A 60524-nucleotide genomic window follows, 5' to 3' on the forward strand; every position below is an offset into this window, starting at 1 on the left:
AAGAAACATGGTGCTTGTACATGAAATTTTTAATTGGTTAGGGAGACATTCAACTCTTATCCCATCATTAGAACATGCAAATATTGCAAATCCAAAATCACAAAGGTGTAGGAGTATTTATGATTTACTTGGTGACATACCACTTTATAGAAGTCAAGTTAAAAGACTATCGAAGGAGAAGACATCTGCTACCAAATATAAGAATATTTCATTTAAAGCTCCTAGATTTGGAAATGTTAAGAAGCCATACAAGTCATTTGAAGCTGCTGCTGGATCTGTTAAGAGGACAACCAAGACATCTAAATCTGCTGGATCTCAAAGACAACAGCCGAAAGACAAGAATGAGATTGGATCCAAGAAAGAGGCATCTACTCAAGCTCAAGCCCTATCAAAGAACCCTAAACCAACTATTGCTGATAAGGGGAAGAAAAAATTGGATGAGCCACCTATAAAGAAAAAACAACCTTGGCTGCCTTCATATAACAGTGGTATTAGGTTTAAGAAAACCTAGTTTAGGAGATTTTATGTTGGATCATACTTAGTGGTGGACCATAGTAGTCCTCTTTTTGTCCCTCTTGAGTGACAATATTCTGTGATGGTCATTATGTTTCTCTTGGTTTTTGCTGTAAGAATACTTTTCAAGCACCAAAATCAAACATTCACTCTTTTTTAATCTTGTTATAATGCACTGTTATTGTTTAATCACAATTCTTGTTTTTATTCATATCCATTATTTAATTATGGATTAACTGCAAAAATAAAGAGAAGTAAACATAGGCATTCAATACAAGAAATATTTATATTAATATAAGTGCATTACAAAATAAGTTTGCAATACAAAAATATAAACTGACATAAATAGCACATCACAATAGAGGCATAGCCTCACAATATTGACACAAGCACATCACAACCATTACAACAGGGTTTGCAAAACATAAATGAAAAGGTAATAACCTAATAACTATAGCTGCATTTAAACAGTTTAGAAGCTACATCCCATAAGCTTCACCTTCAAATCTAGCTCTTTAATCCCATACCCAAAATACAACCTCCAAAATTCCAAACATAATTGCAAACATGGTTAAGGGTTTTAACAGCCTGTGAAAGACATTTCTTTCTTTCTTCTCTTTCGACTTTAAAGCTTCATATGCCTCATTGTAATGCTCATACTCTACCTCCAGATACTGAACCTAAAATCCCTACCCTTCCTTTTCTTTCATTCTCATCTTGCATTCTTTTTGCTTCTCTAGCTCATATTCATACCTAGCAAAAGATTCACCGGCTTGAACCAGGCATTGTTCCTTTCTTATCTCAAATCATAAAAAAGATTTAATACTCCTTTAACCTAAGGCATCTGCTTCTCATTGAATCACATTGAAGCAATGTGTCTTTGATATCTATAACTGGTATCTTCGTGATACACTCTTGATTTTGCCATTTGATGCTCACCTAAACTAAGAGACAAAAGAAAAGAAATTGAAGTTGAAGAAAAGAAAGAAAGGAGAAGAGAGAGTTACAATTATATGGAAGAAATTAGGTTAAGAGGGGAGATTAGGGATATTGGGTATTAGAATTTTTAGACTCAGTTGGATTATTTCTGTACATATCACCAATGATATGGCAGTTACTGGTTATTTTCGGCTTCCACCTCAGCAATAGATAACTATAAACTGTCATCTGATGCATTAATGAGGAGCTTATATATTATTAATTATATTTATGAACTTGTGCTACCAAATGAATACAATATGTATAGTTACGGTACCATCTATACATTTTACCCAGGAAGGTGAAGATCAAATACCTTGAATTTGATGTTGATGGGAATATGAAACAAATTAAGACACAAACCAAAGTAATCGATATGCAATTAAAATTAAAGTTAAGTGACTTTCATGAAATAAATTAAAATTAAGTGACTAAATTGAAACTAAGTGTATATTTAGGTGACCATTGGTATAATTATCCGTCAACCAGAACAAATTAATTCATGGGAGTCCAATAAGAAAAAAGATAACTCCATACTTATATAAAGTCAGTCTTGTAAGGAAGAAAAAGTCATTGATAACTCATATATAAATTACTCTTTACATTCCTAATTATCTCAATCTTTTCTAAACTAATTGGCGAGCATTCCACTATCCGTTCAGGCCTAGGACCATTGAAAGCAAAAGAAACACCACATTTGAGACTAAAAGATTGAGATTTTTTTTGTTTAGATATTTTTCTACGTTAAAATTTTCTGATAATAGGAAGATGATCTTTCATTACTCATGATTACATTATGAACATGAGCATCAACAACATAAATTGGGAGTGTACTAAACCACTCAACTTGATTAGAAACTAATCTAAAATGCATAGCCAAATAATGTGCCACTCAACAAATCTTATTTCAGCCTTTAGGTCATACAAAAGGACACGGAGGATTTATAAGGACATAGAGATTAAAATATCCTTAGGAGGTAAATAGTTATTGATGAGCTTGCATATTATATAAATTTGGTGAATAGAATCATTCACTACCGAAAGCTCCTTCTAAAAAAACTCGGAGACAAACTTGACATAGCTCGCAAGTTAGAGCCTCCAAAGCAAGCTTGTAACTTGATCTCACTGTATAAGTTCCATCTTTGGTGTAGAACCAGCAACGTTTATCATTAGTTCTGAAAGTACTTAGTGGAATGGATAAGATCAACTCGTTGTCACGAGCTACAAATGTAGAGTTTAATAAATCTGAATTCCATCAACTATAAAAAATAAGATCTGCTACACTTCCTACATAACCCGAGGATCATCCGAAATAGAAGTATCTTGCCCATCCTCCACACGCTAAATCAAATCTTTAGTAAGCAAAAGAATCATACCTATAATATTCAACCAATAATAACTTGAAGAATGACTCATAGTAGCCTACAAAATACTAGAATTCTGATAATATTTAGTTTTTAAACCTCTAGTTGTTAGCAAATCAAAATTCACAAGAAGGCGCTAGCACTACTTTGCAAGACTAGCTAGATTATTAAATGTGAAACCCTAACCAACCATTTTTCTTTGCAACACAAAGTTTATCTAAGTAGCCTAGTGAATCCCTTTTCGATCTCCATATAAATCTCCCCACTAAAAAGAGTCATAATCTTCTGTAATTCATCTGCTGTTGAAACTAACATTTGATAGACATTCATAGTATATATTGGGAGGAGCTTGAGCCATTGATTTAATCATCATTTTACGACCACCCTTAAATAGCCAAGCAACTATTTCTTTCAAAAATAATCTTGAGGTAGCTAAAGGTAGCTCGCTTAGATTGATATATAATAGATGGGATACCTAAATAAGAACTTTTAGAAGTTGAATCCTTAATGCTAAAGAAGAAATATATCTAACTCATTTGAAATTATTGCAGAAGCAAATAACGTACTAGATTTTATTAGATTAACTAACTGACTTGAAGCGGCCTCATATGATCACAAAAGGCGTTTAAACTCGTTATTCTCTGAGTTAGCCTTTGTGAAAATAGACTATCATTTGCAAAAAAAAAAAAAAAAGTGAAATAACAGGCACCGTTGGAGCAAGCTTTAAACCATAGAAACGACCTTGACCACAAGCCTGAGAAAGCATCCTAGATAAAGCATGAGCATAAAGAATAAAAAGATTTGGTGATAATGTGGCCTTTGGCAAACTTCATTTGAAGGAATTATGTCCTCTATGTTAACACCATTAAACATGATAGAGAAAGTAGCCAAAGTGACACCTCTTATAATCAAATCAATCTAAGATTGATCAAAACCTAGTGTCTGTAGAACTATTTGAATAAAAAGCCATTCTAAATGGTCATAAGCCTTCGCCATATCTAGCTTAATAGTTACATACTTCCACCAATTCTTATATCATGGACCTCGAAACACATGGTTCGGTCTAGGTACACATGTATATTAGAAACTGAAAATAATTTCTTTTAAATAATTTATGTTCATTAAATTTGTACTAAATGTTCATTAAATATGTACTTGTTTAAACATTAATGCTCATTGATTGTTAACTTTATTTTATTAAAAATATATTTATACCACAATATAAATATTTGTAGTATAACTTTAGCTTGACATTTTTTTTGTTTACTAACGGTAAGGACGATTTATGTTATGTCTATGTTATATATGTTTGTTTTAATCAATTAATGAATATGATGTTTATTAATAATGAATATCCATTAACAAACTAATGAATATTATGCATGTAAATGATGAATGTTTATGTCAATCATAAAATTATTTTAATATGCATAACAAAAACAGTGAATTTAACTTTTATAAAGAATTACCATCATTTTCATATGTAAATAATATATTATTTAAAAATATTGATAAATACTATATACACAGACAATGAATATTGCAGTACCAGATAATAACATTAAGATTAACACTGATAAATAATGCATGAAACAAAATGAACATAAACATTAACTGTAATGAATATTAAATTTACAAACAATAAATATTTAAGTATAAAGAAGATTAATTATTATAGAATATTACATCTAATGAACATTACATATATAGAAAATGAACATTTTAGTACATATAAATGAATAGAAAATATTATTATGTATCTAGACCAATAAAAAGTTTTTGACATGTGTCATTATATTTTGACACACAAAATTTCACTTTTAACACATACTTATTATATTGATACATAGAATTCAAATTTATGTATAATTTTTTATTAATTTATTGATAATTTTTATATTATTATATTAATAAAATTTTAAAATATAAAAAAATTAATATAAGCATTAGAAATATTTAATTTATTTAAAAATAGTATAAATAGTTTATAAAATATTAAAAATTTAAATAAATATATAATTTATATTATTATTTATAATCAAAATAATTACGACAAATACAATATCAATAAATGATTAATTTTTATAAATATATTAAAAAATATTTAATATATAATTTTTTGATATAATATTAACTTTTACAAATTAATTTTATTATAATTAAAAATGATTAAAGGAGCAGGAATTCTCCGCACGTAAACTATAATTAAATTTGTAATATTGCACGTAATAAGATACCAATAAATAGTTATTAAAATGTTAATTATGTTATTCAAAGTCTCGTCTATGGTTATATATGACCTTGAAGACGAACTTGCAGCGTTTTTTTTATCAGTTTTCTTTATATTAGAGGTTGAATTTTATTAACTAGTTTGAATCGATGAATAATTATTGATATTTAAAAATATTATTTTTATATGACAATCACTAATAAATTAAATAAATACACATAAATAAATGTTTTTGTTATAAACTTCAATGACTTACATTAATTTGACTAAATATTCATGAACTGTCCTGACATAATTAAGAGCCATTAACCCTCAAATAATTTAATAAAAGTCTCTTTTATATATTTATTTAAGTTGAAATAAATCTGTTACCAGAATAAGTATATAGATGCTGTCTTTCATAATTTTGTTTACAAGTTTAACAAAAATAAATAAATTCAGATTTTCTTATTATTTATTAAAAATCAAAATAGACATATATATATATATATATATATATATATATATATAAGTAAGAAATAATTTATATCTAGCTTTTTGTATTTTTTATTTTTTCAATTGAGTTTTTATATAATTTTAGTTTTTAAAATTAAGTTTTTATATTTTGTTTTCACGATATTAAGTTTTTTCTTTCAATGAAAATATAAACGATATTAATTGAGTGTGTAAAATATATTACTTGGTCATTACATTTTTAAATCTTACTTATAAAGTCCTTAAATTTTAGTATTTTCACTAATTAAGTCTTGAATTATTTTTAAACATATATATACAAATGAATTAATATATACTTCATTTAATTTATATTATTTGTAATTTATTTAATAGATCGATATTAAAAGTATAGAGATCCAAATTGAGAAAAATAAAAATAAATGGAGTTAATTATGGATTTTTTTTCTAAAGGTAAATTGGAATTGCATCTCATGCTTGAAGCCTAAGTGCCAATATCACTTATTTTGGCATGTGGTGCCTACACTTTTGATGGAAAAAGAGAAGAGCTGGCCACTTAAGACTTAAACAAAAACCCAATTGAATTGAGCTTTTTAGTTTGCTTTGCTTATATAATATGATTAACACACAATGTCGTCATTTATGTAGTTAATCATACACGTGTCACTCCCAAACCAATCCTGTTCATTCTGCATGGAATTACATGTCGCCATTTCGATTCTTCTCTCTGTCATCTTTATAAAATGTTGCTTAACCCTTAACCAACTCCTCCATAGCCATAGCCATATATATATTTATATATAAACCCTTCTTCAAACTATCAATTCTTGCTTTCTCTTCTTCTTTTTCTTTTTTTTCCCCTCTTGAAGCCATGAATAATCAGACAAGAAAATCATTTTCTCTCTTTTTTCTTGTTTGTTTTCTGCATCTTCTTCCTCTTTTAGCTTCTGCAGATTGTACTTGTGACCAGGAAGAAACTGCAGCCACACAAAGTGATGACAGAACCAAAACCCTTAAATATAAACTAGTGGCAGTTTCTTCAATACTGATTGCGAGCGCATTAGGTGTTACTCTCCCAATTTTTGGCAAGAAAATCCCATCTCTTAACCCAGAGAACAACATCTTCTTCCTCATTAAAGCATTTGCAGCTGGTGTGATTCTTGCAACTGGGTTTGTTCACATATTACCTGATGCTTTTGATAGTCTAACAAGTCCTTGTCTTAAAAAGAAACCATGGGGTCAGTTCCCTTTCTCAGGTTTTGTTGCAATGGTTTCTGCTATTATGACAATGATGGTTGACACTTTTGCTACTAGTTATTTTAAAAGATCCCATTTTAACAAGGCTTTGCCTCTGAGTGGGGATGAAGAGTTGCAGGGGAAACATGAAGGCCATGTTCATGTTCATACTCATGCCTCTCATGGACATGCACATGGCTCTGCTGCTTTTCTATCACATGATGATTCTGGGATTTTCAGGCATCGGATTGTATCACAGGTGTCTCTTCATTTTCTTTTATCTCTGTTTTTGTTTCATTTTTCTTTTTTATGATTAATTTTGGTAATTTGGTTTTGGGTTTTTTCTCTAAAAGACAAAAAAAAAAAAAAAAAATAGAGAAAGAAAAATTGTTTGGTTTAATGTGATATTATTCTGTATTTTCCCCTGTTTTCCTCTGTTACAAAAGCAATCACTAACCAATACTTTGATAAATAAAATATTAGTAGTGCAATATCAGCATCTAAAAATATGGTATTCAAATTGGATTTGGCTTTTCCAAGTGGTATAGTATATTAGAGTTATAAAAAGAAAATTATATATATAAAAAAAAGATTGAGTGCACTTTCATGGGCACAAACTTTTTTTAAATTTTCAATAATTCTTTTTCTTAAGAAAAATTATTTGTAATGAAGATTGAATGCTTGTTGTGCAGGTGTTGGAATTGGGAATAGTGGTTCATTCAGTAATAATTGGGATTTCTCTTGGAGCTTCTCAAAGTATAGACACAATAAAGCCACTAGTAGCAGCATTAACTTTCCATCAATTCTTTGAAGGCATGGGCCTTGGTGGTTGCATTTCTCAGGTACCCACTTCACACTTTTTCTTTCTTCTGTATTATCCACAAATTACCTTCTGAGAACAATCCCTAGTTAATGCTACTCTGAATTTTCAGAGTCTAAAAATATAGTTTTATTTGTGCTCTACCATTAATGTTGTCCAACTTAATTTCCATTTGGCATCAAAGAAACAAGGTGGAAAAAAGCAATTTGATTTGACTTAGGTGGACCCTACTTGAGGACTATAATGGTTCTACTTGCTTAGTTTTTCCAATTCAAGCTTCTCACTGCATGAAACTATTACTTGCCTATTCTTTTTATCTTTTAGCCAAATTAAAATAAGGAAGAGTTTTTTAATTCTTATTTTGGGAGAGTTCTTTTTGCTTTTCCTGATGCAATAAATGCCTTTTAAGTATTTTATACTCAAATAATGGAATTTTTATTCCAGTCACTTTTGACTCACTCGGTGAAAAAGTCATAAATATTTTAAATGAAATAAATTATATAATTATTTTATATGTGTTACTCACGACACAATTTATCAAATCAGACAATGATAATTTAATTATTTATATAATTACTTATAAATACGTGTCATTTATACTTGTAAGCACATTTCTTTGATCGTAGTAAAAAAAATCTTTTTTTTTTTTTAAGATATTGCTTATGCTCATGTAATAATACACAAGTAATTTGTTCAACAACAAATTATCTATCTTTAAGCTCAAGAGATTTATTGTGATTGCTATATCATGCAATTGGTGTGTGAAACAATAAACAGTTGGACAGTAATTTTGGTTTGGTTGTGCAGGCAAAGTTCAAGTCAAGAGCAGTGGCAGCAATGGTTCTATTTTTCTCCTTAACCACACCAATTGGAATAGCAGTTGGGATAGGGATTTCACATAGTTACAATGGCAATGCTCAAACTGCTCTCATTGTTGAAGGGGTATTCAACTCTGCTTCTGCTGGGATATTAATCTATATGGCACTTGTTGATTTACTTGCTGAAGATTTTATGAACCCTAAATTGCAAAGCAACTTGAGGCTGCAGCTTGGTGCTAATCTTTCACTTCTTTTGGGTACTGCTTGCATGTCCTTGTTGGCCAAATGGGCCTAATTACATAGCCTAATATCAAGATATTGTGACAGAACAAGAAGACAGAAGAAGAGGAAGACATGTAAAACCTTGATAGTTTCTCGAGCATGTAGTTGTAACCCTTTTAACATTTTTCATCTTAGATTAGTAAAATCGAGCCAGAAAAGAAATGGAATCCAAAAAAAAGAAGGTAAAATTCCAATCCTTGAGATGCTTTTATCATTTGTTTCATTCTTTTCCATGTTTGTTTCACCAGTAGTTAACATTTTAAAAAATTTCAAAACGCAAATCCTTCTCATTTATTTGTTATTGCTGTTTCTCTGCATGCAAGATTTAGATCACTTTGCTGATATTAGAATGCAAAAGAAAAACAATTTTGGAGGTATATCATTTATGGAAAAAGAAAAGGACATTTCTTTTTGTTTAACATCTTTCAATGAATAGCTATTCCTGGCCTTATTTGTTTTAATAATAATATTTTTATTGATGTGTTGATCTAATGGTTATTTTAAAGACTTTTTTCTAATTTAGAGTTCAGGAATTCATATTTTTGGGGTTTACATTTTTGGAGTTGAAGCAAAACTCTGAAGATTTCCAATGTGGTGCAAAGAATTTAAGAAATAAAAAACTAATAAAAATAAAATCTTTTAATGAATACCCATTCCTCATCTTTCAATGTGTTTTTCATATGAGATTTAAAGAACATTGGCTGGAAATATACATCAATGTAAATTATGTATGTAATATGGTGAAGGTCTTTACATATTGAGTACAAAAAGTGAGGAAGGATGGTGTCTCTAATCTTAACCAAGGAACCACAAGGGGACTGCGAGGATTTAAGAGTTTGAAGTTAAAGTAAATATTTGGTACTGAAATTAAGGAAGGAAAAAAAGAAAGAAAACTTGAGGGTTTTTGGTGATTATCACCTAATTTCATATTAGGCAAGGCAACTAAGAGTTTTGCTTCAGATTATGTTGGGTAAGCAAGCTTTTAACTATGTGACAGATCAATTCATTAGCACCCATCCATCACAAACTTTTTGGGTGGGATTATATAATTAGTTGATGGTTGTATAACATGTGCATTTTGGCAGGTCATATCTTTTAATTTAGAAACTGTGAAACTAATGAGGCTGAATTGGAGATTCTTTTTCCTTTTATATAAAAGAAAATGGATTTTTTTGGTTGCAGAAAAAAGGAAAGGTTTTGATTGAAATTGAATGCATTTAATTCTCTTCTTGATTTCTTTTTCTCTTACAAAATTTATTGTCATTTTCAGGTTTATAATAGTATTAACTTTCTGTTAATTTCAAAATATTAAAAACAGTTTATTAAAAAGTTATGGCAAAAGAATACTAGTTTTTTCCCTGAACTTGAACCGATATGTAATTAATTCACATTTTAAATTTCTGATCAATTTACTCAGCAACTTAAGAAAAATGGTTAATTCATCTCAATCAAATAACTTACTTAATATGGAAAATTTAATTTAATTCCTGAACTTCATGCTAAATGTTAAATCATATAAAAATAAATTTTTATTGTGTTAAAGTAAAATTATTTAATTTTAATTTAATTTAGTTATATTATTTAATATAAATAATTAGTTAATATTTTAAATTAAATAGTATTGACTTTAATTAACAGTTGCGTTTCTTTAAATTCTTCTTGGAATTAAAAAATATCGTAATATTATTTTATATTTTTACATAAGCTATAAGTTTTATATGATATATGACTTTATTTTTTATTTAAAATATTTTAAAATTTTGGTAATATTTTTTATCAATAACTATCAATTATGATTATTTATAATGTTTATAAAAATTATATAAATAATTTAAGAGGTTAAAGAAAATATTTCAAATGAATTTGGCAACATTAAATCAAATAAAAGCATAATGTTATACAAGTTTGGTAATATTATTTAATATAACTTTTTAATTAAAAATATTATTTAATTATTCTTATTAGATTCTAAGAAAAATTACGTTAAAATTAAATAATTTTATTTTAACCAATAAAAATTTATTTTTATAAAATTTGACATAGTATGTAAGTCAATGATGCGAATCGTACAAGCACAAAGTGATATTAATGTGGGTAACTTGTGTCAAACCCGTATTCAATATTGATGTTTTCACCAACGATCGTTCGCCTAATCAAGCAAGAAAACTCTAACTTCCAACAAGACTCTTAAATAACTTGTACTTGAAAATTTTAATTATAAAGAATTAAAGGTTGTTTAACATAAACATAGGTTCAAGTTAAACTAAGTTTGCAAAATACCAAGCTTTCATTTGATAAATTCATCAAATTCATAAAGAACAAAAAAAAAAAGAATTAACTCAAATAATCAATATTCAACCACTTCTATTACATAAAATTTTGTACTAGCTTATATATGCCTTAGCCCCTAATTCTATAATGATAAGAAAATAAATAACAATAAGACTAGGAATAGAACTCTTAAACTAAAAAGATAACTTAAAACAAGACTCCTAACTACTAAAATACTTCTTTAAACAACCAAAAACTTTTAAAATTCGTCTAATCCAAGCCATATAATAAATATGATAATTGGACTTAAGTAATATGTTATATGTGGCCCATTTTTGAGTATTGGACTTGTTGTATGTAATTTTACACATGTCTTTGAGTTGAATTTTAATGACTTTTGAATAAATAGTTACATTAATTAAGAAAGAACTTAGATTTAATTAGGAGTTTATTTAAGTTATACCATAATTCTAATATTTTATTTATTTTTAATTTATTTAAGAATTTATATTTAATTTTAATAAGTTTTTTCTTTTTATAGAAAAGATTAGAAAGGAATCCTAAACGATCATGAAAAGCTATATCATTGCTTAACACGGGCGTGCTTGTGCCCATGTTGCACCTTGAAAGAAGAATCAAGAAGCATGACTTGACACACAGCTGTGCTAGAAGCCGTGTTTACCTCTGGATTCTGAATAGTATGACATACGGGTATTATATAGGCGTGCTTGAAACCATGACTGCTTCTGCCCTAATCGAAGAACTTGTTAAAACACAGCATAGGATCGCATATGGTCGTGTGCCAAGCCATGCCGTAAGGTGAAGGACATGTTATGGCCGTATGCCAAGCCGTGTCGAATAAAAGAGAGTTTTCTTTCACATGAAACTCAAAAATTTAGGGCAAAATAGGATTTTCTTTGAGTCTAGACTATAAAAGAAGGGGGGTAAATAGCTATTTTAAAAGAGAGAACCATCTAAGAAACAGATTTGAAGACATATTCAAGGAGATCAAGAAGATTTTTATGAAGATTCAAGAGTTTGAATTAATTATTTCTTTTTCTTCTTTGATTTCTTTAATTATGTTTTTGTATATTGCCATAATCATGAGTGGCTAGACTCTTTTTAGAGTTTGTGTTTGTGTAGCTATTCTATTACTCGTTTGGATCTTAATTTCCTTTCAAGGAATTAATTGTTAGTCAATTTTATGAGTTGCTTTTACTTGTTCTTGTATTTGATTTTAGGACTGATTAAATACATGTTTTTAGGTAAATTAGAGACAACGAAAGTTGCATGATTTACCAGCTCATAGACTTGTAAAACTTAGGAACCTCGATCACAAAAGTAGACGATTTCTTCGAGGAACAATAAATCACTAAGGAATTTAATGAATCCTACTTAATTGTCGTGACTATGAAAATAGGTTGTAATTCACTTTGGTATTCTTAGATGAGCTTGAAAGAGACTCTAAGTAATTTGAATGGTTTGCCCTTGACTAAGGCTAATGACTTGAATTGTAAAAAGATCTTGTAATCCAAGTAATAGTTAGTAAATCAAACTCATGCTCTAGTTTTACTTATTAGATTTTTAAAAGAAATTATTAATAGCTTTAAGTTCTCTTTTGTTATTAGTTATTTATTCAATTATAATTATTCGATTTTGTTAGATTGTGCAAATATAATTAGGGCTGGTACTCGGTATCAATCTCCTCAAAGAAACGATACTCATACTCATTTTATACTACTTGTTGCGATCTGTGCATTGCGAAATTTACCTAACATGACTCCAAATAGCTTGACTTGATTTCTTGGCCTATTTTGATTCGATTATATGTCTCCACATATTGAATTAAATTGATAAAATGAACTTGAAGCCTATTGCCTTGATTAAATCCAATCTCACTTAGACTTTGGATCTTCAACCCAAGCTTCAACTCATACTGTCCTAAAGCATTATTGAACACTCCTAATGGGACTAAGACTCCTAGTTGGAGTAAGATTTCTAGTGGGAGTATGCTTCCTTATGCTTGTAGGATTCACATCACTCTCTCTTTCTTTAAAAAGATTCATCATCGAACCTTGACCGAATATTGTGAAAAGAAAAAACATATTTCAAAGAATAATATAAGTTTATTATCAACATGCAAATCTCTCACAAAAGTGGTTAGAGAAACTTTAGAAGGAAGCTGTTTAAAAGGATATATTGCCATCAATTACGAGTTGAAGTAGTGAATTAGTGAAGAATCATGTGGTCCCTCTTCGTGTGGTCTTAGTGCTAGTGTTTGTTGTATTAATGGCCAACAAGTAGGGTTTTTTTACTACTGGACTTTAGCTACAAGTGTTGTTGTTTGGAAGCTTCACATTTTAATAAGTGTTATTTTATGAAAATTCTGAGTAGCTTTATTCTTAAAATTTGTTTATATGTCTCTTTGCTTGGTAGTCCTTACATTTTCTATTTTTTTGTTATCTTAGTTGATATTGTAATAATTTAAGCATTTTTTGTTGTCTTTATTATGGCTTGTATGGTTTATAATTAGGGTTAGTTGAAACTCTTGAAATCTAGTTCTTTACTCATGATTTTTTATGCTTATGCTTATTGCACCAGTGGTATATTTTCTCTTTATTTTCACATTGGTGGAAAGTTGTTTGTAACTGGTGGTGACACTCTATAAGTGGGTGGGGAAATTAAAGATCAGCATGGGTTTAATCCATTAGAATTGTTCTTTTTACCTATGTGATGAAGTTGAGAAACTCGGTTGTGTCAAATATGGTAAGTGTAATATCCAGAATTTTTATATATTCAATAATGAGTTTTTATTTAAAATTAATTTAATTTAATTTTTACTTGATCTAGTTGGAATAATTTAAATGCAAATTTTGAATTTTAATATTAGACTAATAAATGAGTCATCCTTTCTATATCCTATTCGTTTGAATTTTTAAAAAATTAATTAAGTAAATTATTTGAGAAATAATTATATTTTGGTTATTCAAATTTTTTCCAAATGTATATTTATATAAATAAAATTATATATTAGAAAATCATGGAAGAATTTGTAAATGATGTTTTTATAAAAGTATTTTGAAAAAATTGGTATTTTAATTAGCTAGTGGTATTTAATTTTAAGTTGGAAAATAATTAGCAAATTGGTTATTTAATTTAATTATGTGTAGGACTTAATTGAAATTTTTTTTTGGATGAGGATTAAAAGTATAATTTTATTCATATGGGGTTTTAATGGAAATTTTTAAGTTTGGTATTTTTGTAAATAAATGTCGGTCATGGGTATTTATGTAATTGTGTATTTTCAATAATTCTAATTTGGCTCAAATTAATTAGTGAAGGGCTTAATTGAAAGGATAAAAAAAAGTTTAGGGGTTAAATTGGAATTGTGTAGGATGAAATTATAAGTAATTAAGAAAGTTGAGGGACCAAATTGTAATAAGAAAAAGTTTGGGGGCTCAATGTTGATATAGAATAAAGGAAGAGGAGAGAATTGTCGGGGAGAGAGAGTGAGGCGCGGGAAGAAGAAAAAGGAGGCGGGAGCTGCAGCGTCGGTGGCGATCGCCGGGGGCGCGGAGTTCGCCAATAAGCGGCCTTGGCGAGTCGGCCAGCGGCGATTAGCGAGTGTGCGTGAGGAGGCAGCGGCTTTCGAAGGTCGTTCCGGCCGTTTATGGCGGCCTTTTTGGCCGATCTTGATGGCGATCGGCTCCCCTCGAAGAGAGCTTTCTTTTGGCAGCAGCAGTGACGCCTGTGGTGGCCGGAGACAGAAGATCTAGTGGAGAGAGAAAGTAGGAGGCAGCCACATTTTTTGGCATTTTCGGCGAGCTCCTATGAGCTATGGACGATCGGAGGGCATATCTCGACTCTCCTCAGCTCAAGCTTCGTAATGGCACCGATTTCGTGGCGATCGGACCTTGTTTGTGAATCGACGGCCGAGATCGTCCGCAAATCTCTCCGGATGATCGGGTGTCGGATCGGAAAATCAGAAGCGGGGATCGTCGTCAGTGCGTTGTTTCGAGTCTGATGGTGAGTTCGGATCGTCGATCGGACTCTGGCGGCTGGAGGCGAGTCGACCGAGCGACCGAGCGTCTCGGTAATTTTCTCTAGCCTGTAATTTTGGAAATTCTTGGTTTAATTGTGTGTCTATTGGTTTATATTGAGTATTAGATGATATTTGTGAATCAAAAATAATTGTTTGTCAGTTTGTCTGCCTCGTGTTTTGTGCTGTTTAGCGGAGTCGGGAAAAATAGTGAAGTTTGGGGACCCGACTCCCGTTGTTTGGATTATTGGATTTTTGAAGTGTTTTTCTGGCAGGTCCTGAACCCGTTTTACGGGGGATAAATGTCCGTGTTGTAGGAGAGGTTCTGCCGAATTTTCGGTAGAATTTACCGAGTCGAGATTCTTAGACAATCAGTCCTAGGAATCTAGACCTAGGGTCAATTGTAATTGTTCAACATAATTGATAAATTATTTTCCGTGATTAGATGATCTGTCTGTTCGGCTCGCTCCAACCAAGGCACCGGAGCAGAGCTAGGAGGTCGCTTAATTCTGTGAGTTAAAGTCATTTAATCATTGCACTATTGCTAAATCTGATTTTAATATGCTATTTTAGAATTTATGCTTAATATTATTATTAGTATAGCAATATAAATGATTTCACTTGATTATTAATTATTGAAAATAATATAAATATAATTATTAGTAATGTTATAATAATACAAATATTATTAGTTTTCCACACGAATTGCACGTTGCTTTGCCCTAAATTTTTAATCTTTATTTTGATAATGTGTTGAATGATTTCATTAGACCATGATATTTTATTAAATGTGATGATTACGATTTGGGAATGTGGCTTTCGTAGAACATGCCACCTGATGGGTTACATCAGGACTACGTGCGCACTGGTAATGATCATGGACATGTAATAAGATTATTATGAGTTCGCCCTGGTCGAGCATGGCTCTCTGGGCTGATCTGAGTAAATTGCGGTAATAAGATTATTATGAGTTTTGCCCTGGTCGAGCATGGTTCTCTAGGCTGATTTGAGTGAGATGTCGGAGTAAGGGTCCCTGGTCGAGCATTGCTCTCTGGGCGCCGGCTTATTTAGATAGTGAATATTAAGTGACCGGACTGGAGTTAAGGACCCTGGTCGAGCTTCGCTCTCTGGCGCCAGTCCTATTGGAATGAGATGCCGGAGTAAAGGTCCCTGGTCGAGCATTGCTCTCTGGGCGCCAGTCTTATTGGATTAAGAGAGCCAAAAGGCTACTAGAATTTGGGGTTAGGGTTCTACTGAGCCACTCGTCCCGTAAAAGTAAAAATATATATTTTTATTTATTATGGTATGATTATAATATGAGTTGTATTTACGTGCATGATTTAATATACTGATTCGAATAATTAATATTTTCTGTGAAACTGCAATAGTCTCTAGATTATTTGATTTTAACTCACTCTCGAGACTGACAATCTCAATTTACTATTTTTTTTCAGATCTGTGACTATTGGTCTTCCCGCGACTCTTATCTAGTAACCCGACTCCTTCATCATCGGGTGATGTATTTGATTTGGTATGTAAATTGGTAAATCTTAGATTCTCCGTAGTAGTAATAGTAGATGTATCAGTTATAAATTTTCTGAGATTTGGGTCTCGCCTAGTTCTTCTGGCAGACCGATTTAATTGTGTAAAATTTAATGTTACTGTAAAATGTAGTTATTAAGATAATTTGTGGCTTTAATAATATTAATTTAAGATGAGATTTGTTTGAGTTGTGAGTGTCAGGCTTACTACGGGATTCGATGGCCTTACACCTACCCATTCCCTAGTGCCGGTCACGGGCCCACGGATGGGGTCGTGACAGTAAGATTGCTTATAGAATACTCGATGTGAGTGGTTTTGGTGAGTATAAGGAAATGAAAGATGATGTGTCTGTGATGGAGATGTTACATCATGTTAGCAATGGTTTTAGAATGATTAATATATATATTGATAAGGCAGATGGAGTTGAAGAAGATTTGATGGGTAAAAGAAATGTTGTTAGTGAGGGAAGTCACTCCCAAGATTTGATAGATGCAGATGATGGACTTATAGATGTAGAAGAATAAGAAGAATATGATGCAGTTAATGTAGATATTTTCATGGGAGAATGAGGTCAGGGAAAGAGAAAATTACTTTGTTGAACATGATAATGACCATGATCTAGACTATTGTTCTGTTGGTGAAAGTGATACAAATAATGGCTTGTCAGACCATGAACTAGCTTCAGATGATGAAGAATATATAGAGGCTAGACAAAACGAGGCAAAATTTAAAAGATCTGGTATTGATATGATCGATATTATGAAAAGGTTCAATATGAGTAATAACTTGATGACTACGAAAGCTAATACTGCTAAAAAAGAGCTCGATGAGAATGGATTTGTATCTGAATATGAAGATTCAGATGGTGATGTTAATTCACTTTATACTAGTGAAGAAGATGTAGGTGATGAGTGTAGTAGCAGAAAGATAAGAAGAAAGTGACTTATAATCCTAAATGTGAGCATAATTCTTTTGATTTCATCCTTGGAATGAGATTTAAAAGCTCAGCTCAGTGCAAGGCAGCTGTGACAAGATATGTGATCTAAAAGGACACGATATAAAAACTACAAGGTCTAATGTTAACCAGTTGGAAAGCAAAATGTGACCTTAGGTGTCAGTAGAGGTTGTATGGCAGCATGATACCAAAGGAGCAAATTGCTATAAAGTCCTACTATGTTAATCATAACTGCCATAAGAAAATAAAAAATAGCTAAAGCAGCAACTACATGGGTTGCTAAAGAGTATTTATACATATTTAGATTGAATCCTAACTAGAGTATCAAAGACTTAGAACATGACTTGCTTGATAAGTATGGTATGAGCATGAGTAACTGAAAGTTGTATAGGGTGAGTGGAAAGCCCTAAAAATGCTTAGAAGATCTGTGTTTGAGCATTACACGATGCTAAGCTCTTATAAAGTAAAGTTGATGAGGGTTGATAAAGAGGGCAGATTTGATTTCCTTTTGGATGAGGGTGCAATATTTAAAGGTTTCTTTGTAGGTTTTAGCTCTTTAAGAAAGGGGATCCTGAATGGTGGTAGACCCATGTTGGGATTTGATGGTTGTTTCTTAAAGACTTTTTTGGAAAGGCACTATTGACAGCAGTGGCAAAAGATGGTAATAACCAGATGTTTCCTGTGTGTTGGGTAGTAGTATAGGCAAAAAATGAATATTACTGATCATGGTTTTTGAAACTTGTATTTAAGGAGTTACATGTAGTTTATGAGATATAATGGACATTTGTATCTGATCAGCAGAAGGTAATACTTATCTATTCTAACTACATTATTTAGTTATTTGATTTTTCTACTTTTATTATTTATTAACTGATGGTTGCCTTTCTTTGTAGGGACTGATAAATGCCATTAGCAATTTAATTCTATTTGTAGATCATCTCAATTGTGCAAGGCACGTTTATTGCAATTGAAAAAATTAAATTTAAAGAGCAGATTTTGAAGAACTTATTCTAGAAGGCGGTTAGGAACACATATGAGGCTGCTCTGAATGAGACTTTGGATGTGATGAAAGCTAAAATGAAGTAGCATATTTGAACTTCCTAGCAAGGGATTCAACAAAATCTTGTAAGTCCTATTATTGTGTTATAACTAAGTTTGATATGGTAGACAACAATGTTTGCAAAACTTTTAATGGATATATAATGAAAGCTAGGGAAAAGCACATAATTAATATGCTAGAAGACATAAGATGTGCTTTAATGGAAAGACAACATAAGAAATTAATGGATAAAGCGGCTGTCAAGATATTATATGTCCTAATGTTAGGCAAAATTGGAGCTGATATTATATAATGGCAGGTTATGCTTAACTAAACCAGCTATAAGGGACAAATTACAAGTAGCAATAGGAAATGATGGTTTTATGGTTGATTTAGTAAATAAGTCGTGCACTTGTAGGGCTTAGGACATATATAGGGTCCCATGCATTCATGCTTGCAGCTGCATTTATTTCATGAAACAAGACCTTGCAACATATGTGGACCCATATTTTACTGTGAATAATTACATATAGACCTACCAATTTGCAATCGAACCCGTAAATGGTAGGAAGATGTGGCCAACAGTAGAATGAGCAATCCACAGATCACTTAAATTTTCAGTAAGTTAATTTTGAACTTTCTATTTCATATTGATGATCAATGTTATTGCAATAAATTATGTACATTGTGGAATAATTATTTTTAGATAAAAAGGGGCAGAGCAAGGAAAACACCTATACTTGATGAAATAATTTCACAACAACAATCTACTCCTAGGTCAACACATATAACAGGAAAATGGCACAACCAATACAAGTGCAAATACCAAAGCAAATGAGTATAGAAAGGTCAACAAGGATATAGTGTGAGAATATTTGAAGAAATTGGGAATATATATATATATGAGGGTATGTTAATTTGCACTTGTTTTGAATGGTTTTATTTATGTATTGAATAACTATTAATGAATGACTTATTCTTTTGGTAGATGCCTGAGAATAAAAGAGTGGGATATATTTTTTGGCATAAGAGCTACAATAAAGGCAGCCATGATAAGAAATTTAAAAAAGCAAACTACTAGTGCACCAGCAATGCACCCACTACTACTGCAACAACTAGTATACTAACAGCTTCATAAAGAGGTGTAATAGGGGGTAGGACACCAAATGGAGGAAGAACCTGGGTGGCAGATCTGTTAAAGGCAGATGTAATACTATTTCACAAGTTTTAAGAACTCAAGAAAGCAATGCAAACTAAAGTGGACATATATATTATGTTATTTATTATTAGTGGCTATATTTTTTTGAAGATTGTAGCCAATCTTATGAAATACCAAACACATTTTTTATCTCAACTTCACAATATTACTCAATGATAAAAGTTAAACCTATGTTATGTTATTTTGTTATTAGTGACTTATAATTTTTTATAAGATTATAACATATGTTATACTAAACATATTTTTTTACAATTCTGTTGGATTAAAAATAACAATTTTTGCATTTAACAAATAACATGTCATTCATAATTAACCAGTACAGCTTACATATTCAAACTATATCTACTATGCTTACATATCATACTAGTTAGGCAACATCATCTTCTCTGTAAATATAGTACTGCAAACACCACATACTTGCAATTTCAACACGTAAATAAAATACAAAGGGAAAAGGTGCAAATAAGCCTTTAACATTTGGAGTGAAGAGCATATAAATTCTTAATCTTTTCTTTGGCACAAATAAATATGTTAAAATGTTTTTACTATACTATAAGTCCCAAGTCAGACGAAGACTCAATAATAAATAAACGTCGTTGTCCAGGTAAGTATTTTCAAAATCAATTATAATTTTTAATATTAAAAAACCTTTAACTTTGATTTCTCAAATAAAAAAACCTTCAACATCATCACCTCCAGCGGCTACAACTCATCACCACCAATATCATCCCACCATTGTTACTTCACTTCATTATCATAATGAAACTAACCAACAACCTAGTAATGTGTTTAATATCTTTCAAAAATCAAATACCCAAAAGTTACTATTTCTCAATTTCCATCTCTTCCTCATTATTAATCTAGACCAAGACTCTCAAATACCCAAAATCAAATAATAATAAAATTAATGCAAACACACTTTAAACCAATAAGTCCAAATTGTTAATTTGTCTCACCTCTTCAAAGTTTCATTTAATCAATAAGAAGTATTAGAGTAGAGGGATTACAAGAAGAAATGGAAATGGATAAAGAATCAAAAGGAGGAACAAAAGATCGACTAGAAGCACGATAAAAATTGGAGCATGAGAGGACGGTGTTGTAACCTTCATCATCGGCACTTAAAAGGGTTTTCGATACCAACAATAGTGTTATAACCTTAAAGTCTTCATTTGCAATAAAAAAATTTCAATGAGTTTTGATATTATGCATGTCCACCTATTGTTGCATGCCAAGTGACCGACTTTTCTAAAGAGTTTCAAACTATAAAGTAAATCCTCATGTCTTACAGAAGAATGGTTACAATTTTTTCTAATACTTAACATGGGATTTCTTGTCTTTTTCTTGTTCTTTTCCAAAACTTCTAAATTTCAATGTTTTTCCTTTTTCTTTTATTCATATGTATCAAGGCACTTTAATTTGGAACTTATGGCTTGTTGATCTTTGATAATTAATGTCTTCTTTTATCATTAACGTTATACTAATATAGGCGAAGAAAATGAGAATATAGAGATAAAGATGAGGACATTTGGCTATGGACATGAAAATAAGAAGTATATAGTCAGAGAAAAGAATGGGTATTGCTTTTGATTTTTTATTTTAATAATAAAGTTAAATATATTAAACTTTAAAATTATAAAGTAAAATATATATTATACTCTCTTTCATCAGTGTATTAAATGGTCGTTTATTTCAAAAAGAATCTCCATATGATTAGGGACTTATAGTAAAGTAAAGATATTTCATGTATTTATTTGCGCCAAAAAGAAAAGATTAGAGGTTTATGTGCTCTTCGCTCCAAACGTTAGGGACTTATTCGCACCTTTTTCCAAATACAAACTATAACAAACAACAATATCTTTAAATATGATTTTTTCTTCACAAGCTTTACCTTAAGAATTTTATTCTCTAAAATTAGTTGAGTCTTCTTGCACTCTATTTCTTCAAACTTCTTATCCGATTTTGCATTATTGACAATTAGCTTATCATTCTATCTTAAGGCAGCTTTAACTTTTTCATTCAATATTCTTTCCGTTTGAGCTTTACATCTCACTTGCTCTTTCGAGCTATCCCTTTGAGCCTTCAATCTAAGTATCAAGCCCCTTTGGAAGCATGATAATTCTCGATCAAATCATTTGAAGAAATGACAATCATCATGCTTAGGAGAAAAAATAACTAAAATTAGTGTCAAACCCTAGATAGAGAACAATATCACATTGCAGAATATATTACATTACCATTCTAACTAGACATTGATAAAATCTTCTCCTAGGATTCTCGTCAGTCCACGATGTTAAAAAATCAACTACCATATCATGCCCACAATACTTCATAGGAATTGCACTTGAATATGATGCTCATGAGGTACTTAAATTTTGCGAGCTTTTAGACATTTTCTCAATACTAATTTGAATGAAAAAATGAAGAAAATTTAGGTTGTTAAGAGTTGTCACCCTTCAATAGATTTTTGTTGTGCAAAGAGAAATTAGAGATTTCAGTAACAAGTTAGGGATTTTAATGCTAACATGATCAAAAAGAAGTATTTTGCTAGTGGAAAATGGACTTCTTCGTGGCAATATTTTTTAATTGAGCTGGAGAACCTTAACAAGCCCCGTTAGCCATGTCATTTAATTTCAAACAGGGTTTGTGTTTATGCTTCGATATACAAGTCTTTTAAAGCTTATGATAGAAATTACCAAAATTGGAAGGATTGGTTAAAATTGCAAAAACCGATAAAGATCATGATTTAAATTGTATTTAAGCCAAAATAAAACTAGACTTAATGACCAAGAATAAGAGAAAATAACGAAAGATTAAGCTTGATGAATGAATTAAACAAAAAGGACATATTTAATTTCTGTAGAATAAAGAGCGTATTTAACGTTAAAGAAATAAAAAAAATTAATTGGACTCTAAAAATATCAAGAAAGACGAATTGAAAAAGAAAAAAACTCTAGATAATAAAATAAATCACAAAGAAGAAGAAAATAATAGATTAAGATATTTTTTTGTTTTTTGACACTAAACAAAACAAATCAACTAAAACAATAAAGGATACGTACTTGATTGCTGAGCCGAAACTCTAATACCAAATGATACGAATGTGGCTAATTTATGCCAAACCCGTATTCAAGTTAATGTCTTTACCAAGAATCATTCACCTAATCAAGCAAGAAAACACCTAACTCCCAACGAGACCCTTAAGTTTTGTATTTAAGAACCTTAATTATAAACGAGACCCTTAAGTAACTTGTACTTAAGAATCTTAATTATAAAGAATTAAATGTTGTTTAATAAAAACATAAGTTCACATTAAACTAAATTTGTAACAAGCCTTTACAAGTCCATAGAGAACAAAAAAAGTGAATCAACTCAAATAATTAATATTCAACAATTTCCATTATATAGAAGTTTGTACTGGGTTATATAGACCTTAAAAAATCTTAATTCTGTAATGATAAGGAAACAAATAACAAAAAAACCAGGAATAAAACTCCTAAGCTAAAAAGATAACTTAAAATAAGACTATTAACTATTAAAAGATTTCTTTAAATGAACAAAAACTCCTAAAATTTGTCCAATCTAAGCCCATATAATAAACTTGACAATTGAGCTTAAGTAATATATGATATGTGGCCTACTTTTTAGTATTGGACTTCAAGTAGCTTTACTTGATTTCTTGGGCTTATCTTGACTTGATTATGCCTTCACATATTGAATTAAGTTGATAAAATGAACTTGAGACTCATTGCCTTGATTAAACTCAATCTTACTTGGACTTTGGATCTCCAACTCAAGTTTCAACTTTTGCTTCACGAACACTCCTAAAGCATTCTTGAACTTCTTCATACACGCTATAGTCATTAGTCCATCATATTTAAGTGGCTATACAATTCTAATTGAATTATGATTCCTAGTTGGAATAGGACTTCTAGCCGGAATAGGACTCCTAGTAGAACAAGAATTCCTAGTTAGAATAGGACTCCTAGTAGAACTAGAATTCCTAGTTAGAATAGGACTCCTAGTGGAACTAAGATTCCTAGTTGGAGTAGGATTCTTAGGTGGAGTAGGATTCCTAGTTGGAATAGGACTCCTAATTGGAGTAGGATTTCTAGTAAAAGTAAAAACTTGACTTTTGATACAATTATCCATACGGTACGATGTCATTTTTGAGTGCTCCTATTTGGCTAGAAAATGTTTGGTTGGTAAATTAATTTAGTGTTTTCTCTTTTATTGTATTAGTCTCTCTCTCTCTCTCTCTCTCTATATATATATATATATATATATATATATATATATATATATAATTTTTAAAAATAATAAAGTAAATTAGATTTTCTATCAAAAATAAATATAATAGACAATAAAATTCTAAACCTACTTTTCCAACATTCACCAGCGAACAAGCCCTAAATGCATGAAAAAGTTTACTAACTTTACACAAGCATGAAAAAGTTCTGCCTACTTGTCATTTGGTTCCCATGTATATGTAGGGTTTATAATTATTTTGCTCAACTGAATCACAACAGAAGAATAAAAGAACCATATTAAGGAAATATGCTAAAACCGAAAATGAGGTAAGATTATCTAACACTAGTACAGGATGTCAAAAGCTAAATACAAGATATATTTTCTTAAAAGCCTCTACTTGCAGGAGCATCTCTACGCCAAGCCATGCCTTGCTGCCCAGCTTCCGGTCCAGGAGCCCCATAGAACTGCACGCTGTTAGGCTGATAGACAGGCAGGCCGTGAGAGCCAGGGTTAGGAACCATCCAAGGGCCCTGCTGCTGCCATAAAGGGGCACTATTTTGTTGAACCATCCAAGGGCCCTGCTGCTGCCATGATGGGGCTGTATTTTGGTGACCATGTATCCCATTCATTTGGGAATGCAAAGGCATGGCTGGCTGTGCCATTTGTTGTGGAGTTTCTTGGACCATATTGGGGCGTAACATTGGCTGCAAAGACATGGGTTGCTGTGCCATTTGTTGGTGAGGAGTTTCCTGTATCATATTGGCACGTAATATTGGCTGCTGGATGCCGTGCATATGCACTGGCTGTGAGTGTGTGTGCGGGCGTGGATGTGGTACTTGTTTGTTATCTTCTGGGCGCCACTCAGGCATATCATCATCATCATCATCCCAAGGCTGCACCACAACCCCAAAACCTCTTTTATCCTGCCAATTCCCTGACGAGGTACTAGTTTTAGGTTGTCCATATCTATGTACAAGCTCTCTCATTTGATCTACAGGGCGAGAATGGGCTTGGGAATGTTGGTGAAAATGAGACATTCCTTGACCCTGAATTACACTTTGGGTGGTGGAAGTCTGAGACCTAGGAGTAACAGAACCACTTGAGAAATTAAACTCAGGCAGGTCATCCTCATCACGAGTGGCTGGTGGGCCAAATCCAGGAGGCAAATCATCATCATCATCATCCTCGTTGTCATCAGGTTGAGGTTTAGTAAAAGCAGAAGGCCCAGCAAGGGGTAAAGGCTGCTGTTTAGCAGTAACATTCACATTGAGATTAGCATCTTTTTCTTGGTGTCTCCTAGAGGTGAAATGTTCCTTTTTGGAATTGTGCTTATGGTGTGATGCAGAGTTGGGTGATATTGTTGACGTTATTTGAGGTTTTCTCCACACAATAACACCAATTAGACCATTATCAATAGCATTAAGGGCATCAACTTGGTCCTTCGGGAGGACCTTGCCAAGCATTTCACGGGTCTTTGAATGAGGTGGGCATAAATAGAGTTCTACACCAGGAGCAGGCTCGCCAAAACCCACCCTACTATCCATAACATATGAATCAGCCACCTGCAAGGAGAAGCATTTCAGTCACCAGCTAACAAGGAAAATGACAGGCTACCAAATGACTGACTGTAAAATGATGCAACATAATATTTACTGAATTGCTTACCTCGCTGACACCCGCACTCTCACTTTCTGAGGACCCCTCCTTGCCAACAAAGTGCACAGCCTGCAAAAGATTCCTTCCGATTAGCAAAAGAATTTCCTACTAAGTAATAACACGCAACTTGCAGAGAGAATGAGGGGGACAAATCAGACCCACTTAAAGGATACATAACATAGGAATCATGTTTGCCAACTGGCAAATGGCTTTTATCAACAGTTCCTAGCATGTAATTATAAATCTATGAATTAAAAAACGTGCTTTGATTTTAAAAATATATATATGTATATATCCTGTACAAGAGTCATCTATTTTTTATAACTGTTTGCTTCAAGAGGAAGGCCATCTATGGGGATGATTCCTTCCAATTTTAAAAACCAAATTTTCCATCCATCAATTATCCAAATTCAGAAACAAAAGCAACAACAGGGATAACATTTTCCTGTTCATTATCACCCAACAGATAAAATATTGCAGCCAACCTGGGATGGTAAGAGATTATCATCCTCGACATATTTTTAGAAATTCTCAAACACAGCCTACTTTTCAAGTTAATTACAAACAAGAAAAAATACTTTTTGCTTGGAACCAACAATGAGCTCACAGATCCAGAAAGACAGCTTTCAATTTTTATGGCACAGTGACAAACTTCCCCATTGTCAAAACCAGAAATCATATATCTAGTCAAAATAAGTATAAGTTCTCCTTGATGTATACTGGGTTGAAAACGCTGATTTAAACTTTTCTCTTGCAAAGCGTTCATACAAACTCTCATTAGCCTAAGACAAATGTCATTAACCATGGTTGATAACGCCATATACTGCACCACCGATTGCAAGCCAGGATCAACTGAAAGGGACAGAATGCTATCCCTCTTTTCTGGACAGTAGTAGCATAAACAAAATTTAGTACAACGAAAAGAAACTTGAGATACCATAACAGCACGACTTCGGGACATCGGAAGCTCTTGGAGGAACTTTTCAAATGGTTCGAGCCTGACTCTTCCCTTGATCTCAATAAGGCCAGGCCAGCCTTTGGAAGATGTTTTTTCACCACTATAGAAATAAATGAAAAGAAAAAAAAATTAAAAATAATAAAAACCACAACTACAATAAGTAAAGAGATCTACATAACAAATGCGCTCGATGACATCTGCAAACATATCAACTCTTCTTGAAACAAATTAAATAGAAATATACGAACTCATCAGTTGATCAATATGTCTGCATAAATGATAGAATTGAAACCTTATTTGAGAAACAGATATGCAATAAAGAACACATAAAACTACACCAAGTCATACAAACACTTTAATCCTCTATCTTGCTAGAGTTTAAAATATAGATTAAACATAACAAAAAGGGAAAACCTAATCAATGTGCAAAAAATGTTTATCATGATTTCCATGTTATGTGATACTTACCTTTTAAAAATGCCAATAACTGAGGCCAGAACTGAAACATTCAGCTGAAGCAAGCCTTCCCAAACACATTCACCCTTTGGTACATGGAATGTAGGTGCTGTTTCTGATTTCCCATGATTGTCAGTGGACTTCCCATCAGTATCCGGTTTTATGTGTTTTACATCCACAATGTCACGACTACTAGAGGTTCTATCATCAGGATCTCTTATTGTTGCATCAGGAGACTTGGATTCTGAGCCAACTTGTGAATCATCCTTATCAGAGACAGGTGCTGTTTTTCCACTATCAACTGGTAAATTTTCAAAAGGCGGCTCTGAATTAAGGGATTCCATGAACTCATCAAGGGAGACAATTGGAGGAAGAAACTCTGCATCTTTCAATTCATCATCCACCATAAGCCCTTGCATCAAATCAGTCCCTTCACTGGAAGGAATCATGAGAACATCCTCAACCTCTGAACTACTCTTTTCATTTGAAGCATACCCTTTATCTTTCATTTGATCACGTTTCGAGGGGGAAGAGGCTCTCTTCTCCTTTGGTTTTGGTCGCATACGAGTGACTGAGCTTGCCCCAATGGCAACCTCTGCTGAGACAATATCCACCGGTTCAACTTCCACTTGAAACTCACCCTTGTGCGTTTTCTTCACCAATCGTCTCATATCAACATCTGAATCAGGCAATACAACCATTTGAGCAAGCTCCTCAGCTTTTGCCATCCGCCACTCAGAAAGCTCCTTAGATGCAAGCTCCTCCGCTGTCATTGAGCAAAGTTTCTCAGGGGGAATTTCTCCTGACATAACTCTTGCCCTCAATTCAGGATTATTACGATCTTTCAAATTGAACAAAAGAGACCTTCCTTTCTCCTTATACTTTTTGTTTACTCCACCGAATAGATTGTAGAGTTCTGCTTCAATTGTAGATGCCACAGTTTGTGGAGATGGAACTGCTTGTCCTCCACTGACATGCGAAGAATCCTCCAGATCCAGCGGTCTTTTAGTAGTTTCAATGTCCTTATTTTCTGCCACCCCCATCACAGGTTCCAATACCCATGACAGGCCATTTCCCTGCAAGAGTTCATCTTTGACAAAAAAGCAATCGCTAAATGAAGTTTCTTCATCACGCATGCTAATAGTTGACTGTCCATCAGTTTTTGAGGGCTGTAAGCAATCACCAGCATTACTGGAGGAAAATCCTTGTGCTGTACTATGATCATCGTTACGCTTTTGATCTAAGGGATCCTCCTTGACTGACAAAGATCTCTTGGCCCCCTCAGACATGTGATTACCAGCATCAGTAGTTCCCAAATCATGCACAGAAGATTTAGAATTTTCTTGTGTTGATCCTGCAATACTAGCATCTTCATTTTCAGAGCTCTTACCAGATGTATCCTGCTGCATAGAAACCAAAGCTAGAGCTGCGGCTAATGATTCCCTTAATTTGGACCTCACAGATTCAGATGACTCGCTTTGAAACCTTGGAGATGGCTGTCCACTTTGATTTTTCTGAGCTGACAACTGCTGCAGCCCAGCCTTGCTGGAAGTTGATTTCTTAGATGGTGCTTGTGACCGCTGCAAACCTGAAGGACTGGAAATGGACTGTGATTGCACTGGTAATTTATTTGGAGCTGATAAATGCTGCATCCATGGCCTATGTTCCATCTGTACGACTCGCTTGTTAGGCATTGACAATTTCTGCAACCCAGGACTGTTGGATGTACTTTCCATTGGTGCCTTGCGCTTCAACATTGTTGACTGCAGAGATCCCACATTGCTATGTAACAAAAATTGCTCTGGTGTCAGACTGCTTGCCCGTGGATCTATATTTCCTATTTGCATGTTTGTAACAGATAATTTCTGCAGAACATTGTTATTGGGCATAGGTTCCAATGGCTGAGCTTTGTTGTGTAATGCTGATATCTGCTGTGATAGTGCATCAGAAGAAACTGGTCCCATCATTCCCATTTGCATATTTGCCATTGGTATCTGTTGTAAACGTCCACTGTTCTCAGGTCCCACTATTCCCATTTGTATTGATGAGTCCAATTTGTTTGATATGGGTTCCACCTGACCCATTTGAATGCTCTGTATTGGCAACTGCTGTGACATGAGATTGTTCAACATACTAGACTAACACCATGAAACATGTGCACATAGTCACTGCAACAGAAGAAAGCAATTAGTATAATATTAAACAAGGATGTGCATCCTCAAGTTTCTGGAAAGACAAACAAAGATTCAACAGATGCAATACTAAACCAACTGGCTTCTGTTTTAACAAATATGAAAAATATAACTCCTAAATGATATCTGCGACATATATTCATGTTTTGCAGAACAACGTTATCTTCATCTTCATACGGGAAACCTCTGGTCATCCAATCATCATTTATCATCCAAAGTCCAGACCTTATAATTTGTCCCTAATCTACTTCTTTTCAAAACCTCAAATTTGACTAAAGTTGCATCCACATTATGCTGGGAGATATATAAAATTCAACAAAAGGAACTACTATAAGATCATGCTTTACAATTTATTATAATAAAATATGTTACAATCATCTGGGCTATCCCATAGCAGAAATCAAATGATGTTCTTCTACAATCGCAATTCTTTTTTAATTCTAACCTAATGAAGCAATGTTTATTAGTATAATACCATGACAAGACTGAAACTTGAAATCGTTAAACAAAAAAAATTGAAATAAACAAATATTCGTCAACTAATTTAAAGAACAGAGAAAGGCGTAAGAGTAGCAAATATTTGTTTTTCACGTCACTGGCCTAAGATTCTAGGACATGCTAAGTCCTTTGAAAATAGAAAATTCTAAGAACATCCAAGAGAAAATCAAGAAATCCATGGGACACAGAAAAATAGAACAACTACAAGAACAACGGAGCAAAAAAAACTTACCAGAGAATGGTGCGACTCCGTTTAATTGGCGGCAGAGGGATGGGCGATGAAGCTGAGCTAAAAGAAAAAAATGGAAAGTGGAGAGAAGAAGAGTGCGTTTGGTGGTGGGTGGCTGCGTCTGCTACTCTAGAAACGAAACCCTAATATATAAAAAGACGACAAAGAAACTAACGAAGTAATATTATGATTTTAGGAAATAATTATTCAACCTCAAAACTGAATATTTCTAAAACTACCTAATTTAAGTTGGTTTAAGTTAATTCTATTAGATACCATGAACTTATATTGTTTTATCAAGTGTATTTATGTTCTTTTATTTATTCTTTAATTTTTATTTTATCATTTTATTTAAATTAATTTATAATTAAAAAATAAGTTAATAAGATATTAATATTAACTAAACAATAATATTTAAATAGTAATAAGATATTAATATTAACTAAACAATATATTTAAAAGTAACAATGAGATCTTTTAATTAAATATTTTACCATATTTAATTTATTAGTATATTTTATTTATTTTAAAATAATAAAAATTGAATTTTTATGATTAAATATTCTTTAATTAGATTATAATATTTTTTATATTATTTTATAATAATTCCTAGTAATTATATTTAACTCTATAATTTATTTTTTCTTTCTTTTGTATTAATAATTATTTCTAAATTTCTATCAATAGATATATTGATTTATTCTTAATTTAAACATTTATATAATAATATATAAATCTATAATTTTATTTCATGAAATTTTAAAAATGGTATATATTTTTGTAAAGTGCAGGAAATAATATATTTTATTTAAATATAGTATATACTAGACCAAAAATTATTATATATCTTAAAAGGCTAAATGCATATTTGGACACTTGAATTTTGACTATTTAGTTACCTTAATACCTTAATTTTCAATTTAACCTTATAAACATCTTAATTTATATTTTTATAATATTTAAATACTTCTTGACATATAGTTTTATTTAATATGTCCACGTGTATTATGCATAGGTATTCTAATATTACCATTAAATAAAATTCAGGTATTTGTTAGGTTAAAACGATAATTAATAGTGTTTAGTAGATTATAAAAATAAAATTTAGGTGTTTGTTAGGTTAAATTGAAAGTTAAAATGTTAAAGTGACTAAATGATCAAAGTTCATGTGTCTAAATATACATTGCGCCTATCTTGAGAAATATTGTGAATCATAAATGTTACAAATTAAATTTACATCATGTTGAATTTATTAAGATCTAATATGCACTATGTATATATATATTACTATGCAGCAAGATTAACAAGTTTCTGGTGTGCAGGATCCTCAGACGAGTCAAGCACAGAGCATACGCTTGTTAAATCTAAAACAAGAATGGAAGACAAAATGATAAATTTTATTGATATACAAACTTTGAACAAATATACAAACTTTGGAATAAGAACTTTAAACAAAAGAAATATAACTTACAAGAGGAATTGAATATAAGAGGAAGGTGGTTTTCTCACTATCACTCTCACACTCTCTCTTTTCTCACTTATATTTCTAATGGTATGACTTGAAGAATACAAGAGTCTCTTGTTATTTTTCAGTCTGCCTTCTTCTTTGGAAAACTCCTCTATTTATAGAGGTCTTCAGTCTTGAAGATTTGGATGCTCTTCCTAGTGGAATGAGGGGCTCTACGACTTTTGTATTCTTTTGATAATGGAGTAAAATGCTCTGTTACTTTTACAGAAGTTGTCTGCCACTATTTGGAGAAGAATCTTTTGTTTTTTTAAAGATTCTTTTGTCTTCTTTCTTTTTCTTTTTAAATGACACTTTTTGTCTTCTTTCTTTTTCTTTTTAAATGACTCTTTTTTTTTTATTATTATTATTGGGCATTTAGCCCATTACATAAATATTTTGGGCTGCCATTTCTAGTTTTCAACCCAAGGGCTTTATAGAGGTATCATTTGATGGGCTTGAATATCCCAAAACAGTCATCTTCGTTCGAGTCACCATCTAGGTCTATTGCTGCTAAGCTGGTGCTAGAAGAGGAAGATGGAGCTTTCGATTTTCCTTTGAAAGAGGCGGTTTCCGACAACTGTTTGATCAATTGTAAGAAATCTTCTTCTGTTTGAGCCGCCGCTAGCTTTGGAATAATGAAGGACTTACATGCGGAAAGTGGTCTCATTCTTTCGGAGGTGGCGAAGCTATTCTTTGAAAGGAAATTTTGTACCAACTTTAGTGATAATTTTTCTTGGTGGTTAAATTTATCCCACCATTTGACTTTGAATCTTCTGGCAAGGATGATTTCTCCATTTGTTGCTTGATTGAAATGGAAATACCATACACATACCCAGGGGAGAAAAAAGTTTGAACAAAATAGAAGTAAAGGGGGAAAACGTCTTTCTATTTTGTTTGGTTTATAGTGGGATTTGAATAAGTTAAACAGAAGTGGAACTTCTGGAATTATAGTCTCAGGAATATTGCCATAAAAATTCCACCATTGTTTTAACTAATATGGGATCTTTGAAGTTTGGATTGAGCTTGTATCGAAGTAGAAAAGCCAGGAATGGTTTTGTCCTTCGTTTTGAAGAAGAAAGGTATTAAACCAAGCTTGTTGGTAATCCCAATAGTTAAAAGAAGTGTTTAGGCTTGACGGGTAGGTTCTTTGGAGGGAAGTTGGAAAAGATCTTGATGAGTGTAAATCCATCCCCCAATCTGAAAGGTGAATGATTCTTTGTATGGTGCATGTGGAATATGCAGGGTCTTTATGGTCTTTGTGCTTTTTGAAGTGTTTGAACTTTGCAGAACCAGTTATCTCAAGGATAGACTGGTAGTAGGATTGAGGTTTTGAAATATTCCAGGGCTTGAAATATCATCCTGGAGGGAAAATCTTTGAAATCAATTTTGAGGGGCTTTTTGTACAGAATCCTTCCTCAATAGTCAAAATGCTTTGAAAATTTTTCTTTTCTATATACTCATTGGATTTCAAAAGTTTCGTTTGTGACAAAACTATTTCTTGAGAGTTGGGCTTTGAAATACTTTGAGAGCTCTGAGATAGGCTTTGAGGGAAAATTTCTATCTCAGGTTTTGAAAAAGGGATAGAAAGTATACCTTTACCCTTGTTGGAAGAGGAGGATGTCTTTGGAGAGACCTCGAGGTGAAGTTGTACCATTTGCTTTGAATATTCTTCGACTCTTTTTAGAAATTCAGGATCTTGCTGTGCAAGCCACTCCTGAATTTGTAATTGATGTTGGGCCGGATCTACCTTGCTTTTGTCAATTTCTTCCTGGATGATTTTGGTCCAGGTTCGGATAGGCTTTGAAAAGGAGGGTAAAATCTCCTTCTTTAGACTTTGAACAGGCTTTGAACTTGCTGTCGACTTTTCTTCTTTTGCTTTCGATTTTCTTGGCATTTTCACTCCAGTTTTTGAAGGAACTCTCTGGTTAGAAAGTCTGGAATTGAATTCGAATCTCCTCTTATGTATTCGATTTCAAAATAAAAAACAGAAAGAATGGCTTGCCATCTGGCAAAAATCTGTTTTGAAGCTATGTTTTGAACATCTTTTTATAAAACCTCTTTAGCAGATTTACAATCAATTTTTAAAAGAAATTTTTGGTTTAAAAGGTCGCTTTGGAATTTTGAAATGCACAAAACTATCAAAAGAATTTCTTTTTTGATAGTCGAATAATTTTTTTGTGTATCATTCCAGTGTGCAGAAGTAAACTGGACAATACATTCTTTGTTGTTTTGGACTTGCTTAAGAATCCCACCATATCCTAGGTTTGATGCATCAGTTTCAACAATTTTGAATGCAAATGGATCAGCTAGGTGTAAACATGGTATTTCAGAAACTTGCTTTTTAATGCTTTGGACAATCTTTGTATGCTTATCGGTCCATGCAGGGGGGTTTTTCTTTAGCCTATCATGGAGGGGCTTTGCTAGACAGTTCAAATTCGGATAAAAATCCATCACATAATTTAAACTACCAAGGAATCTTTGTAATTGAGTTTTTTTTAAAATTTTATCTGGAAATTTTGAAGTAAAGGCTAGAGACCTTTCAATTGGGGTGATAGTTCCCCGAAAGATATAGTGACCAAAAAATCTAATTTTTGTTTGGAATAAAGATATCTTGGATTTTGAAACCACTAACCCATTTTTCTTAACAACATAGAAAAATGTCTCCAAGTGTTTGAAATGTTGCTTTAGAGAATTTAAAAATATCAACACATCATCGATATAGACAATGCAAAATTTTGAATAAGGATTGAAAATGTCATTTATGATTTTTTGAAATTCAGAAGGAGCATTTTTTTATCCGAAGGGCATTACATTCCATCCGTACTGGCCAAATGGAACTTTAAAAGCAGTTTTGTACCTGTCTTTTGGATGAATCTGGATTTGCCAAAATCCCGATTTCATATCAAACTTTGAAAAAATAAAAGCAGAATGAAGCTTTTGAAGAAGATCTTTTTTGTTTGGAATTGGGTATCTAATCCACTTTAGGGCTTTATTCAAAGGTTTGTAATTAATCACCAACCTAGGTGTTCCTCTTTCTATCTCACTATTTTTGTTGACATAGAAAGCTGCACATGACCAAGGGGATATGGATTTGGTAACTAAACCCTTTTACTCTAAATCTTTTATTTCTATTTTACAATGGCTTTCTAGAGTTTCATTCATTTGGATGGGTCTTGCTTTGGTAGGAATTTATTTATCACAAAAATCTTTTTCATATGGTAAATCTACCATATGCTGTTTTCTTCTCCAAAAGGCATTTGGAAGATCAGAACAAACTTCATTTTCAATCTTCTTTTGCAAATCAGAGATTCTTCTTTGGATAAAATCATTTTGCATTTGACTTTGGATTCTTTTCAAACTCATATCTTGTTTCAAGTGGAAAGCTGGGTTTGTTTTCCTTTAATCAAAGCATTTATCTCAAAATTATAAATTGAGTGGGCTTTTATAAGATTGAAATTTCTCTTTTTGGGTTTTTCTATAAAAGGAAAAATAATTTTTGAATCTTTAGCTTTAAAAATGATACCAGCAGTAGTTATTTTGAAATGAGTAATTAAATTGATGAAAGGAGTTCCCAAAATAACTGTTTGCTGTAAATCTTTTGTAAGAATAAAAATATTTTTTAAAGCAATATTATTATTTAGAATTGCAGCTTCAGTTTTGTCCGCAATTCTAATCTTTGAACTATTAGCTGAGGTAAGCCTCTCTTTTGTTTCTTGATGATACCTTTTAGAACTAGCTCATAATTGATACAATTGAGGTCTACTCCTGTATCAAATAAAGTGATAGTTTCTATTTGGAAATCACCAGGGAAAATGAGTTTTATTTGGATCAAATATTTTCTTGAGGTAATTTCTTTTAAAACGTTAATGAAGTTTTCTGGAACATTTTCAGAAACCTTAAGATTTTGAAAATCATTTTCTTCTTCAGAATCAGAATCACTATTCTGTTTTAGAATCAAGCTTTGGAGCAAAACATAATCATTTTGTTGTTTTTCTTTCAAATCTTTGAGCTCTGTTTTGATGGCTTTGATTTCTTTCTGAAGTTCTTGGACGGTAGGAAGAGGGTTTTTTTAGCTTTTTCCCTTTATCCAAGATCATAGTAAGATCATAAGTGTTCTTACTAGAAGAGAGGACAAGGGTTTCAGTTTTTAAGATTTCTTTCAAAACTTGTTTTTGGATTTGTGGGTCATTAATATGCTTGACAGCTTCAAGAAGAGCTTCTTGTTGCCTAGTGAGCATATTAATATTTTTTGAAATATCTTCAGAATCTGATTCAGAATAATCGGATGAGGTTTTGATTTCATCAATTTGAAATTTTTCCTCACTATTCGAAAATTCTGATTCAGAGGAATCAACAAGAAGAGCTGAAATTTTGCTCAAAATTTCATCTTCTATTTGGAGCTCATGGAGTTTTTTAGAAAACTTGCAATACTTTGAAGTATGGCCCTTCTTGCCACATTTATAGCAAGTAATTTTGCTAAAATCTTTTTTGGAATTTTGTTTTAAATTTAACAAGCGTATGCTCTGTGCTTGCCTCGTCTGAGAATCCTGCACACCAGAAACTTGTTAGTCTTGCTGCATAGTTGGCCTTGTTAGTCTTACTGCATAGTTGGAACTATGTTTTGCCGCTTCTTTGGACGACCCCTGCATCTTACATTAGTCCCCTCTTTCTCATCTGGCAACCCTTCATTCTTTGCATACTTCTCTCGTAAGTTGTCAACAAATGTGAAGTAAGGACGCCAACCATTGGGATCTTCATCAGTGTTTACATTCTTTGTTCTACTTTGAACATCTTTTAGAATTTCCAAGACATCAGGTGTTGGAAGTTTGGACACAAAATGCAGCATGGCACTTTCCAGAAAAGATAGCTGTTTTGGAGCGTTTTTGAAAGCATATTCAATGCCCTCCTTGATAATTTTTAAGATGTCTGCTCTATGCTTGTTCCAAGCAGCACCCATGAATTTGCTAGAAAGTCGAGCTGCCAGGTCCTTGCAGTCTTGAAAAGATTTTCGTATAACTGATCCACCATCACTTTTAGAAAGTTCCTCCAAATGCCATTGATGGGCCCTTTTCAATGCTTCTAGAAAAATATTGGAAATATCATCATCTTTTTTCTTTATAATAGTGAGTAGATGCTTGACTATCTCTGCAACACTTGTTCCATGCATCACAAAGTGAGAAATGATCCCAGGGGCAAGAGATTCCTTGGAAACTGTATCACTAGCAGTCAACTTTGCTGCAGCTATCATAACTGCATCTCTATTTGTCTTCTCAATGTACTCTTTGTTTGTGTCTTCATCATCTGTCTCATCTGAAATGTTGAGCTGCTGTTCACAAAGTTCCCAGAATTTTTGAACAACAGATGTATCTGGACAACATCCTAAGCTTTCCAGCTTTTTTGAAGAAAAATTTGTGTGTCTAAACAAACACCAGGCCTCTGCAAGTATAATACAAACCCTGCAAGCTAGGAGATTCGAGTACTTGTTAACTTTTGTTTCTTCTGAAGGTGTCCTAAGAAAGTACTCAAGTTCCTCAAACAAGATATTGCATTTAGAAAGCAGGGAGGATAATTGTGCCTCAGAGATAGTTTCACTATTCACAATAGACTGCAGCGACCATGCTACATGCAGATACATATTGAGAAGCAGAAAACTGACAACGTCATCATCCACATTTCTGAAACTGTGGATAACCTTGACTATATCTTCAAAGATACTCTCTATGGGTACAACTTTTGACAGTTGAAGCTCGTATAACCTTTTTAAATTTACAAGAAGAAAATATTCATCACCACCCACTGCTTCTTTCATTGCAGATTTAAGCTTAGCAATTAGCTCATCTTCAAGATTCTTTAATTTATTACCAGCAAAATCTTTCAACTCTCCTTGACTCTCTGTAGAACAAAACAAAATGGCCTTCACACAAGATCTAAGTGCCTCCTTCTCCCCATGTTTAAAAAATGATCCTTTCATCAGCTGAAGAACATTTTTGAAATTCTGCTCTTGTCTCTTTAGAGAATAAAGCTCTAGGTTCATGTGCACAATAATCTCAACAAATGATGGTATTTTTGCTTTGTCAGCCATGAATTTGCATAGGAGGAGTGGATAGTTCTTAACAAAATTCCAAAAAAGATTTTAGCAAAATTACTTGCTATAAATGTGGCAAGAAGGGCCATACTTCAAAGTATTGCAAGTTTTCTAAAAAAACTCCATGAGCTCCAAATAGAAGATAAAATTTTGAGCAAAATTTCAGCTCACTTGTTAAATCTAAAACAAGAATGGAAGACAAGATGATAAATTTTATTGATATACAAACTTTGAACAAATATACAAACTTTGAAATAAGAACTTTAAACAAAAGAAAGCTTTGAATAGAAATCTTCATGTAAAAGCTTTTTATTGATTTGAAAATCTTTTAAAATCATGTTGATTTCTGTTGTAAAAGACCAAGAATATTGTATTCTGACATTCCATCTATATTCCATTCATAGACAGAAGAGGCATTGAATCTAGATTGGGTTAGGATATTATTCCTATTTTCTATTCCTAGATCTAGAGCAGTATTCCTAGAAGTATCCCACCATATCCTAGGTTTGATGCATCAGTTTCAACAATTTTGAATACAGATGGATCAGCTAGGTGTAAACATGGTATTTTAGAAACTTTCTTTCTAATGCTTTGGACAATCTTGTGCTTGTGTGAGATGGTAATCCCACCATCCTTTAAGCTGGCCAGAAAATCCAGCTATGAGGAGTTTGGCAATAGCTCTATCAGAGGTACCACTTTGGGTTTTGTAAGCATTGGCTGCCATGGTCATCTGTTGTAAGAGACCAAGAATATTGTATTCTGACATTCCATCTATATTCCATTCATAGACAGAAGAGGCATTGAATCTAGATTGGGTTAGTATATTATTCCTATTTTCTATTCCTAGATCTGGAGCAGTATTCCTAGAAGTATGTCATGTCAATAACGTTTTAAAAGAAATTACCTCAAGAAAATATTTGATCCAAATAAAACTCATTTTCCCTGGTGATTTTCAAATAGAAACTATCGCTTTATTTGATACAGGAGCAGACCTCAACTGTATCAATTATGAGCTGGTTCCTAAAAGGTATCATCAAGAAACAAAAGAGAGGCTTACCTCAGCCAATAGTTCAAATATTAGAATTGCGGGCAAAACTAAAGCTGCAATTTTAAATAATAATATTACTTTAAAAAATATATATATATCATTTTTATTTTAGAAAATTTTGAAAAACAATCATAAAAGAATTTCTTATTGATAATGTGCAATATAAAGTATATATTAAGTATATGTTTAGTATTTTTTAATCAAAACTTCAATTTGTTAAATAAATTTTAATTTTAAAATTAATTTTTTCTAGCAGCAAGAAATATAATATCATTGTTCATTTATTATGATATAAAATGAGATGGAAGCATAAATCTAGTAAAATTTAGGACATATATATATATATAGTAAATTTAGAAAACTAAAAAAGTAAGTTCTCAAAAAATTAATATAAATTGCAGTTTTATTTAGTGTATATTGTGTGTATATATAGTATATTTAAAAAATGAATAAAAGTAGCAACAAACAGTATATACATTCGACAAAATATGATATTATGTATTGAATGTATAATTAGTATCTGTAAATATTTAATATATATAGACTGCAGATTTAGAAAAATAAAAAAAGTAAATTTCCATGAAATAGTAAATATTATATCTATTTAGTATAGATCGTGTATATATATTGTATGCATTTGCAAAATCCATAGAAATGATATCCATTTCACGTATTTTTTAATCTATTTTGTATATAGTTAGAATATATTTCGTATATAACTAATATATATTGTTTGTGCCATATCGATCGGTCCAAATTATGTATAGATATTTAAGAGTATTTTAGAGCTTTAATGATATATTTCTATATATAAAATAGTGAAAATATGTGTTTTTGCCTCACTTAAGCTTAATTGTCTACTTTCAGGAATATTAGCAAAAAGAGAAAAATATAAAGCTAAAAGAAGCTTAATAAGATATATTCGTGTCAAGGCTCAAGATTAAGACGCATGGACTGCTAATTATAAGGCCCAAGAGATATTTTAGTCATTTTGTATAATTATTATGATTTATATTAAGAGTTATTTATGAGATAGTATTTGATGGAGATTAAGATACTTAAAGTCTTATCTATTAGATAGACTTATATTAGTATACTCATATCTAGAGAGATTTATTTAGAGGAGGACTCTCCTCTATATAAATCTCTGCAAAACCCTAAAAAGGGGGGAGGAAGAGAAGAAGAAAGAACGAGAGAAGTTTTCTCCTACCTGCTCTCTACGTCTGCCACCATAATTCTCTTCAGTTTTTCATAAACACTTGGTTTAGTTTTAGTTACTCTTTTTAGGATCTAATGAGCTTTTCAAGAAGTGGAGACTGAAGATCAATCTTCTTCATACTTGAAGAAATTTTGGATCTTGAAAGAGCTTTTTATTTTATTATTTTATGTCTTTCTATTTAATACCATGAGCATTGGGTTAAATATGTTAGGCTAGTTTTTATAAGTGTTTAGTTTAGTCTTTCTACTTTTATATGAACCTTGTTATTTATTTATTTAATCAATGATTTGTTTACCTTCATATCTTTATTAGTTTCAGTTATTATTGTTAGTTAACCAATATATTAATTGAGCAATAGTAATTGTTATAAAAATCTTTAGATTTAAAAATATTAGAAACATCATCTTTACTTTAATGTATGTTGGTATGAGAAATCTAAGTTGCATCATTAACTTCAGTGATTTAGGAAAAAAGCACATCACTATCTCATTCATTAGATCTAGGCTTAAAGTAAAACAAGGAGATTACTAAGTAAATGGCTAGATTAAATACTATTTTTAGCATATATTTTTATATCATAAGCATTTGCATTTGCATTGCATATTTATTTATTGTTTGGTTACTTTTTACTTTATGACCATTATCCTCTCAAATATACGATTTAGAGTGTTTAGATTTTCTTTTATTGTTTTGTATTGATAATTAGTCTTTATAATAAGTGGCATCATAGTTCCTTGAGAGATCGACCTCGTGGTGAACTTACCCTTACTATAGGAACGGTTCGTGCACTTGCGAGTACTAAAAAGGACACATCACATATGCATTCATAACAATAATTTTTAAAGAAATTAAAAAATGGTTCTAAAATAGTATCTTTTAACTATACATAGATTATATGCACATTGTTTTACATCTTTAATTTTTTTTCTCAAATTATTCAGGTCATTCATCAAATACTTTATTTTCATTTTAAATAACAAATTAAAAATATAAAAACTTGTATTATCCTTCAATTCATTGATACCAAAATATCTTATTAATCTTAAGATATTACCACTATATTATGATATGATGGTGGAAAAATAAAAGGTTCCAATTGGCTAGACTTATATTTTATTGAATTACTTTTTTTCTGAATAAAAGTATTGGTTTTAATTAATTATTTTATTAATAGAAAACATAAATATTGCGAATTGAAAATAATACAATTATAATACCTTAATTTTTATTTTATTTCTTTCTTCTTTGTTTGCTCTTTATTTTATTATTTTTTACAAAGGAAAAATAATATTACATATTCATGAATTTGGTATATATTTTCATAACTTTGTGATATATGTTTAGTACGTATTTGATATTTATTTAGTAATAATTGACCCATGCTTCTATAGGTACTGACCCATGGTTGACTCGCCAAAGTGCATCAAAGCATTAGTCTGTTGAGATGGCTATATAGGTAAAAAAACATAAAGTTTATGGTTTTAGTAAAGAGAAGGTGGCCAGTAAAATTGTTGAGTTATGGGTGGAGATATAAACTCCGAGGAATACTAGAGAAATAAATATTTAGCAGCTGCAAAAATTTAAGAAATAATTCAAAAAATTGATTGTTCTTGTGCTAATAATAGTAGATTGTCCAATGTAATTTATGCTACATTGGTTTAGTGAATAGGTATAGTGTGATTGGTTCAACTATTGAAGTAAAATGCATCATGTAAGTTAATTTAATTAGCCAGTACTTGTGATTCCATTTGGTATTTTGATGTATATGGTATTTATGGTAATGAAAGACTTAGTTTTTACTAATTGTTGAATTGTGTGATGTATTTTACTTAAATTATTATATTACTTTTAAGTACCTAAAAAACAAGCATACAAAAAAATTGCAAATTGGACATTCCAGTAAGGAAAACACAACAATTTTGAACAAAAAAAATGTAAATTTAATTACTTTCGAGGTTTGTATAACATCCAACATAAGTTCCTAAGTTCTTGTGGAACTTCCATATAATATTACAAGCTCTAATTCCATATGAACTTAGTACTACCCAAAGTAAAATACATCCCAAAACTGAAGAAAAAAAAAGTCAAAAACAATTATAAAAATTCTAAATTGTCGTTATTTAAAACACGAAATTGACACAATCAACATGTGTCTCCATCTTGTCCAATCACTGGATTTTCATCTATAGATGTGACCTTTTTCTTTTGTCTTCCAATAGCATTCTGCTTTTTCCTTTGTAGTTAACTTAATGTAATTGAAGGGCCTCTCATCCACTGCACTTCTAGTGCTTGAAATGGTAAAACTATGGCATAAGTGCCTTGTGAGCCATCACTTACAAACTTGATTGTGCAATGCTTCTCCCTCAAGCTTATGTTATTTGTGATAGAGAATATGGTTTGTGGATCAACATTAGTCCCAACTTATTCCTCACTTATGTCTAGACCAGGTGTCATAATGGTTTCACTAGACATGTCAGCATAATCACAATCAAGTTCGCGAGGCCTGACTTATTTGACAGCAATACACCATCTACGGGGCATGATACACGCTACAAGCAAGGCAAATGTTGCAAGCCAGTAGCATCAAGTGTATGGATCAAATAATGAAAATAAACTCAGGAATAACAACTTTATTTTCCAACTTCACCTTATAGCCTTTAGTTCTTACTTCCCACTTCAGATCACCTTCTCCAAAAGCTTGATTTTCCACTTCAGATCTCCACCTCCAAGGAAAAATCCATAAGATTTTCTTTTTGATGTCTATTCTAAGATACTTCTTTTTTTTTCATGGCTCTCAAGTGTCCACACATACCCTAAATGACTGAATAATAAGGATTTATATACCTTTTTACTTTTGCCCATGTGTCCTTTAAGTTTGGTGCACTTTCACACTTGGCCCAGACCGTGCAAACTTTGGTATAGTTCTTGCATGATCCATGCAATTGACTAAAGTCCTTTGAAAACTTGAAGCCTGAGCAAGACGGACTATGCAAAATTTATTCATAATTTTGCACGGATCATATGCAGCGAAACAAAAGCTTTTCTTCATTTTAACTAGGATTGTACAATTTGTTTTCACAAGATTGCATAGACCGTGCTATAAAATTGTAGCTCCCCTTTGATGTGATCCGGATTGTGCAGACTTTGTGCATGATTTTGCACAGTTTATGTAAAATATTTAATTCTTGATGCTTTCTTATCTCTTCTTACTAGTCCCTTCTTTAACTCTATTTTTCTTCGATTTTCTCTTTCTTTGCTTGATCCTATAATAAAGAGACTGAAAGGTGTGATATTGGTAATTTTTGCCTCAAATTGCATCAATTCATTATGATTTTGGGCATAAAATAAACCTAAACTATATGTAAATTAACCATAAATCAAGTTACCTTAAGATTTTATCTTTCTAGTTTCTTTAGGTTTATTTTTTATTTTTATTGTTAATGTAATTGACTTGAATTATTATTATTATTTCTTTCTTTTATATTTATCAATGATGTGTTTAAGTATGCTTCTAAGGTTGGACCGATAAATATTAGAATTCAAGTTTTTAGCTTACTTTCTATTGTAAATATCCATGGGAGTGTTCTAACATTTTCTCTTTTATTGTTCTTTATTTTCATATATGCTAATGACATTAAGGTCAATATCAAAACTAAGTGTGCGGAAGGAAAATAGGATATATGTCATGTGAATTAGCAACTTTGATTAATTTTTATAAAATTTTTATTTTTCTATTCAGTTTTTTGTTATTACTCTATATAAGAGCCAATAAAAGAATGCTATTGTGTAAATTTTCTTGAATTATTAAGTTAATGTTTTAACATGTATCTGAACTCAGGTGTTCAGTTGTGTTTCATTGATCTAGTATTCATTCTTTGCATATGGATATGATGTGTAGTTTGACAAGTTTGAGTTGGGTATAATTAGAAGTGTACGGTTTAGGTTATTATTTTTTTATTATTAAATTGGCTTGCCTAAGTTTAGTGTGATATGACATAGGTAAATAAGAAGCTGTAAGGTTAATAATTCTACTATGCAATGACTCTTTTTTTTTATTATTATTATTGGGCATTTAGCCCATTACATAAATATTTTGGGCTGCCATTTCTAGTTTTCAACCCAAGGGCTTTATAGAGGTATCATTTGATGGGCTTGAATATCCCAAAACAGTCATCTTCGTTCGAGTCACCATCTAGGTCTATTGCTGCTAAGCTGGTGCTAGAAGAGGAAGATGGAGCTTTCGATTTTCCTTTGAAAGAGGCGGTTTCCGACAACTGTTTGATCAATTGTAAGAAATCTTCTTCTGTTTGAGCCGCCGCTAGCTTTGGAATAATGAAGGGACTTCTGTACCAGGAAAGTGGTCTGTTCTTTCGGAGGTGGCAAGAAGCTATTCTTTGAAAGGAAATTTTGTACCAACTTTAGTGATAATTTTTCTTGGTGGTTAAATTTATCCCACCATTTGACTTTGAATCTTCTGGCAAGGATGATTTCTCCATCTGTTGCTTGATTGAAATGGAAATACCATACACATACCCAGGGGAGAAAAAAGTTTGAACAAAATAGAAGTAAAGGGGGAAAACGTCTTTCTATTTTGTTTGGTTTATAGTGGGCTTTGAATAAGTTAAACAGAGGTAGAACTTCTGGAATTATAGTCTCAGGAATATTGCCATAAAAATTCCACCATTGTTTAAACTAATATGGGATCTTTGAAGTTTGGATTGAGCTTGTATCGAAGTAGAAAAGCCAGGAATGGCTTTGTCCTTCGTTTTGAAGAAGAAAGGTATTAAACCAAGCTTGTTGGTAATCCCAATAGTTAAAAGAAGTGTTTAGGCTTGACGGGTAGGTTCTTTGGAGGGAAGTTGGAAAAGATCTTGATGAGTGTAAATCCATCCCCCAATCTGAAAGGTGAATGATTCTTTGTATGGTGCATGTAATGATTCTTATAAACATCTTAATTTATATTTTTATAATATTTAAATACTTCTTGACATATAGTTTTATTTAATATGTCCACGTGTATTATGCATAGGTATTCTAATATTACCATTACATAAAATTCAGGTATTTGTTAGGTTAAAACGATAATTAATAGTGTTTAGTAGATTATAAAAATAAAATTTAGGTGTTTGTTAGGTTAAATTGAAAGTTAAAATGTTAAAGTGACTAAATGATCAAAGTTCATGGGTCTAAATATACATTGCGCCTATCTTGAGAAATATTGTGAATCATAAATGTTACAAATTAAATTTACATCATGTTGAATTGATTAAGATTTAATATGCACTATGTATATGTATATATATATAATATTATATATATATATATATATATATATATATATATATATATATATATATACATTATTTCCCCCTTTTAAAATGTTAAGGCTTTCACCTTCTCCTTACATTTTAGGTATGTAAATAGAATTGGTTGAGAATCCAGTTCTGCTTGAGATCTAAACATCTTTCGTTGTTCTAAATAAGTTTCCTATTCTAGGGTTCTTTCTTAATGACTTGCCAAAATAACTCTTTGTGTATAGCTAATGAATGTCGATCAATAAGTTTAGAGTACAACTTAAAGAATGCAAGTTAAAGAATGTCGCCAACCCTAAACCTAAAGTGTCATATTCTATTTATAATAGTAGGGTTAGGAAACCCTAAAGAAACATATAATATTTAATTATTTCAAAATAAAAACTATCAATTCAATTTCTACTATTATTATGATATTACATATTCCAATACGCTTGGATACCAATAAAATAAATGAATTCTCAGGGATCCCAAATGAGGGAACTCTAGGAGAGCCCCTGACTCTTTAGCAATCACTCTCCATCGTGCTCTAGTTGTTTTTTTTCTTTTTGGGCCTCAACTGGTTACTATGGCCACATTTCTTCTTCCTACAGTTAACAACCCTTTGACGCAAACGAGCATAACACTTGTCTCAAATCATCTTGTCTTAGTTGTATTTATAAGCAAAAGTCATGAGAGATGGCTCTATTATCCCTCCTTTAAGCCTTAGCACCATATTGTTTTTAGATATTGTATTCAGCCAAATGTTTTTCAAGTTGCTTTCCAACGAAGATCAACCGCTCGCGGCGGTGGCTAAAGTAATGTTGATGTGAAATTGAAAGTGAGTTTTTCTAGATTATCCTTTGTTCCAACCATTTAAACATCAAAGCCACTAAAAGAACCAAGCTTCATGTATTGTATAATAGTGAAAAATTGAGGTAATGTGGCTGGTGTGATAATGTTTTACTTATTTTAATTTTTGACTAAAGAAGATAGTAATAGAAAATTAATAAAAATAAAAAATTAAAAGTTAAAATTTTGTTCATGAGTCCCACTTATAATGAAAAGTTAAAAAAAATTGACAAGTAATAGAAGTTTATTCTTTCATTCAACGAGGTGCTAAAAGGACTAAAAAAGGTGATTTTTTTTTATATTATTTGCTCCATAAAATAGAATAGGGGTCAATCTGCTCCTGACCTAAACGTTATGAAAAAATGTACCTTTTCCCTTCAGGTTGATTTAATTTAATTTTATTAGATACCAAAACAACATAGTGTTGTAAGGATATTTATTTTCTTTTATTCATTATTAGTTTTTGTTCTATCATTCTACTTAGATTAATTTATGACAAAATAAATTAGTAAATTACTAGTAATAACTAAATATACATAATTTAATAGAAATTTAATTAATAATATTAGTAAGCTATTTGTAACATTTATGATTCACAATATTTCTCAAGATAGGCGCAATGTATATTTAGACACATGAACTTTGATCATTTAGTCACTTTACCATTTTAACTTTCAATTTAACCTAACAAACACCTAAATTTTATTTTTATAATCTACTAAACACTATTAATTATCGTTTTAACCTAACAAATGCCTGAATTTTATTTAATGGTAATATTAGAATACCTATGCATAATACACGTGGACATATTAAATAAAACTATATGTCAAGAAGTATTTAAATATTATAAAAATATAAATTAAGATGTTTATAAGGTTAAATTGAAAATTAAGGTATTAAGGTAACTAAATAGTCAAAATTCAAGTGTCCAAATATGCATTTAGCCTTTTAAGATATATAATAATTTTTGGTCTAGTATATACTATATTTAAATAAAATATATTATTTCCTGCACTTTACAAAAAATATATACCATTTTTTAAAATTTCATGAAATAAAATTATAGATTTATATATTATTATATAAATGTTTAAATTAAGAATAAATCAATATATCTATTGATAGAAATTTAGAAATAATTATTAATACAAAAAGAAAGAAAAAATAAATTATAGAGTTAAATATAATTACTAGGAATTATTATAAAATAATATAAAAAATATTATAATCTAATTAAAGAATATTTAATCATAAAAATTCAATTTTTATTATTTTAAAATAAATAAAATATACTAATAAATTAAATATGGTAAAATATTTAATTAAAAGATCTCATTGTTACTTTTAAATATATTGTTTAGTTAATATTAATATCTTATTACTATTTAAATATTATTGTTTAGTTAATATTAATATCTTATTAACTTATTTTTTAATTATAAATTAATTTAAATAAAATGATAAAATAAAAATTAAAGAATAAATAAAAGAACATAAATACACTTGATAAAACAATATAAGTTCATGGTATCTAATAGAATTAACTTAAACCAACTTAAATTAGGTAGTTTTAGAAATATTCAGTTTTGAGGTTGAATAATTATTTCCTAAAATCATAATATTACTTCGTTAGTTTCTTTGTCGTCTTTTTATATATTAGGGTTTCGTTTCTAGAGTAGCAGACGCAGCCACCCACCACCAAACGCACTCTTCTTCTCTCCACTTTCCATTTTTTTCTTTTAGCTCAGCTTCATCGCCCATCCCTCTGCCGCCAATTAAACGGAGTCGCACCATTCTCTGGTAAGTTTTTTTTGCTCCGTTGTTCTTGTAGTTGTTCTATTTTTCTCTGTGTCCCATGGATTTCTTGATTTTCTCTTGGATGTTCTTAGAATTTTCTATTTTCAAAGGACTTAGCATGTCCTAGAATCTTAGGCCAGTGACGTGAAAAACAAATATTTGCTACTCTTACGCCTTGCTCTGTTCTTTAAATTAGTTGACGAATATTTGTTTATTTCAATTTTTTTTTGTTTAACGATTTCAAGTTTTAGTCTTGTCATGGTATTACCGATTCGGCGTGAACAGAATCAGGTGTGACCCAGCTGAGCAATAGTGAGGATGGGGCAGAAGATTTTTTTCTTTTTTCAGTGAGGAGGAGGTGTGCAAATGAGCCGAGCTTTTCACCGTTGAGGTTCAGCTAGCGGGAGAAAAATTAAATAAGCTCCTCTCGAGCCGAGCTCGAGAAATTCTTATATTCTTGAGCTGGACCAAGGCTCATTTCAAATTTAGCTCATTTTAAATTTAATAAATTGAAAACTCGATTTGTAATTAATTTGATATTATATATAAATGAGTTAGATTCAAGTTTTGCTAGTACGATGTTTTATAAAAGCGAGCTAAACTCCAGCTCTAGTTGTATACAAACTCGAATCCTGCTTACTAGTAAATTTTACGGTTATAATTAAATTATATACAAAAATAAAATATATATTTAAATTTAAAAAATTAAATATTTAAACTAAATTTTTAATTTAAAAAAATAGAACAAACTCTATAATAATAAATTAGAAAACAACATTAACAATAGCAAATTAAAATATAATAAATAGTTTTATCTATATTTGAATTAGGAAAAATTCATACTTTACCTGCATTTTTATTTTTCTTACAATTGCCCCTTACATTTTTATTCGTCGACATTGCAACCCTGTATTTTTATTTTTATCAATAATTACCCCTTACACTTGTATATGTGGCATTGCATTCCTGCACTTTTATTTTTATCAACAATTGCCCTTTATACTTTTATTCGTCGACATTGCATCCCTCCACTTTTATTTTTATCAATAATTACCCCTTACACTTTTATTTGTCAATATTATTTTCTTGCACTTTTGTTTTTATCAACAATTGCTTGGTTCTTTTAGTGGCTTTGATGTTTAAATGGTTGGAACAAAGGATAATCTAGAAAAACACGCTTTCAATTTCAAAACAAATTCACTTTCAATTTCACATCAACATTACTTTAGCCACTGCCGCGAGCGGTTGATCTTCGTTGGAAAGCAACTTGAAGATGAAAAACATTTGGCTGAATACAATATCTAAAACCAATATGGTGCTAAGGCTTAAAGGAGGGATAATAGAGCCATCTCTCATGACTTTTGCTTATAAATACAACTAAGACAAGATGATTTGAGACAAGTGTTATGCTCGTTTGCGTCAAAGGGTTGTTAACTGTAGGAAGGAGAAATGTGGCCATAGTAACCAGTTGAGGCCCAAAAAGAAAAAACAACTAGAGCACGATGGAGAGTGCTTGCTAAAGAGTCGGGGGCTCTCCTAGAGTTCCCTCATTTGGGATCCCTGGGAATTCATTTATTTTATTGGTATCCAAGCGTATTGGAAATTAGTATCCAAGCGTATTGGAATATGTAATATCATAATAATAGTAGAAATTGAATTGAGAGATTTTATTTTGAAATAATTAAATATTATATGTTTCTTTAGGGTTTTCTAACCCTACTACTATAAATAGAATATGACACCTTAGGTTTAGGGTTGGCGACATTCTTTAACTTACATTCTTTAAGTTGTACTCTAAACTTATTGATCGACATTCATTAGCTATACACAAAGAGTTATATTGGCAAGTCACTAAGAAAGAATCCTAGAATAGGAAACTTATTTAGAACAACGGAAGATGTTTAGATCTCAAGCAGAACTGGATTCTCAACCAATTCTATTTACATACCTAAAATGTAAGGAGAAGGTGAAAGCCTTAACATTTAAAAAGGGGGAAATAATGTTTTCGTTTTTTTTACATGTATATTTACACGTGTATAGCTAAATAAACAAAAACAGTCTCCGTTAATGCGACTATTAAATAAAGGGAAACCGTTGGTAAAAATAAAAGTGCAGGAATGGAATGTCGACGAATAAAAGTGTAAGGGGCAATTGTTGATAAAAACAAAAGTGCAAGAAAATAATATTGACGAATAAAAGTGTAAGGGGTAATTATTGATAAAAATAAAAGTGGAGGGATGCAATGTCGACGAATAAAAGCATAAGGGGCAATTGTTGATAAAAATAAAAGTGCAGGAATGCAATGCGACAAATACAAGTGTAAGGGGTAATTATTAATAAAAATAAAAGTACAGGGTTGCAATGTCGACGAATAAAAATGTAAGGAGCAATTGTAAGAAAAATAAAAATGCAGGTAAAGTATGAATTTTTCCTAATTCAAATATAGATAAAACTATTTATTATATTTTAATTTGCTATTGTTAATGTTGTTTTCTAATTTATTATTATAGAGTTTGTTCAATTTTTTTTTAAATTAAGAATTTAGTTTAATTATTTAGTTTTTTAAATTCAAATACATATTTTATTTTTATATATAATTTAATTATAACTGTAAAATTTACAACTATATATTTAGTAAATTTAAATTTATTCAATGAGCATGATTCGAGCTTGTATACAATTAGAGCTGGAGTTTAGCTCGCTTTTATAAAATATCATACTAGCCAAACTTGAGTTTAACTCATTTATATATAATATCAAATTAATTACAAATCGAATTTTCAATTTATTATATTTAAAATGAGCTAAATTTGAAATGAGCCTTGGTCCAGCTCAAGAATATAAGAATTTCTCGAGCTCGGCTCGAGAGGAGCTTAGTTAATTTTTCTCCCGCTAGCTGAACCTCAACGGTGAAAAGCTCGGCTCATTTGCACCCCTCCTCCTCACTGAAAAAAAAAAAAAAATCTTCTGCCCCATCCTCACTATTGCTCAGCTGGGTCACATCTGATTCTGTTCACGCCGAATTGGTACCGTTGTCGTTGCTCAGTTGCGTTGCTCAAATCGTCATTGCTTCGTGATTCCTCCGAGATTCCCTCTGCCGCCGCAATCTCAGCTGTTGAGCCGGTTAAGTTGATTTCCGGTGATGAAGTGGTTGTTGTTAATGAGAAATGTAAAGCTGGCTAAATAATAAGTGCTTGATCTATGTTAAATGAATTAGTGCTGGTGAACTTTTGATTTATTGTACTGCATTTGGTTGATTGATTTATGTGAAATCTTTTTTTTGTTTTTTTTAATAGGAATAATGAAGTGTTAGTTCTGAATATGGCAGTAACGGAAATCCAAAAGGCCTGATTTTATTCATAATAAAAACACAATTATTATAAAGAATACATAGGTTTTAGAATTTTTTTTATTCTTATCATACTCGTGAACCTTTAACTTTAATCCCTGTTTGAAATAAAGCATGTATAATATCTCAATTAAATACATATTCTATTTAATTAATTCTCAAGTTTGGAAAGTTCATAGTTGCTAATCAATTTCTTCAGCCTGAAAAAAATATTATCAAAAAAAACCTGAGATTGGAGTTCTTGGTTCAGGTGGAGATAGATAAGAAGCAGCAGCAATGGAGAGGATATCTGCTGCTTGTGCTATGGAATGGAGCATTGAGCTTGAGAAGTCCCTGCGCTCCAAAAGGCCAGGTTAGTGCACTTTTTACATATCTCTCTATTGAATAATGATTTCTTGGATGCTTTCTTTGAGGATTCTGGCTTGGGAACTTCAAAGTTCAAAGTAATTCAAATTGCACAGTTTTCACTGAAAGAAAAAACTGGTTTGGAGTTATTTTATTAACTTTATGACTGTGTTTGTTATTGTTCAGGTCAAGCTGTCAAGGCCATACAACAGTTTGGGGCAAGACTGCAGCAGTGGAGCAGAGAACCCAAACCCACAATGGCTGTGTACCATATATTTGGTTTAGTTATGGGTGAAGATAGGGTTTTTGCAAATACAATTTTTTTACGACTTGCTGATGTCTTTAGATTGGGTGACAGAGATACAAGGCTTTCTATTGTAAGTGTTTTCTTGTCAGAGTTCAGGAACCATGTCAAAGGAAAGAAAGGCAGACGATATGAAGGCATTTTATCAAAGGACAGGATACACAACCACATGGAACTTTTGAAAAGAGTAAAAATTGTTTATGATACTGGAGATGTTGAATCAAGAGCAATGGCTTTGGTTTTGTTTGGTTGTTGGGCTGATTTTGCAAAAGACAGCGCTCATATACGTTACCTAATACTTTCCAGTCTAGTTTCCTCTGAGATATTGGAGGTGAGGCTTCCGTTTCATCTTCTTGAAGTTTTGAATTTGCAATCAACAGGATCTTTTGTTGCTGTATCATCATAATAATTCTTTTTCTAAATTTTAAGTTACATTCTCATTGATCTTTAGCAGCATCTTAGATATCTCTCATTTTAAGATAGTTCTTTTTTGCATTTTCTTTATATTCTATCACTGTGGAGTTTCATATGTTTTGTTTGTTCAAGAGGATTTTCATATGTGCATGCAGTTAGAGAATTACAAGCTTCGGAATTATTTTGATTTAGTTATTTTTTGTGAAATTCATGTTTTTCTTCTACTTCTCATTAGGAATATTTAAAAGTTATATTATTATTATTATTATTATTATTGTTGTTGTTGTTGTTGTTGTTGTTGTTGTTGTTGTTGTTGCTGTTGTTGTTGTTATCTTGTTTTAGTATTGGGGGTTAGTAGTTTCCTAGTTAATATTGGTTTAGAGTTTTCCTAGATTAGAATTTTCAATCTCAATAATGTTAGGATTATTTTTGGGTTCTACATAAAGCTAGCTATTTTATTAGGTTATTTAATCATTTCAATAATTAAAAATATTAAGCTTTGTGCTTTTCTTTAGTACAGCAGCGTTTTGCTGTTTTATTCAAGGAGATCATCTGCTGTTATTGCTTGAGTCATATCTGTTGCTTCCAGACAGTTTGAAGCATATGGGGCATCTCATGCCATACTAACATTTGATAAATATAGGTTAACAAAAAAGTTGTGTTTGCAAGTGATGAGGTCTATTTTGCTGTAGATTTACCTTAAATGCATCAATAAAGATGTTCAGATTCACTTCAGTTTTTGCAATGCAACATTAGCAGCATTAGAATACACAAAAATGATGCTGATACAGGACTTTGCAGTCCCCTTTGGTATCAAATTAAGATTCTCTGGCTGGAAATTCTACAAATTTTTTATGGAAATTTAGTGTTTGCTGTTTTCTTTCTGCAGGTGAAAGCATCTTTATTTGCAGCTAGTTGCTTTTGTGAATTGGCAGCTGACTTTGCGTATGTTGTGTTGGAGATGCTGCCTAATATCATGCTTTCACCTGACACATCATTGACCATAAGATTAGCTGGAGTACGGGTTATTGCAAAGATGGGATCCTCATATTCTACTGCAAATAGTGCTTACAAGGTATCCTCCTATCACACTTCACTTTTTAGGAAAACTAACACGTGTACACTTGCATTTGAGAGAGTGTTGTTCTAAGAATTGTTTGGAGCAGTGTTGGTTTACTTTTGAGAGGACATTGTTGAACATGTTACCAACAAAGCACGTTTTGGAAGAATTGTACGTCTTATGTAAAAGTATCACTATAATAAACATTGTCGAAATTTAGGCTATTGGAAAAGCAGTCCAGTTTGAACATTTTATTGTGCTTATTACTTGTGTATCTGTTCCTATAGGATTATAATTTGGCGGTAACCACCATGTTGTTGCAGATAGGTCTAAAGCTACTGTCAGGCTCTTCAGAAGAGGATTTTTTGGTTGCAGTGCTGGTTTCTCTCTCAAAACTTGCTAACAGATCAACCTTTCTTCTTTCTGAACAGGTACCTGCTCCAATCTTCCATTTTGATTTTTGTGCATATTGCTTGTTCTTCTTAAACTTGTTCTGTTATGTGATGTTGCAAACTTTTGCTTTCTGATGCAGGTGAACCTCCTTTGGTCCTTTCTCAGCTCAGGAAGAACTTTGCGCCTGCAAGCAACGGCATTAAGGTGCCTTCATTTCATGTATGTGAAAGGAGTTTGTCAGTCTCCTGTCAATTCACATGTTATCAAAATTTTACTGAGGATCATAGATGACATTGAACTTCCATCAACTATGCAATATGAAGCGTTACAAATTTCACATAAGGTCATTTCTGAACTATCCAGTTAAGAAGTTTCTTGTATTGTTAAATGTGTATTCTGTTGGTTCATATCATAAACCTTGCAGATTCTTTTATATGGAATACTTGATCTTCCCTGTGACAACATGCTTGAATTTACCCAGCTGTTGAACATTATTGAGAAAGCAGCCAACTTGCCTATAACGCCAAAGAGCCTCCTAGCAGTTCGTATTCTAGTAGATCTATCAACAAAGCTCAGGGGAGGAATCAAAACAGGATCTGATGGGGATTGTTTTCTTTCTCTGCCAAAACAGATCATCTCATCAATTATGAATTGGATCATCTCGCTGGTGTTACCGTTGTTTGATGTTTGTCAAAATAATTCTAAAGCATTTCAAGAATTTCAAGTCCTGCTCAATCTTCTTCTTTGTTTGGTTGGAGAAGATCCAGACCTGGGAGTGTTCGTTTTGCACAAATTTCGATCATTTATTGAAAATCTCATGGATACACTTGACAGCAGAATGGCTACAAGGCAAGCAGGTGCATCGGTTGATGAGCTTGTTGATTTTAGGGGACAAAATGGCATTGGCTTTAGGTTGCTTCTGGTATATAATGTTCATAGATTTTTTGCAAGTTGCATTGAGAATCTTAATGAAATTGGCACCATTACCACTGAAATTCTTGATGAAGTTCAGTTTTTAGTTGAGCGTGTGCAGAGTTGCAAATTATTCGATCATTATACACATCTGATTTACTCTATACTGTTGCACTCTCACATTATCTGGGGTTGTGTGCTCAACAAGAATGAGGAATCCTGCAGTATTGGTGGCAATTTGGGTAAATCACTTTGTAACCATTTGGTTGCTCATGAAATTTTCTCACTGGAGCTTGCAGAGAAAATGATTATACAGAAGGATAACTGGCATGCTTACAAAGCTGGGACGTTTGCTGCATATCAGGGAGCATGGGTCACGACTGCATTTATATTTGAACAACTGTTAGGTAAGGCTCAATCCAATACCTGTTCTTGTTGGCTAAAAGGATTATCTCAATTAGCCCAGTCTGAGGTGAAAATTCAGCTTTTTCTCTTACCAAATCTCAGGTCCAGCCTAGTGGATTGGCTACAGTTGAAAGAATCTCGCATCACTAATTTTGCAGACAATATTGATGAAATTGCCCGAGATGCTGCTGGGAATATCAATCAGCCTGATTATGTTAAAGTGCTTGTTGAGGCTTATCATGGTCTTTGTTTGTCAGGGGAAATATTGAAATCCACTGCCATGTTGGGAAAATCATGTTTCCAGAGATGGTTTTTGGCTCTGAGAGCGAAGGTCCTAAGAACTGTAGTGGATACGCTTGAAATTTTAGGCACCATTTCACTTATCAAGGAATATAGTAGCAATAATGGACAGGTTGAGAAAACTGTTACAATTAAGTGTCTTAACTCTTTGAGACAAATTACTCAAATATCATTTCAATTGAAGAGTTTGACAGAAGAAATTGATATAATTGTCATGTCTTTCATTGGCATGGATAGCAGAAGTTCAAAAATTATTTCTGCTCTTGCACTGAGTTGTTCACTACTGGCTTTTATTACTGGATTTGTTCTTTTCATTTCTAACTTGCCTGACCATGAAATTTTAACATGTGGTCTCGAATGCTCAAGAAATTATTTACAAGGAGAGCTAATACAGAATTTAGTTGGGCAGTTGTGGTTTATCGACCAAGGGACCTGTTCAAAGCTGTTCTTGCTTTCAGAGTTCAGGGGACGGACCAAAGATTGTTTCCATTTGCGGCCCAGAAATCAAATAGTGCATTCTGGTGGTAACATAAGAGAGATTCGCAGTCTTTGTGAATATGCTGTTTCTGGCATTCTTGGCCTGCAAAATGAGACTAAGCGTGTTCCCAATGAAGAGATTCTGTCCCACACTGCCCGATGTGGTTCCCAGCTTGTGTTGAAGACCATCATGAAATGGATAAATATTCCTTTTCGAATCCCAAAGTATTTCTTTAAGTTGAGGTATGCTTATCAGTTTTCCTTCCATGATCTGTTCTTAATTTTCTAGCATTAGTTGGGAATTTTTTTCGGAAAATAAATTGCAATGAGTTGCCTTCAATTGATACAACAGGATTTGGTAAATGCAACTTGTTCTCAATACAATATAAAGGTGGAGGAAAAGATTTTTGTTTCTTAATAACTATAAATCTTAAAAATTAAGTTTTAGAAAATTTTAATAATAATGATTAAAATATTGCATGGGAGTGAATTTTTAATGCTATCAACTTAAAGTAAATACATAACTATGATTTTGGAAAATACATGGTGTGAAACAAGAAATAATTATTGATTTTTTCTTTTCCACTCTTTTTGTTAACTTATCAATTGTTTTTGGCCTACCTTGCCACCTAGAGCCTATAAGACCAGAAAATTATCCATCCCATATCTTAGCTGGTATTTTCCGGAAATGTGAGTTTTAATCTATTGTTTTGTTAACTGTGCTGATCCTATTGGTATTTCAAGGACTTGTTATGTGTTAGGGTGTGTGTGTGTGTGTGTATATATATATATATCCCTCTGTAAGAGATTCTGCCCCCCCTGATAAATGAATTATGGAAAAGAAAACAAATGGATGTATTCCTATATCCTGGTTATTTCTTCCCGTGCTGTTGTATGATGACTTGTGTTGCCATGACAGCATTCTAATATTCGATATGTACATTGATCTTTCAGGCCTTGCATTGGATCAGAGCTCTTTGCGTTTAGTGCAGACACTAGAAACCCAACTGAGCTAACTTTGTTGCCAGGCTTCCACCTATCATTAAATCTTTGTCTTCAATTGAGGAATATGCCGTCAGATCTCATAGTTCGGATGACAAAGTTGTATTGCGTTCTCTGTTCTAGTGCATCTTTTCAGGAGCCTAAATCATGTGAAGAAACCAGAGGGGAGATGCACTTGGATTACCAGCCGTGGGAAATATCCAGTATGATAGCAATGAACAGAAAGTTGTTGCGCTATGTAACTGAGCGTGAAAAGAAGATAGATAATGGTAAAAGCGGTAGGGATTATGATAGTGATAATGATGAGGGAAAGGTATATGGATTTGTGTGTTTTGAGGTAAATGATAGAGGGCAAGGATTTTCAAATTGCCTGCTTGATGTCTCCAATTTTCCTGTAGGTTCTTATAGAATCAAGTGGCATAGCTGTTTAATAGATAATCAAGGTTCTTATTGGAGCCTTCTTCCGCTAAATGGCGAACCTGTATTTACTGTACAGGGATCCCCTGTTGAGGGCTAAGGTAGAGAACAGAATTTCAATACATGACGACTTATTAACGTTGAAAACCACATCTTTTAAGTCTTAAATATATGTATGAGCACTTGATTCAAAGATCTCAAATTATTGTCCCCTGATAATTGGTGTCATTAGTTCTGTCTCCATAAGTCTTTTCCTGCTTCTTTTGCATATGCCTAATAATAGATGGAAATGTAGATAAAGTGAAGGCAACCAATATTTGTACTAATTAATTATATATAGATATCTAAATAGATAAAGGAGAGAAATTAATGCTGTTTCGAGTGGAGAGTCAGATACAGTTGGAGAAATTCTTGATTTTTCTTTTTCCACAACAAGCTCGTTAATAGCAAATTATAATATCTTGAATTGCTTTTATTTGCTCTTTTTCTTTTTTCAGTAGAAAGTACATATTATACCTATTCAAGCTCTTATTCCTCCTGATAGAATAATATTATCGTTCATAATCATCTATCTTATAAAATTTAGTATATATAATACCTTTGTGCTACCCTAGATATATGGCATTATCCTTTGAGATAAGCATATGGAGTTTTATTCTCTGTTTTCTTTTTCTTCACAATGTTTTCTTTTCTAATTTGGAGAGAGAAAAGAGAGAACTATATCTTTCCATTCTTTTTATCATTAGATTTATCTCACATATGGCAATTGATCCTTGAAGGGTGCACATACAGCAAGAGACTCCATTCCTCACATGGTAACTTTGAATATTAGAGAGATTTAAGAAGTTACTATATTTTACTAATCTAACTGCAACTTTTTTCAAGGATGTTCTTATGGACCTTAAGCGACGCTATGCAGATTGAGTCCTGCAACATTATTTTTTGCAGGATGTTGCAGGAAAATTTCTCCATTTGCTCAAAATGATGCTACTTGAACTTGTATTCTATCTGCTAGCGGCGCTGTTTCTAATGTAACGATTTGCCAACCAGGTTCCTCTGGTGTTACCTTGACAAATGAGGTGTGATCTTGGACTATTTCTTTTCAAGAAAGTTCTGAAATTACCATCTCTCTTTTCTTCTCTAAATTTTGCTAATTGGAAGCCTGCTTTTCTCTGTTTAAATGAAGTGGTAGATATCATTTCATACATTTGCTCCATACTTTCTGATTATCCTATGTGGGAGTTGTGTATATTCATCCTGGTCTTTCTGTTTTTGTTTGGTCTAGTAATTTTCTGTTATTTTTGTTTTGTGATTCCAGTGGATGCATGTCCTAACCTCAATGCCGATCTAGAAATAATTATCAAGTAAATAAATGAACAAGAGGTCAATATCTGAGCAAGTCACAGTAGCTGTAGCCTTTGAGCTCTTACAGATCTCTTGGTTATTGTTAAAGAAGCCGTGATATGCTGCCTATAGATGAGTATTGAGTTATATAAGATGGTATCTATGTAGAAGGGTGATTAATGGTGTCTAAATAGATTGTGAAAATATAGGACATGGCGGTAATATTTTCTAACTTTTTCACAAGAAGCATAGACTTTGCCCTACAAGAAATGGTACATGTGAAACATTCTACTTGACATAGTAAACCATCTGAAGCCAATTAGGAACCATAGCACTTGAGTATCAGCTGTTCATGTTCCTCTGAGTTGTCATCATCTGATGTTATTGCATGAAATCAATTTTCTTTCATCATAAACAAGCCATTATATTTTTCTTTTATGATCTTTGTATTTTCTTTTTTCACCTTATCATGGTAAAGTTTGATTCTTCAGGTAGCTGTGTGTGAAAGTATACATGATTGCACTTGATTAGAAGATTATATTGCTAAATGAATTGTCTTTGATTTGATTTTTTTTCTTTTTAAAACACATTGTGATTAGCATTAGGATTTCTATGATTTTCATATTAAGATAACGACTAGGGGGAGATCGAAGAACAATGCTATATGCACATTTGTCTTTCTCCAGTTCTATGTGGAAACTGTCACATCCTGTCCAACATATGTTTCCAAATCAGCTTGTGTCTGGTATTGGCTCTTTAAGTGCCATGGATCTCCATGAGTTGCATAGAGGCTTTAGCTTGTGAATGTGACATTCTATGGTAGCAACCTCTTTCCTGTTGAAACCACATAAAATGATATTAACCCTGTTTAAAACAACTGCAAGGAATCTTCAGTACTTTGCTGTCTTTTATTTTCTGCAACCATTCAAAAGAAAACTCTAAACCTTGGACAAATCTTTATCACATATAACTTAGAGCAAATATGCTACACTCAAGGAACAATCATCCTGTGTCAAAAAAATGGTTTCCATGTTCTTATGCTTGAAAGCTACTCTCTTAATTTCAGCCAAGATGATTAGTGCTAGCTGTGCTCTGAGTGCAGAATGTGCTCTACAATTCTCAAAGACCTTCAGATTCTGGTGAACAGGGAGATGGCTACTTTGTAAATAGTTGGCTACATTGTGTGGCTCATGGTCTAGAAAAGCCCTTGCAATTGCTTTTGTCATTAGGAGATGGCTCAATTGATTTGGCTTCAAAGTACTTTGTCTGAGTAAGACGCCCTCCTGTTGTTATAATGTTTTCTCTATCTAAATGAATCTCGTACTCCTTGATTGAAAAGTAAAGAGTGTTGCATGGTTATAGCGCTTGAATTTACAAAACGTTACATCAGAACTCTTAGAAGACTATTAGAAGAACAATGTTTGGAAGTCCTCAAATTAAGTAATCTTGGTTTGGTATTGTACTACTAAGCTATTTTCAATTAAAACGAATTTTGCACGAGTCAGTTTGATTAATTGATTTCTGAAAATCTTATTGATTTAGATTTGAGTTTGCCGGTTCACTTTCTTGCACCTTTAGTTTGTGCAGTTTTTGTTATTTAATTTTCGTATCAAGAATTCTGAGCTGGAATCGTATTTTTCTTGCTGGGCTATTATTATTCAAATCGTAACCAGTTCAAGTTTTGCATTATCTTGGTGGGTCAATATTTCCAATTGTGCTCTGCGGATTGTGATTGTGTTCAGTAGGGTTTCCTGTCAACCATCTAGTTGCTGCTACTTTTTGAAGGCAAAATACATTATGATTGCAGATTTCATGTTCCCATCTGAACCATTATGTTTGCTTTTTGTATACTTGTATTTAAAGTTGTGTGCTTGTGTCTGTATCTTGTATAAATCCAATTGTTCTCTACTTCTCTCTTTTCTAAAGGAAATATATAGAGGTTTCTGAATCCTAGAAATCTTTCAACTGCATGGTATGTAAAATATGCTGATAATATTAGCATAT

The 60524-nt window shown here is 32.0% G+C and overlaps 4 protein-coding genes and 1 long non-coding RNA gene across 7 annotated transcripts; 3 read left to right on the forward strand and 2 right to left on the reverse strand.

The window, feature by feature from the left end:
• Positions 1-6301: 6301 nt before the first annotated feature.
• On the forward strand, positions 6302-8890 carry LOC8271810 (zinc transporter 1). Its single transcript, XM_002532094.4, has 3 exons — positions 6302-7033; positions 7467-7616; positions 8402-8890. Exons 1-3 carry the CDS (start codon positions 6410-6412, stop codon positions 8705-8707), a joined length of 1080 nt encoding a protein of 359 aa, XP_002532140.2. The 5' UTR covers positions 6302-6409; the 3' UTR covers positions 8708-8890.
• A 15427-nt stretch (positions 8891-24317) lies between these two features.
• On the reverse strand, positions 24318-30224 carry LOC8271812. Its single transcript, XM_002532096.4, has 5 exons — positions 30000-30224; positions 27090-29245; positions 26601-26721; positions 25673-25732; positions 24318-25569 (listed from the first exon to the last, which is right to left on the reverse strand). Exons 2-5 carry the CDS (start codon positions 29207-29209, stop codon positions 24391-24393), a joined length of 3480 nt encoding a protein of 1159 aa, XP_002532142.3. The 5' UTR covers positions 29210-29245; positions 30000-30224; the 3' UTR covers positions 24318-24390.
• Positions 30225-36100: 5876 nt separating this feature from the next.
• On the reverse strand, positions 36101-37986 carry LOC8271813 (sister-chromatid cohesion protein 3-like). The gene is made up of 2 exons (XM_048373114.1): positions 37969-37986; positions 36101-37612 (listed from the first exon to the last, which is right to left on the reverse strand). Exons 1-2 carry the CDS (start codon positions 37984-37986, stop codon positions 36101-36103), a joined length of 1530 nt encoding a protein of 509 aa, XP_048229071.1.
• A 9559-nt stretch (positions 37987-47545) lies between these two features.
• Positions 47546-48371, forward strand: LOC107262283. The gene is made up of 2 exons (XR_001536169.3): positions 47546-47801; positions 48050-48371. It is a non-coding gene; the product is annotated as an uncharacterized LOC107262283 (long non-coding RNA).
• A 2086-nt stretch (positions 48372-50457) lies between these two features.
• On the forward strand, positions 50458-57392 carry LOC8271814. Of its 3 annotated transcripts, none has more exons than XM_015727199.2 (8): positions 50458-51020; positions 51398-51499; positions 51679-52127; positions 53100-53285; positions 53594-53701; positions 53803-54006; positions 54088-56000; positions 56712-57392. In XM_015727199.2, exons 2-8 carry the CDS (start codon positions 51424-51426, stop codon positions 57274-57276), a joined length of 3501 nt encoding a protein of 1166 aa, XP_015582685.2. In that variant the 5' UTR covers positions 50458-51020; positions 51398-51423; the 3' UTR covers positions 57277-57392. The 3 variants fall into 3 exon arrangements, with proteins under 3 accessions (XP_015582685.2, XP_002532144.2, XP_015582684.2); XM_002532098.3 differs by having other exon boundaries at positions 50459-50967; XM_015727198.2 differs by having other exon boundaries at positions 50459-50921.
• The last annotated feature ends 3132 nt before the right edge of the window (positions 57393-60524 follow it).

The sequence above is a fragment of the Ricinus communis genome, chromosome 4 (genome assembly GCF_019578655.1).
Source record: "Ricinus communis isolate WT05 ecotype wild-type chromosome 4, ASM1957865v1, whole genome shotgun sequence".
NCBI classification, from domain to species: Eukaryota; Viridiplantae; Streptophyta; class Magnoliopsida; order Malpighiales; family Euphorbiaceae; genus Ricinus; species Ricinus communis.

What these genes read in the sequence shown, in the direction of transcription:
- LOC8271814 (XM_015727199.2), top strand. Translation starts at nt 51,424, where the DNA reads ATGGAGAGGATATCTGCTGCTTGTGCTATGGAATGGAGCATTGAGCTT. An exon ending in TTTCCTCTGAGATATTGGAG is followed by an intron (nt 52,128 to 53,099) that starts GTGAGGCTTCCG and finishes TTCTTTCTGCAG; the next exon opens with GTGAAAGCATCTTTATTTGC. An exon ending in CCTTTCTTCTTTCTGAACAG is followed by an intron (nt 53,702 to 53,802) that starts GTACCTGCTCCA and finishes TTTCTGATGCAG; the next exon opens with GTGAACCTCCTTTGGTCCTT.
- LOC8271810 (XM_002532094.4), top strand. Translation starts at nt 6,410, where the DNA reads ATGAATAATCAGACAAGAAAATCATTTTCTCTCTTTTTTCTTGTTTGT. An exon ending in GGCATCGGATTGTATCACAG is followed by an intron (nt 7,034 to 7,466) that starts GTGTCTCTTCAT and finishes CTTGTTGTGCAG; the next exon opens with GTGTTGGAATTGGGAATAGT. An exon ending in TTGGTGGTTGCATTTCTCAG is followed by an intron (nt 7,617 to 8,401) that starts GTACCCACTTCA and finishes TTGGTTGTGCAG; the next exon opens with GCAAAGTTCAAGTCAAGAGC.
- LOC8271812 (XM_002532096.4), bottom strand. Translation starts at nt 29,209, where the DNA reads ATGTTGAACAATCTCATGTCACAGCAGTTGCCAATACAGAGCATTCAA. An exon ending in CCCGAAGTCGTGCTGTTATG is followed by an intron (nt 25,733 to 26,600) that starts GTATCTCAAGTT and finishes AATCTTTTGCAG; the next exon opens with GCTGTGCACTTTGTTGGCAA. An exon ending in AGAGTGCGGGTGTCAGCGAG is followed by an intron (nt 25,570 to 25,672) that starts GTAAGCAATTCA and finishes TTCTCCTTGCAG; the next exon opens with GTGGCTGATTCATATGTTAT.